The sequence below is a fragment of the Nicotiana tabacum genome, chromosome 9 (genome assembly GCF_000715075.1).
Source record: "Nicotiana tabacum cultivar K326 chromosome 9, ASM71507v2, whole genome shotgun sequence".
Lineage (NCBI taxonomy): Eukaryota > Viridiplantae > Streptophyta > Magnoliopsida > Solanales > Solanaceae > Nicotiana > Nicotiana tabacum.
The window spans coordinates 108,964,014-109,036,102 of NC_134088.1; the positions used below are offsets into that span (position 1 = coordinate 108,964,014).

At 37.5% G+C, this 72,089-nt stretch overlaps 4 protein-coding genes and 2 non-coding genes across 6 annotated transcripts in view; 2 read left to right on the top strand and 4 right to left on the bottom strand.

The window, feature by feature from the left end:
- The window catches only part of LOC107765091 (putative sodium/metabolite cotransporter BASS4, chloroplastic), a 4,075-nt gene extending 3,399 nt beyond the window's left edge, over positions 1-676 (top strand). The window contains exon 3 of the transcript XR_001643377.2: positions 155-676. The gene's annotated coding sequence lies outside the window, so the exon portion shown is untranslated. The remainder of the gene's footprint in view (positions 1-154) is intronic.
- A 365-nt stretch (positions 677-1,041) lies between these two features.
- Positions 1,042-3,017, bottom strand: LOC107765203 (fasciclin-like arabinogalactan protein 11). Its single transcript, XM_016583856.2, has 2 exons — positions 2,407-3,017; positions 1,042-1,489 (listed from the first exon to the last, which is right to left on the bottom strand). Exons 1-2 carry the CDS (start codon positions 2,926-2,928, stop codon positions 1,265-1,267), a joined length of 747 nt encoding a protein of 248 aa, XP_016439342.1. The 5' UTR covers positions 2,929-3,017; the 3' UTR covers positions 1,042-1,264.
- An 11,359-nt stretch (positions 3,018-14,376) lies between these two features.
- On the bottom strand, positions 14,377-17,601 carry LOC107765285 (ABC transporter I family member 10). Its single transcript, XM_016583940.2, has 6 exons — positions 17,433-17,601; positions 17,174-17,348; positions 16,975-17,061; positions 15,373-15,498; positions 15,158-15,280; positions 14,377-14,708 (listed from the first exon to the last, which is right to left on the bottom strand). The coding sequence occupies exons 1-6, from the start codon at positions 17,498-17,500 to the stop codon at positions 14,499-14,501; spliced, it is 789 nt and encodes a 262-aa protein (XP_016439426.1). The 5' UTR covers positions 17,501-17,601; the 3' UTR covers positions 14,377-14,498.
- A 21,230-nt stretch (positions 17,602-38,831) lies between these two features.
- On the bottom strand, positions 38,832-39,028 carry LOC142164525 (U2 spliceosomal RNA). Its single transcript, XR_012695286.1, has one exon. It is a non-coding gene; the product is annotated as a U2 spliceosomal RNA (small nuclear RNA).
- A 1,817-nt stretch (positions 39,029-40,845) lies between these two features.
- LOC107791821 (uncharacterized) lies at positions 40,846-43,692 on the top strand. Its single transcript, XM_016613962.2, has 6 exons — positions 40,846-41,194; positions 41,378-41,778; positions 41,876-42,865; positions 43,009-43,107; positions 43,216-43,277; positions 43,641-43,692. The coding sequence occupies exons 1-6, from the start codon at positions 40,846-40,848 to the stop codon at positions 43,690-43,692; spliced, it is 1,953 nt and encodes a 650-aa protein (XP_016469448.2).
- A 6,796-nt stretch (positions 43,693-50,488) lies between these two features.
- On the bottom strand, positions 50,489-50,685 carry LOC142164529 (U2 spliceosomal RNA). Its single transcript, XR_012695290.1, has one exon. It is a non-coding gene; the product is annotated as a U2 spliceosomal RNA (small nuclear RNA).
- Between the last annotated feature and the right edge of the window lie 21,404 nt (positions 50,686-72,089).

Below are 72,089 nucleotides of genomic sequence, written 5' to 3' on the forward strand. Positions count from 1 at the left end.
GGTAGTATGTTGCATGAATCCTTCATTTGTCTCGATGTATTCGTGTCGAATGGAGGATTTGGGTATTTAGTGTAAATATTAATTGGATTTATTGTCAAAAGCTGGTCTTTCTGCTTGCAAACTGGAAAAAGATCTAAAATTACCCCAAATGCAGGAGAGCTATTAGACCTATCTACGTACGAGTAGGGTTGTTCAAAACCGAACCGAAATCGTTAACCGAGCCGATAACTTAATGGCTTATTGGTATCGGATTATCGGGTAATGGATGGTGAACGGACTGAGATTTTATAATTAACGGCTTAACGGTTCGGGGGCGGATTACTCACTTTTCTTATCAGGTAAACCGTTTAACCCATTAAGAATTTTTATATTTATACTTTTACCCCTATGTATATAAAGTACTATTGAAAGTAATTTGTTGATCTGTAATAGCTGGATTGTCTGGTTTTATGTCCTTTTTTGTATGTATCTAACAAATTAAAATCTGATTTTTTGGATTTTTGGTTTTACATTCTGGATTTCTTGTGAAGAACGAATGTTATTGAAAGTTTGATTGATTCATACGTGTATGGGTAGTCTTGAATATGAACTAGATTGGAACTTGGAAGAAGACTCTTCAATTCAAAAATACTGTTAGATCTTAGATGGTATTAAAAATTTGGTATTGATTTGAAACCGTTTGGTATTGATTGAATGATTCTTCAAAAATATTCTATTTGGTTTAGCCAATAACCGCCCGATAATCGTTAATCTGATATCAATCCGCCCGTTGTCTTATTGGATGGTTAGCGGATTACTACATTTATAATCCGATAACTGATAAGCCGAACCGTTAAACGTAATTATTTGTCTGATTCGCCCGATAAGCAACCCTACTTACAAGGCGACTTAGTACGCTTTTTTACTTGACTAATTATTGTCCTGATATTGCTTACACTTACATATCCTTTAAAATACAATAAAGTAAGCAAGAAATTTGACGTACCCGTCCCATTTTAAACATAACGGTAATACGATTTCGAGAAGAAACATTAAGGCAAATTATTTAAAAAATAAATGAAGTACGTATTATCATAGACACTTCAAAAATTCATTCTTATCTTACATGGCTGAATATAATGAAAATGAAAAGAAAAAGAATGCATGATAGGAAAGGAAGGGTAATTATTCAAAACAATCACTTGACGTATCACAACCGTTGAAAATTCATCATCTCTTCAAAATAATACGATCACGAGCAATCTTCACCGTCCAATATCTATAGTTACAACCAAAATACAAACAAGGAAACTCCAATAACCAGCACTGTCATGCCATGCATAGCAATACTTAATTCAGCACCTGAAGCATCCGCCGGCGAGTCATCACTACCGGAACTAGGACTCAAGGCCGCCGGAGACTTCCTCTTTGACTTCAACGTGGCCGGAGCCGGTGCCGTCGCCGGAGCAGGAGCAGCAAATATACTCAAAGGTTGAAGCACTTTATCAACCTGACAAGAAGATAATTAGAAGATATGAGAATTGTAATAGTTATTCTTGAAAATGTGATACAAACATTGAAATCTACAAAAATTGATTTTAAGAAATGCGAGGAATTTGGATATATGCAGCTTAATAAGTTTTTTGAAATTTCAATGTGAACTTTACATTCTACAACCAATTTTTTGTACATTAGTGAAGAGTTAATTTACTTCTCAAAATGTATCAAAGTCAGTTAACATTTTCGAGTTATTTTCGTCTATCAATATTTTACTCTTGGCTGTGTTTGACATGACATAAATTATTTTTCAGAAAATGTTCTTGGAAATATGACTTACTGCGTAAAAGATATTTTCATGGAAGATGTTTTCCGATTTGGGGAGTGAAAAAAAATTTTCGAATTTTTTTTTTTTATTGAAGATTCATAATAATATTAGCAAAGGAATAGTGTTTTAATAATATTTTTCTAATAACAAAGATTGATACTCCCTCCGATCCACAATAAGTGATCAATTTACCTTTTTATTTTAGTCCAAAATAAGTGTCCATTTATTTAATCAAGAAAAAATTCAATTTATTTTTTCAAAATTACCCTTATGTATGTATCCCTAAAAAGTCTTTTACTCCTCACATTAACTATGTTGTAATATTTAATTAAGGGTAGTTTAGTCACACTAACTATTTTTGTCTAGAATTTTGTATTTTCTTAATGGGCGTGCCTAAGGCAAATTAATCACTTATTGTAGAACGGAGGGAGTAATGTCTAAGTGAGAGTGAATTGAAATTAAGAATTGAGATACTTGTAAAAAAAGAATGACTTTCGCCCAAAAGTGAGGAAAGTCATTTTAAAACGTTTTCCGTGAAAAGATTTTCTTACTACCAAACACACCCTTAGTCTACGTGCTTTTATCATAATTACAATTCTAACCTGATAAAGTGCAAGCTGACCATCAGTGTAAATTGTGTTAGCCACAGTAGCATCATCAACACCGGTGGATACATTCACTTGGTTGCCGGAAGTCGTCACATTTAACGGAAAATCGCCCGGACTAGCATCTCCGGCCTGTGTTCTTAGCGGATTACTAACAGTTTGAAACTGAGTCATAGAAATAAAGTTTGGAAGAACATGGAATTGTACCAACTGAACTTGCTGTTGAGCACTTAAAGAATTTATAGTGCCAGATTTAAGGTTAGAAAATGCATTATCAGTAGGTGCAAAAACAGTCATTCCTTGATTAGAATTGTTGAGTTGTGTATTGATTTGATCACCAACTTGTGTTACTTTCATTAGTCGGATTAAAGTGGTGAATTGGCCAGCTTTTTCTAGGATTTTTGTTATATTGGTTGGTCCAGAGGGAGCTGGGGCTATAGCAGTTTGAGCTTGGGCTAAGGTGGAAATTTGGAGGATAAGTAAAAGGAGTGAAAGAGATGAAAAAATATGGTGTTTCATATTTTCAAGAATGGAATGGTTGGAATATGGAGTAGGGAAGTTTGAACTTTGAAAGGAGAATGATGTGGTTTGCTAATAGAGGAGAAGACTAGCTAGGGCTTTTATGGATAGGAAAGAATGTGTTAGGTGAGGGGGAGAATGTAGTTTTAATGCAAATTACTACTAGATCTTGTTTAACTTCTATACACTAATATTGTAAAAAAAATAATTGTATTATCAAGTTACATAAAAGATTATTATACATAATCGTCTATAATAAATTGATCCATGACAAGGAAAATATACGTAATCGGTTCTAGAACTAAATTTAGTAGCTTCGTCCTTAAGGGTTTCAACATCAAACGTATTTTACTTTTAAAATTATTTGTTCAATTTTAATATTTACTAAAATTTTAGTTATGTATATGAAATTGTTTTATGCTGGCGGTGCATGTAAGTTAACTCCTACTCACTTCATTTCAACTTGTTTGGCATAGTATGACTCAACAAGCAATTTAAGAAAAAAGAAAAGAATTTTGAAATTTGTTGTCTTAATAGACCATAACATTTGTATGATTGCTTTAGAAATTTGTGATTTTAAACCTACGGTAACAAAGAAATAGTGTCAAATAAAGTGGGACGGAGAAAGTAATAAAATAGCATCCCTTAACATTAAAGTTTGGTGGGAAGTTACAATTGCAGTGGTTACAAAAAGGAAAAAATCTCCACATTCTTTCCAAGACTGACCATTAAATCTTGAAAGAGAGTGTTGGAATTATTACAGCTGATAGTTTGCTTGGAAAGGCAGGAAGATAGAGATCTAAAGTGAGCTAAAGTTTTGTATGATTGCTTAGCTTACACTTGTGTGTGTAAATAATATCTGTAGGGTATGATATCTTTGCTGCATACTTAAAAATGAAGCTTTCAATTAGATCATTTCAGTTCTAATCTTGTTTTTTTCTTTTTCTTTTCTTTGTGATGATATGATGAAGAATTTTCTTCTTTTTTCTTTTTATTATTTTTTTCCTTTGTGCTGATATGAATGAAGATACTCGATGATCAAGGAAAATTCTAATTGTTCTTGGAGCTTGTTTATGAGTATTATTAGAAAGTTGAAAGTTGAGGGTGTGTTTGGTATGACAAAGACATTTTTTGAAAAGGAAAAAAAAAAAGAGAACAGTCATTTTCTAGTGTTTAATAGCCATAAAAGAATTCAATGGAAAATATTTTCCGGCAAAAGGAGAAAAATGACTTCTTTTACTTTTGGACAGAAGTAATATTTTTCTGTGTCACCGCTTTTGTTATTGAACTTTATTTGTAAAATAATTCTGGAGAAGATAAAATAACATATAAACAGAAATGTAAACGATACAGAATTTAATCTGAGCCCACTGAATTCACAGTGTTTCCTCAAGGAATTTAATCCCCTCCTAGTACCCAAGGTTGTGGATTATTTCCTCCCAGGATAGAACGAATTGCACACTGGTGTAGCGATACTTCAAACACCAGTGTTTCAGCGAACACAAAGATCGGTAGCAAATCACACTTACTGTTATTTTGTTTGTAGTTAAAACAATGCAGAAGAAAGAAGGAGAAGTCAGAAATTCGTATGGAAAATCTGAGAAAATGGACTGGTATTTATAGCCAATATTGAGCTCAAACTTAAGGGGTGCAACTCTTCAAATCCGAAGAGGTGCCAACTGTTTCTTCAAATCTGAAGAGGTGTAAACTGTTCTTCAAATCTGAAGAGGTGCAAACTGTTCTTCAAATCCAAAGAGGTGCAAACTGTTTTGTAAATGTCTTTTACAAAAAGCAAATGGCATATACTATTAAGTTTGGATTTAATATTAATATTCCGTTTATAAAAAATTAGATATTTAATAACAACTCTGTTAATATTTACTATTAACAAATAAATTTGGTCCAAAAAATTAATCAATCAATTATTTGACCAAATTCAAATCCGAATCCGAATCTGAATCCGAAGCCAAAGCTGAGTCGAGCGAGCGACAACGACGGCGGCGCGAGGCTTGCCTTCTTCTTAAATCTTTAAGAGCTAGAAGAAGTGCAATTGTATATATACCCATCAATTGAACCGTCGAACTTTGGTGTATACCTAGACAACCAAAAGTCACACAACCAAATCTGAAGCAGTGTAAATTATTCTTCAAATCCAAAGAGGTGCAAACTGTTTTGTAAATATCTTTTACAAAAAGCGAAGGGCATATACTATTAAGTTTAGATTTAATATTAATATTTCGTTTACAAAAAATCGGATATTTAATAACAACTCTGTTAACATTTACTATTAACAAATAAATTTGGTCCAAAAAATTAATCAATCAATCATTTGACCAAATCCAAATCCAAATCCGAAGCCGAAGCCAAAGTCGAGTCGAGCGAGTGACAACGACGACGGCGCGAGGCTTGCCTTCTTCTTAACTCTTTAAGAGCTAGAAGAAGTGCAATTGTATATATACCCATCAATTGAACCGTCGAACTTTGGTGTATACCTAGACAATCATAAGTCACACAACCAAATCTGAAGAGGTGCAAACTGTTCTTCAAATCCAAAGAGGTGCAAACTGTTTTGTAAATATCTTTTACAAAAAGCGAAGGGCATATACTATTAAGTTTGAATTTAATATTAATATTCCGTTTAAAAAAAATTGGATATTTAATAACAACTCTGTTAATATTTACTATTAACAAATAAATTTGGTCCAAAAAATTAATCAATCAATCATTTGACCAAATCCAAATCCAAATCCGAAGCCGAACCGAGCGAACGACAACGACGACGGCGCGAGGCTTGCCTTCTTCTTAACTCTTTAAGAGCTAGAAGAAGTGCAATTGTATATATACCCATCAATTGAACCGTCGAACTTTGGTGTATACCTAGACAACCATAAGTCACACAACCAAATCTGAAGAGGTATAAACTGTTTTTCAAATCCAAAGAGGTGCAAACTATTTTGTAAATGTCTTTTACAAAAAGCGAAGGGCATATACTATTAAGTTTGGATTTAATATTAATATTCCGTTTACAAAAAATCGGATATTTAATAACAATTCTGTTAATATTTACTATTAACAAATAAATTTGGTCCAAAAAATTAATCAATCAATCATTTGACCAAATTCAAATCCAAATCCAAAGCCGAAGCCGAGTCGAGCGAGCGAGCGACAACGACGACGGCGCGAGGCTTGCCTTCTTCTTAATTCTTTAAGAGTTAGAAGAAGTGCAATTGTATATATACCCATCAATTGAACCGTCGAACTTTGGTGTATACCTAGACAACCATAAGTCACACAACCAAATCTGAAGAGGTGCAAACTGTTCTTCAAATCCAAAGAGGTGCAAACTGTTTTGTAAATGTCTTTTACAAAAAGTGAAGGGCATATACTATTAAGTTTGGATTTAATATTAATATTCCGTTTACAAAAAATCGGATATTTAATAACAACTCTGTTAATATTTACTATTAACAAATAAATTTGGTCCAAAAAATTAATCAATCAATCATTTGACCAAATCCAAATCCAAATCTGAATTTGAATCCGAAGACGAAGCCGAGTCGAGCGAGCGACAACGACGATGGCGCGAGGCTTGCCTTCTTCTTAACTCTTTAAGAGCTAGAAGAAGTGCAATTGTATATATACCCATCAATTGAACCGTCGAATTTTGGTGTATACCTAGACAACCATAAGTCACACAACCAAATCTGAAGAGGTGCAAACTGTTTTATAAATGTCTTTTACAAAAAGCGAAGGGCATATACTATTACATTTGGATTTAATATTAATATTTCGCTTACAAAAAATCGGATATTTAATAACAACTCTGTTAATATTTACTATTAACAAATAAATTTGGTCCAAAAAATTAATCAATCAATCATTTGACCGAATCCGAATCCGAAGCCGAAGCCGAGCCGAGCGAGCGACGACGACGGCGCGAGGCTTGCCTTCTTATTAACTCTTTAAGAGCTAGAAGAAGTGCAATTGTATATATATACCCATCAAACTCTTTTCCTCTTTCAATATGGGACAATATCCCTTTGTCAATGAGGGAAACTCAAATATTTTCAATTTTCCTCCATTTCTCATTCACCCTCTTTTAAGCTACATTTAAGCTTAAAAATCCAATAATTTTAAGCTACATTTAAGCTTAAAAACCCAACAATCCCTCACATGAATGGGGAATGGTTATATCACGAAAATATACATAAAAAACTGTGTGATTCACAAGCAAGGATTAATTGTATCAGGATAAGTAGGTTTCCCTTTGAACTTTCCGTAGTGAACTTATGTCGGATATACTCGGTCAATCGGTAGATTTGATATTTTTGAACCGTCGAACTTTGGTGTATACCTAGACAACCATAAGTCACACAACCAACCCTTAACCATCTTTGGCTCTCATTGTTATGTTCGTTTCAGCCATGAACACCGCCTTGTTTAATAAGTGCGTAGAGAATTGGCCTTACAAAATTCCCCTTGAAGCGGCTAACACTTCATACTTACATAGGTGATTCCTAAACGTGTTATCCCGTAGATACACTATTTGATATACCCCGTATCAAATTTAGAAATTATTAAAAAGCCTTAATGCTTTATCCTTGGTACTGAACATTGTCTCATCACGAGAATGGACCAAACTTTTAGTTGACAATGTTGAACCGTCATTAATGACTTTGTTTGATCTCCTTGAACCTAGATCTTGGGATCTCCAGTCTTCTAGGTAGAGTTACCGCCACAATGGCTTGTTCTCGGCCATAGTCCCATTCCCCTCGATGATTTCTCAACTACCTCTCTAGTTAGGCTTTTTGTAAGTGGATCCGATACATTATCGCTTGACTTTACATAGTCAATCGTGATAATTCCTCTAGAGAGTAATTGCCTAACGGTTTTATGTCTTCGTCGTATATGACGAGATTTACCGTTATACATCACGCTCCCAGCCCTTCCAATTGCCGATTGACTATCGTAATGTATGCATATTGGTGCCAACGGTTTGGGCCAAAATGGAATGTCTTCCAAGAAATTCCGGAGCCATTCAGCTTCTTTACCGGCTTTATCTAAGGCTATGAACTCAGCTTCCATTGTAGAACGGGCAATACAAGTTTGCTTGGACGACTTCCAAGATACCGCTCCTCCATCAATAGTGAATACATATCCACTTGTGGACTTAGAATCAGTTGAACCGGTGATCCAATTTGCATCACAATATCCCTCAATCACCGCAGGATATTTACTGTAGTGCAAAGCAAAGTCCTGGGTATGTTCTAAATATCCCAAAACTCGTTTCATTGCCATCCAATGAGATTGACCTGGATTGCTCGTGTATCGACTCAATTTACTTATAGCACAAGCTATATCTGGTCGTGTACAATTCATGATATACATTAAACATCCCAACATACGAGCATAATCCAACTGTGATATGCTTTGGCCTTTGTTCTTTACTAATGCAAGATTCACGCCAATTGGAGTCTTTGCAACTTTAAACCCTAAGTGCTTGAATTTTCCAAGTACTGTCTTAATATAATGAGATTGTGACAATGCCAGACCTTGAGGAGTATTATTGATCTTAATCCCTAGAATTAAATCAGCAACTCCCAAGTCCTTCATATCAAACTTGCTAGTTAGCATACGCTTAGTCGCATTTATGTTGGCAATGTCATTACTCATTATCAGCATATCATCCACATATAAGCAAACAATGACTATGTGATTTGGAACATTTTTAATGTACACACATTTATCACATTCATTTATCTTAAAACCATTTGACAACATTGTTTGGTCAAATTTCGCATGTCATTGTTTGGGTGCTTGTTTTAGTCCGTAAAGAGACTTAACAAGTCTACATACCTTCTTTTCTTTACCTGGAACCACAAACCCTTCAGGTTGTTCCATGTAGATTTCTTCCTCCAAATCTCCATTTAAGAAGGCCGTCTTAACGTCCATTTGATGAATTTCAAGACCATAAACTGCAGCTAATGGTACTAACATTCGTATGGACGTAATTCTTGTAACTGGAGAGTATGTATCAAAATAATCAAGACCTTTTCGTTTTCTATACCCTTTGACTACAAGTCTTGCCTTATATTTATCAATAGTACCATCATCTTTCATTTTCCTCTTAAAATTCCATTTAGAACCCAAAGGTTTATTTCCAGGAGGAAGATCAACCAATTCCCATGTATGGTTGTTCAATACGGATTCTATTTTACTATTGACTGCCTCTTTCCAAAATAATAATTTTGAAGAAGACATAGCTTCTTTAAATGTTCGAGGCTCATTTTCCAATAAGAAAGTCACAAAATCTGGTCCAAATGAAGTAGACGTTACGTCTTGGATCCTCCTGATTAAATGTACTTTCTTTTGTTTCTTCCCGAGGTCGTTTAGATCCTTCACCAATCGACTCATATTCCTTTTTATACGGGTATATATTTTTAAAGAATTCAGCATTATCTGATTCTATAACCGTATTATTATGAATATCAGGATTTTCTGATTTATGAACCAGAAATCGATATGCTTTACTATTGGTCGCATATCCTATGAAAACACAATCAATGATTTTCGGTCCTATTTTTACTCTTTTGGGTTTAGGAACTTGCACTTTTGCCAAACACCCCCACACTTTAAATAATTCAAGTTGGGATTCATTCCTTTCCATTTTTCATATGGAATGGATTGTGTTTTGCTATGGGGTACTCAATTTAGTATCCGGTTAGCCGTAAGAACGGCTTCCCCCCACAAGTTCTGTGGCAAACCAGAACTTATCAACAATGCGTTCATCATCTCCTTTAATGAACGATTCTTTCTTTCCGCAATCCCATTGGATTGGGGCGTGCAAGGGGTCGTTGTTTGATGAATTATTCCATATTCTAAACATATTTCTTCAAAAGGAGATTCATATTCGCCACCCCTATCACTTCTTATCATTTTAATTTTCTTGTTAAGTTGCGTTTTAACTTCATTTTTGTATTGTCCGAATGTATCTATTGCTTCATCTTTACTATTAAGTAAGTAAACATAGCAATATCGAGTACTGTCGTCAATAAAAGTTATGAAATACTTCTTTCCACCGCGAGATGGTATTGACTTCATGTTGCAAATATCTGTGTGAATTAAGTCTAAAGGATTTGAATTCCTTTCAACTGACTTATAAGGATGTTTAACATACTTAGATTCCACACATATTTGACATTTTGATTTGTCGCATTCAAACATAGGCAATACTTCCAAATTAATCATTTTTCGCAAGGTTTTGTAATTGACATGACCCAAACGTATATGCCATAATTCATTTGACTCAAATAAGTAAGAAGAAGCTGAAATTTTATTATTATTCTCAATAACCATTACATTCAGCTTGAAAAGGCCCTCGGTGAGGTAACCTTTTTCCTACAAATATTTCATTCTTACTTATTACAACCTTATCGGATACAAAAACACACTTAAACTCATTCTTAACAAGAAGTCCAGCAGAGACTAAGTTCTTTCTAATCTCGGGAACATGAAGGACGTTGTTCAAGGTCACCACCTTACCAGAAGTCATTTTCATAAATATCTTTCTAGATCATTCAATTTTGGCCGTTGCAGAATTTCCCATAGAAAGCGTCTCTTCGGGTCCAACAAGAGCATATATAGCAAACACTTCTCTAACAGCACAAACATGGTGAGTGGCTCCAGAATCAATCCACCGCTCCTTAGGATTTCCCACCAGGTTGCATTCAGAAAGCATAGCACACAAGTCATCGATATCTTCGTGCTTTTCAACCATGTTTTCTTGACCCTTCTTCTTGTCTTTCTTTGGAGCACGACAATCTGCAGATCTGTGTCCAGCTTTTCCACAGTTGTAGCAATTTCCGTTGAACCGCTTCTTGCTTGTGTTGCTTTTCGGTCCATAAGACTTCTTCCTCTTTCTATCCTCAACAATGTTTGCTCCCATTATTGTTGAGTTTCCACGGCCTTTCTTTTCAACAGCTTTGTTGTCCTCTTCGATTCTCAACCGAACAATGAGATCTTCAAGGGACATCTCCTTTCGTTTGTGTTTCAAGTAGTTTTTGAAGTCCTTCCACAAAGGAGGCAACTTCTCAATCATTGCTGCAACTTGGAACGCTTCATTGATGACAAGACCTTCAGCAAAAATTGTGTTAGTAGAAATAATATAATTAATACTTTCAACATTAGTATTAATTTGACTTATACCTTCACCAAGGAGATCGTGAATAATCACTTGAAATTCTTGGACTTGGGTAATAACAGACTTGCTATCTACCATTTTATAGTCCAAAACTTTAGCGGCAACAAATATCTTTAACCCGACATCTTCCGTTTTGTATTTCCTTTCAAGCGCTATCCATAGTTGTTTTGACGTCTCCATATTACTATAGACATTATACAGATCGTCCTCTAGTTCGCCAAGAATGTAATTCTTGCATAGAAAATCAAAATGCTTCCACACTCGGTCACGAGAAAATATTCATTTTCTGGAGTTTCGTCGGGCAAAACAAGAACATCTTCCTTAATGAATTTCTGCAGACTTAAAGTCGTCAAGTAGAAGAACATCTTCTGCTGCCAGCGCTTGAAATCCATCCCGAAAAATTTTTCGGATTTTTCTGCGGGTGCCAATGCCGGTGTTGTTCGGCTTGTCGATGCATTGGCAGTCACCATAGGAACAGTCTGGTTCCCGTTGTCATTCATCATTTCTGTAAAAGAATGACACAAACAAACGTTAAAATCACATAGATTTTAATCTCCACTGGAGTAGAAAACCGCACAGGTTTTAGTCTCCAGAAATAGTGAGTATAACACAAATACAGAAAATATTAAATTCCTTAAGCTTGTTATTGAACTGTATTTGTAAAATAATTCTGGAGAAGATAAAATATCATATAAACAGAAATATAAACGAAACAGAATTTAATCTGAGCCCACTGAATTCACAGTGTTTACTTAACGAATTTAATCCCCTCCTAGTACCCAAGGTTGTGGATTATTTCCTCCCAGGATAGAACGAATTATACACTGGTGTAGCGATACTTCAAACACTAGTGTTTCAGCGAACACAAAGATCGGTAGCAAATCACACTTACTGTTGCTTTGTTTGTATCCAAAACAATGCAGAAGAAAGGAGGAGAAGTCAGAAATTCGTATGAAAAATCTGAGAGAATGAACTGGTATTTATAGCCAATGTTGAGCTCAAACTTAAGAGGTGCAACTCTTCAAATCCGAAGAGGTGCCAACTGTTTCTTCAAATCTGAAGAGGTGCAAACTGTTCTTCAAATCCGAAAAGGACTCTGTTAATATTTACTATTAACAAATAAATTTGGTCCAAAAAATTAATCAATCAATTGACCGAAGCCGAAGCCGAGCGAGCGAGCGACGACGACGACGCAAGGCTTGCCTTCTTCTTAACTTTTTAAGAGCTAGAAGAAGTGCAATTGTATATATACCCATCAAAATCTTTTCCTCTTCCAATATGGGACAATATCCCTTTGTCAAGGAGGGAAACTCAAATATTTTAAATTTCCATCTATTTCTCATTCACCCTCTATTAAGCTACATTTAAGCTTTAAAACCCAATAATTTTAAGCTACATTTAAGCTTAAAAACCCAACAGCTTTAACCAAAATTTAGATATTATAGTAGAGATTGACAAAGTAGTTTAGGTTATACTAAATGAAACTTTTTCTCTTTAATTATATTTTTACTACATGTGAGCTTAACCATTTTCTATATGGTCCAGACTAGTTAATATTTGTTTTTAGAAAATTACACACATTTCCTTATGGGTAAGCCCTCAATTTCTCTGCTCTTTTGGTCCATAATTCAGTACACCTCTCAGCACCGAACTTAGAAAAGGTTGCGAGAAAACTTGCTGATTCAGTCAAAGCTGAAGACTATAGCTTACCTAACTGTAGATTAATTCGGTTAAGCAAAATCTCTAAACTGATTTTAAAACAGATTAAATTCAATACTTAAGGAATTATATTTACCAACAGCCACATCGCACCAAAATCTTCAGACGAGGCCCAACATAGAACTTAAATTTTAACAGAAAAAGATACCATCTTTTATCTAAAAGTATACACCGTAATATATAACATAATTAAATCTAATGTAACCAACAATATTTTGCATGAGTTTGAAATTGAAACATGACAATTATTTATAGACAAGACTTGGATTTATTAGAAATTATAAACACAACCAAATTCTTCAATTACTTCTTGCAACATCAGATAAAATTAGTGAAGTTTAGGTTTCCAATTAGCCTCCTCCTGAGTATTCCCAACATTATTTTCAGTGATAGTAGCAGTCTCGTGCACAAGATATCCACTCGCGATAGGAGTCTTCTTTACAACATTACCAAAACGATTATTAATCATCTTAGAAGCCTCTTGAATGCCACTGACACGAGTTTGAGCTGTGGTAGTAGCAAAACAAAGGAAGACGACAAAGATGGCTACTCTGATTTCTTTATCCATGGAGACTATAATTTGTATGTCAAATTATACAATATAGAGGATTGTTCTTATATGCACATTATATAGGAATTTTGAGAGAAAGGAGTCAATTATAGAATTGTTCTATATGCCTTTTGCAATACAAAATCCATTCACTTTTCGACAATATTTGCATCCTTGAGCAACAATAGTTCACCTAAGCAATTTCGAGAGAAAGTGTCCATTGTAGATTTGGTTGTATGTGCCTTCTCTAAAGCAAAATCCAATCACTATTGGACAATCTTGAATCCTTGATCAGCATTAGTAAAAATAATGTCAAATTATCCCGTGTGATCAGAACAAAAAATTAATCACACAAATTCAGCTAAGGTTTCTTTTTTGGAAAATTTCCGACATCGCTAAACTTTTAAAGTAAAATAAACTGTGTTAGGCAAAGTATTGTTCACTGCCCAAACCAACTATATCGGTTTGGATTAGTTCGGTTTTGTCGGGGTTTTCGAATTTTTTTGTTATATGAATATTATTTCAATCTTACTTTGTTAAAACTATAGATAAAGTTTTGATAAGTGAATATATGTTTACAAAAAATTTGAAAAAATTGACAAACATATGATCTATTAAAATATTCTTATGGGAGAATAATTTTAGTAACAAATGATAGTTATGTTCTTAGTCGTCTAACAATAATTTTTCGTTGACGTAAGTTTTCAAGGTTACCCGAATTTAATAATTAAATATAAAACTCAATATGATACCGAAATAATGATATGTTCTATTTAATTTTTAAATTGTCGAAATACCATTTCAAGTTCGAAAAAGATATGATGGAAATTAGGGTGGAGAATGTTGGAAAAAAAAATTGAAAAATGTTTTCCCTTCTTTTGATAGGGAAAATGAGTTCATGAGGAAAACGTTTTCCAAAACATGGAAAAATTGAAAAACATTTTCCGTCGTACCAAACACACCCTTAGTCCTTCAAATATTTGACCTGAAAAGGAACTACATCTTGCATACTTGAGATGGGGAGAAAAGAAATGTAACATAGTATTTGCTCCCTGGAAAGCATCATAATACACTCCTTTATGATGCTTGAGGCAAAAGTGGTTACAAATTTATTTGGTTTACATAAGATGTCAGTTTATTTTGAATGAAATTCCTTATACTAGTTGCATCACCCTGCCGGACAATTCTTCCATCTTCCATGTAAACTGCACCATCTGCAAACTCTAATTCTTCCAAACGATGGGTCACCCACAAAGCTGTAATTTCTTTAGATGTATCCATGGAGTTTCTCACTGCTTTTATTACTCCAATCTAGCAAAAGTTGAAAGAGATAAAGAAATTCATCTATTATTCCAATCCAGATTAGTATAGTCGTACTAGCTTTCCACATATTTGACACTAAGAGGATGCTACCTCTCTCTGTTCAACATGAGACAAAGTTTCGAATTTGGGAACATCTGCTGTACTTGGGACTTCACTGAACAATAATTTTGAGCAGTTTCAGTTCAAGAAAATGCCATTTAAGATCGTTTTGTTGGACAGTTTCAACAGTTGAATAGCAGGCTAACAGGATTGAGGCGACCAACTAGCATTGAATAGCAGTGTTTTTGTCATCTGATACCAGTCTTTATCTATTTCATTCACTTACTCATTCCGGCAAGGGCATGCAGTTTTTCCATTGGTAGGTCATGCATGTGATTTGCATAACAAGTGAAAGATTAGATGCTACAAAGTGACATAAAAGTTGTATCAGATTATACCTGATCAGTTTCATCCAAAAAAGTAGTCAGTTCATCAAGTAACAAAACTTTGCAAGCTTCCGCCAAAGCACCAGCAGTAGCAACCCTTTGTTTTTGACCACCACTAAGAGTGTGAACTGGTTTCTGCATTGCGTAAACAAAAGCACAGGCGTGAGAGCAGCTCCGTATTATATTGACCTGTTAGGAACCCCGGAAATCATATCTGAAGAACATACTTTCAAATACTCAGACATCCCAACTGCATCCAAAGCTCTTGCCACCCTAGTCCTAATCGCACTTGGTTTTAAGTTCAATTTACCAAGACCAAAAGCAACATCAGCTTCCACTGTAGGCATCACGACCTGTAAGCACAAGAAATAAAGAACCCATACATTTAAGAGTGAAGAGCAGAATAACTTTCTTAATACGTGGCCGTGGAAAGTCCACTTCATATCAAAGCCAGCTTGTAGGTTTAGGTATAAAACAAACTAATAAAACCATCCAGTCATCCAGCCAAACTAAGAAAACACGTAAAAGGCAAACTTAGCTCCCTGCTTTTGCCATACCAAGCACATCATCTGTTTCACAGAGACCTCGTGAATTCATCATAGCAAAAGCAAATGAGGCTATGTTATAGAGGCCTTGTACATTACCGCACAAAAGGAAAATGGATCAATAAGAGAAATTCTATAGGTACGCACTCTGTGGAATCATAAATCCAAGTCAAGAATAAAATGCAGAGCTTGGAATAATGACAGACACGTGCGCTATTGAATGACTCATGAGTGCAATGCCAACATGATGTGGCCTTTGCTACCACATATCCTAGAGGTTTTCCAAAGCTGTATAAACTGCACCATCTACCCAAAGTAATGGTCATACACAGTTACAGATTTAACCAGAATTCGTGTAGAAACTAAAGAATTTTTTCAGATTCTGCCAACTATAGATCTACAATAGAAGTTCTATGAAGACATATTAGTCCTTAAGACGCAAAGAGCTGGAAAAAAAAACTCGGAAATAATAGTTTTTGCCAAATCTAAACTCGATTGAGAAATAGTTCAAGCGAAGAAAGAAACTCAAAAGCTTAATTACATTAATTGGATTGTTATGAAGTGGAGTTGATCTCTCTAATTTGGAATTAAGCTTATACAAGATTAAGCGTTTAATCTTCTGTTGTCCCATTATGATTTACATTCTTATTTTTTTCTATAACAGCAGCACCAGAGCCACCTTATGCACACCTCGACAGTTTCACCAGGTACATGTTACCTTGCACCAGCATAGTAACTCTAGCCTATAAGGCTTACGCAGATGGAAAAAAATCACCAAACTCTTTTTGTCTCGGGGAGGATTTGAACCCTTCTCTCTCATGGTTTTCACCCAATTATCGACGTTAGGAAACACCCTCGGTGCCCCTTATGATATACATTCTTTTGCAGTTGTTCCATGAAATTCCAAGCCTCAATTATTAAAAGAAACCTATTTTATTGTTTAAAATGTCGGATTGAGACGAGTATAAATGGACCGCCATGGATAGTGAGGATTCATATAGGTGAACCCAACTAGATTGGAATTGAGGTGTAGTAGTAGTTATTATTGCTGCGATAAGTATCTCAAGTCTCAAGTTTTAGACCATAAATCTCACAATACATCCGCTATCAACAATTTAAAAGTCATCAACACAATAGGGGATTGCAAACATTCTTGCTTAACCGTCCATTTTAATCCACAAAAGACGGCCACAAATCTGAACATGACAGAGGATTAGGCAGCATTGCCATCTAATGATAAATAAAAATGATAAAAATGGAAACTTTTGAGCTCAGTAGACACACCTGATGATCAGGGTTCTGATACACAAAGCTCCTTGGCCTCTCCACATACAAGAATCCATCATTTGGACTCAATAAACCTGCTAATATCTGGGATAATTTCACCCCAAAAAGAACAAAACCCAAATCCCTTAATGCTAACCAGCTTTGCTAGAAAATACAAAATTTTGCACAGTTTACATAAACAATTTAGAGAGTTTGCCTTTAAAAGGGTTGATTTTCCACAGCCATTGGGTCCAAGAAGCATCCAGAATTGTCCAGAGGGAATTTTCAGTGAGCAATCCTTGAGAATTGGAAGTACTTTCCCTTGTCTGGAGACAACTGAATAGCTAAGGTTTTGAGCGTCAATTGCAAAGCTGTCAGCTGTTGCGACATTTCTACAAACACAAAGTAAGCAAATTATGGTATGATAGAAATCGAGTATGCCGAAAAATAGGAAAATGTGGAGAAACAGAGTTTGCCTGGGGGAGTGGGAGTAAATGGGTGGCAATTGCAGAGCTGAAGCTCGGACACAAACGGACTGTATCATTTTTACCCCAAAAAAAAAAAAGCTCGGATGCAACCTTTACTTGGGTTTGTCTTTGGATTATGAATAACTCTTTTTATTTATGTCTTTGTTTCACTTGGCACAAAATTTAAAATGAAAATAAAACTTTTGAATTTTATCCTCTTAAATTAAACATGTGATTAACTCGTGGTAGAGTTAAAATTTTAAATTAAATAATTTAAAATATAAAGAAATAGATATATAAAAGTTTGTGTTGTGAATTTATTATCTACTATATATAGAAATAAATTTGATCATTATATGCAAAGGAAGTTCATCCTTTTGCTCCCCTAGCACCGCCCATATGTATAACATACTAAATATAACCTTTGAATTTTTGTAGTTTCAAACACGTCATTATTTATATAAATAAGTATCATTACTTATAAAATAAAAATATTTTTTTTAAAAAAAGTAAGAAACATAAATTGAAAATGATTGGAAAATAAATAAGATTGACTGATTGAGTAAGTTTTCAAGAGACGTTCAAAACAAATACTCCATTTATCTTAATTTATAGGCAAAATACATAAATATCTCATTAAACTTGTCCAAAAATATGTTTGAACACTCTAATTAAATGGGTATTCTTTTACCCCCTAAACACATTGCAAGTGAATTTTGTTCCACCCTCCGTGACCTCATACCAATTAAAGACTAACGAGTGCGAGCCACGCTCTTTCTTGTGATGCCACGTCATTAATGAACTCAAACCCTTTTAATGATCTGGTCCATTACTTAAAAGCCCACCCGATTAAAATACCCGACCCGCTATCTTTTATTTTATATCCTAGACTAAATTATCCTACCTCATTTCTCTTTAAACAAAACGAGAAAAGGGCTGATGAAGTCAAAACTTAGTGTCGATTTTCCCCCAAATCTCGTCGATTAGAGTGTAGATATCGAAGTTCGTTGGCTTCTCTTGTAGGTTATTCTTGTTTTCTTTAATCCTTTGTCGATTTTGAAGTGTAAAAAAATATTTACGGGCATTTTTCTTGTTTACTGATTTCAGTTCGAAGAAATGGCTTTTGAGCTCGTTACAGTGAGGATGTTCCATGGAGGTCAGTTACAACAATATCCTATCAACTACGAAGGAGGTATTATGACAGAGTACTTTGATATTGATATTGACAGATTTTTGTATTTTGAGTTTGTAGACTATGTGAAAGAAAATGGGTATAATTGTGAAACATGTGACATTTATGTGAGACCGCCTAATTCTAGCACTTTGGTAAAAAAAATTAGCAGATAGGGATATTATGGGTATTGTGCTTCTATTAAAAAATGGGAATAAATTTGAAATGTGTGTGTCCCACTTTGTTTATGAAGCATTAGTAGTCCCTCCAGCTATTGAATATGTAAGCCATGTGTGTGGGGAATCTAGTGTGTCTTTTGATAAAGAGATAAAATCAAAGTGTTGAGGGCAGTGAAGGTGTAGGGTTTGAAGAACCACAAAATAATATCTCTGTTGCTGATAATGTGCCTGGTGGGGATGAGAGTGGTCCTTCTAATCTTGATTATACTCCATTAGTTGAAACTGATGTAGAAAGCAGTGACCATAGTACAAATTTAGAAATTGAAGAGCTGTTTGAGGAAGGGGAGAAGAATATGGTAGTGATGTTGATGAGGAGTATAGGAATTTAAGAGAAGAGAGGGAAAAGGTGCATAGAAGGAAGAGAAAAGAGAAAGAGGTTCAAACTAGACATGCCAAGTTAGGTAAAAAAGGTCCAGATGTAGGATATGATGAGTATGCAGCTAGGAAGAAGACATCTTTAGAAGGTAAGATTGCTGGAGATGAGCCATATTATCCCTCAGTTGAAGCTGCTAGTTTTGAAACAGATCCTGATGAAACTGCTTATGATGAAGGTGAAGATGAAGTCCAACAACCAGTAAGAGCAAGAAGAAATCAACAAAATGGGGTTATCTTTGGTCCTAGTTGTAAGTTAATTGTTTGGGAAACTAGACTTTCTTTTGAGAGTTAAAGAAAAACCTTGATCACATAGAGAAAATAGGAGATAAAATAGTTAAGGACCTGTTATACTATAACAAAGAGAGGTGGTGCAAGGTATATTTCAAGTATTTCAGCAATTGTGACAGTGTTGACAACAATATGGCTTAAACTTTCAATTCTTGGATATTGGGGCCAAGCCACAAGACAATCATCATAATGCTTGAAGAGATCAGGGTGAAGATGATGATAAGAATAGCACAAATGAGGGATTTCTGTAATACTTGGATCAGTGACATTTCTCCAATGGCACTGAAGGTGTTGCAGGAGAACACATCAAAATCAATAAAATGTGTGGTGCACTGGAATAGTCAATATAATTATGAAGTGAAGGAAGGACACACCAGTAAGCATATAGTAAATCTGAACAAGCTAACCTGCACTTGTAGAGCTTGGATGCTGAAGGGTATACCATGTGCTCATGTTGTAGCTGCTATCCATTTCAAGAAATTGGAGCCAGTTAACTACATTGCATATTGGTACCATAGGGAGACTTATATGAAGACCTACATTCACTTTCTTCAGCATGTACAAAATATGGAGATGTGGCCACAATCACAACACCCTTCAGTTATACCACCAGAAGTAAGAGTAATGCTTGGCAGGCCCAAGAAAGTGAGAAGGAAGGAACCAACTGAAAACAAAATCGGAAAGCTTTCCAAAAGAGGTACTCAAATAACCTACAACAACTGTCATGCTAAAGGCCATAACAAGAAAGGTTGTCAGAAGGCTACACAAGGTACTGCAAGATCAGCTGGTGGTGCAAAGTCATCAAGTGTTGGTTCTTCATCAATACCTTCAGTTTAAAGTGTACCAAAAACAAGAACAGGAACAGGAAGAGGAAGACCAAGAGGTTCAACAAAACAGGCAATTACTCTGAAGTTACTTCTATAGACTGCACTTTTGTAGGTTTGTTTTATGTTTAACCTCTTAATAATTTGAACTTTTTATAGGATATTGCTACTGGTATAGGAAGAGGGACACCCTATAAAAGGCCAAGAATGGTTGGTATGAGAATTCTACAAACAGAAAGTGGACCTTCCATCTATAATGTAAGCATATGATGTCAACTATAACTATAAACTCATTTTGATAAAACTTGGATGTAAACTAACTAAGTTTTTTTCTGTGAATATAGCCTGGATGTCAACTGTGCCTATAAACTCTGCAGTAGTGACTGGAGATATTGGACACAAATCAAGAACAGGGGTGAAATGGAAAGGGAAAGAAGCTATCACCTTAAGGAATCTTCAACATATTCAAGCTAAGAAAAGAATGTAGACAAGTTCAAAGGCATCTGAAAGAGTTCGTTTGAGCCAAACAAGTTCATCAGCACCACAATCAACTGCCCAGTAGATATTAGAACTTCATTATTTTTGTTTGCCTTTTGGCAGTTGGTATATGTAAAGACAATATGAATTTCTATTTTGCAATGACTGAAAGTTTCTAAGTCTATGGTATTATGTGCAGTAATGACTGCTGAATTGTAGGTCTATTTATTGAAAATGATATGCAACAATGAATGCAATTTTGTTAAGTCAGTTTCTGTATTTTTCTGTTTAAGTCTGTTTTCTGCAATATGCAGCAGTTACTGTAGATTTGTAGGTCTGTTTACTAAAAATGATATGCAATAATGACTGCAATTTTGTTAAGTCAGTTTTTCTGTTTTTCTGTTTAAGTCTGCTGGAAAGTTGTTAATCTGTCTTTCTGCATAAATATGTTGTTAATATGCAACAGTGACTGCAAAGTTATTAATCTATTTTTCTACATAATTATATTGTTAATATGCAGCAGTGACTGTAGATTTCTAAGTCAATATAAAGCGTGGATTTGTAACAGACATATTGCCAATTTTCACAGCACAAACTATATCAACAAGGTGCATTATATTACAACAAAAGTTACACCAAATTTTTACAAAATATGCTACAATTTTGTTAAGCAACTCTAAAGATACTACTGCCACAACAGATCCCAAGGTAAATTTATTGAATGATTCTTCACATATACTAGATGAAACCAATAGCTTATAGCTATTACACATCCACACAACAAAAAAAATCAAAGTACTTTCTCCTTAATCTTGGACTTAACCAAAGTGATCCTCCACTTCTTCTCCCTTCCTTTCATCTTCTCAATCTCTCCCTTCAACTTCTCCAATTGCATCTCTATCTTTCTTTCTACTTATTTTTTTTCTAGGCTTATCAACACTTTCATACACTTCTAATGTACTTTCAAGTTCACCAATTTTCTCCACCAGTTTATGAATAATAAATTTTGATCTTGGATCAATTTCTACATCTCTTCAATGCCAAAAATTACAAGATCTTGGACCCTACAATGATGAAACATAAAGAATTAATTAAAGGTTAATCAGTGAAAGCTTCAACTAATTTACAAAAATAAAACTTATCTTATAGTATGGTCACACTCAATATCTTCTACCGGGTACTGAGGGGTCCTAGCAGTCATTATCGGCAGCACATAACCATGGTTGTAGCACACTTCTTCATTCAACCCAGGATCATCATCTTCCATATAAAGCCTAGCCAAGTTAGTTGACTGCATTGTCAACTAAGCCCTAAATTAAGATGAACCCCTCAAATAAAAAGAAATTCAAAACACTCAATAAGCCTTAAAATTATATTAACCAAAAGATTATAGAGAATAATAAGGTTTTGATTCAGATAAAAGGATTCGAAATTATAGGTCTTGGCCAGAATTTATGAGTAATTGAAGGAGAGAAGATTTAGGATTTTTGAAGAAGAGAAGAAGAATTGGATCGGATAATTAGAGATTTTACCACTGGGTGTCCTTATAAAGTAAGTCTCTTTTACCGCTGGGTCTTTTTATTTTAAAATAATTTTTTTAATTTATTTTATCCGTTAATTTTACTATAAAATACGCTCACAAATTAAATGTTTCCACGCGCTGGGTCTGGGGTCATGGAGGATGGAACAAAATTCACTTACAATGTGCTTAGGAGGGTAAAAGAACACTCATTTAGTTAAAGTGTTCAAATATATTTTTTGGACAAGTTTAATGGGGTCTTTATGTATTTTGCCTAATTTATATGTCTTGCTTTTCGCCAGGAAGTATGATATTTCCTTAATCACAAGATTCAAATAGGTTGAATACATAGACAGACCCCTAAACTTGTCCTTTTTTTTTACCTAGACACTTAAACTCACCACATGACCTATTGAGCACTCAATCTTTGTTTAGATTGTGCCAATTAGACACAAGAAGCTGACATGGCACAAAAGGTGAATTTCACCTATTTTGAGTGTGTTTACATTAAAAAAAGAGAGCTAAAATGGTCTTCTTCTTCACATTGAAGCCAACCGCACATTAAATTTGCTCAAGCTCCTTTCATTCACCAAAACAAATACATAATAGAAACCCAACACAAAGTTTTATAGAGAACTTTACGAACACCCAACAATAAAGAAAAACAAATCCATACTCAGCTTTAGGAAGAAGAAAAGAAAAATGCATACCCAGCTTCTAGAAGAAGAATTTTCAGCTCATCGCACTATTTTAATTTTCGTTTTACTTTTATGATTATTGAAGAATTTTTTTGTTATTCTCTTTGGGGCTAGTGAGGTGAGGTCGTTGGTGTATTCCAAAATATAACTCTTACTTTCATTATAATAGATCCAGAAGCTTTTTTCTTAATTAGCTGTTAGATATTCCATAACAGATTCGGTGTTGTTCATCGTGTAAAAAATGAGATTTTGTCCAGAAATCTATAGAACTTGGCCATAACAGAGGAATGAGATCAGCAAGGATGATCTCCGATCTGGTCTAACAGAGGAAGGTCTTAAAAAAGAAAAGAAGTTAGTGTGGGGAAGAAGACCAACAAAGAGAGAGAAAAAAGCTAGTGTAAACTAACAGAAGAAAGCCATAAATTAATGGAGATGGAAGAAGAAAGTGTATGTGTGGAGTATATTGTTTTTCTATTTTAATGCTCAAAAGTTAAAAAGAGCCACATGTTCAATTTTCATTGGCTTGTTACAACATCAGCCGAGAGTGAGCTACACGCATATTATTTTCTCAACTGTTCCAACTTGTCGTGAGTGAGCTACACACATCTTGTTTTCTCAATTGTTCCAAGTTGTCGTGTCTAATTGGCACACTCTAAATAGAGATTGAGTGCTCAATAGGTCACGGGGTAAGTTTAAGTGTGTAGGTGGAAAAAAGGGACAAGTTTAGGGGTTTGTCTATACTTGTTAATCGGGCCCGGTACTGTAGCGTGGGTGTCACGACCCCAAATTCCTCTCCGTAGGATGTCGTGATGGAACCTAGTCTCTAAGACTAGGTAAGCCTATCAATGCGGAATAATAATAAATATCTGAAATAAATAAACTACAATTCAAACAATTTCAACTCCCAAAACCCCTGTAAAAATAAGTCACAAGCTTCTAAGAATTTATTCTCAATGTCTCTATATGTCAAGGTCTAAATAAAATATAAGGAAGCAATATAAAATGATAGAAGGGGACTCCGGAGTCTGCAGACGCTGACAGATATACCTCGAAGTCTCCGTGCACAGGTAACTCACTAACGTCTAGGCTGGTAAAATATACCTGGATCTGCATAAAAAGAAGTGCAGAACAGAGTATGAGTACACCACAGCGGTACCCAGTAAGTGCCAAGCCTAACCTCGGTAGAGTAGTGACGAGGTTAGGTAAGGCCCTACTGGAATATAATAATGGCATGGTAAAATATTTATCAATGTAGTAAAATAAAATGATATTGGAAATGAATCAAATAGTATGTCACATTTAATGACACCAAATAATTGCAAATAATATCTCGTGGAATCAAAACAGAATTTCCTTCAACTTTATGAAAATCACAACAATTAATCGAAAGCAACTATGGCCATAAATCAATATCAACAAGGGCACTACCGAGGTACCGCCTCGTAGTCCCAAGTTATAAATAATTTCACAATATCTCATTTCCTTATATCACCGCGGGAGCCTTTACAATTTATTTAAAGAAAATACGTTTTTCCGAAATAGCATCCCGCGTTTTAGCCACCCTTATCACACCGCATGACTTCTAGTAGTTCCCCTACTAGCCACGCGTATCAAGCCACCCTTATCTCACCGCATGCGTTTCAACACCCACACCTTATATCACCGCATGCATATCAATATCACAATTTGCACCTCAAGTGCTCAAATAATTTAACTTGCCAAAATAATTCAACAACAATATTTTTTCACAATAAAGAGCTCACGGCTCATGCCAAAATAAATCATCAATAATAATTTTCCACAATAAAGAGCTCACGGCTCATGTCAAAATAATTCATCAATAATATTTTTCCACAATAAAGAGCTCACGGCTCATGTCAACGGCTCATGTCAAAACAATTCAATAATAATATTCTTCCACAATAAAGAGCTCACGGCTCATGTCAAAATAATTCAACAATAATATTCTTTCACAATAAAGAGCTCACGACTCCCTCACAATGAGTATAAAAATATTCAGGAGTAAATAATTTAGGAAAATAATATTTTAAAATCTTTACTACGTTGCTTCAATATCAAGTTTAAAAATATCAAATACTTCATATTAATAATATTTAATTTAAAAAAAATCAACCTTCAAATAATGCACAGAATAAAAGAAACCAAGTTTCAACTAAACATGTAAAACAATTAGTAAGAAAAGATCAAACAAATTTGAAGTATATATCGCAGATCAATGATGAAGAATATAACAAGATAAAATAATTTAATAAATGCGCAACAGTGATCTACACAATTTAAAAATATAATCTTTCGCAATTAGCCCGTGTACACACTCGTCACCTCGTGTACACAACTTTCAACATATTTCAATAATCATATTAATATCAATTCTAGGGGAAATTTCTCCCACACATGGTTAGACAAGTCACTTACCTCGGCTTGCTCCAATTTAATCAAGTATTATGCTTTTTCCTTGAATTTTTTACTCCGATCGACTCGTATCTAGTCATAATTAATTCGATACAGTCAACAAAAATTATAGTAATTAATTTTATAAGAAAATATTATATTTTCATTAAAATCTGAAATTAGCTCAAAATTTGCCTCGAAATCCGGCGAAACTTACAAAATCCGACAACGTATTCAATTACGAGTCCACCCATATCAATTTTACCAAAATCCGATAACAACTCGACCTCCAAATCTTAAATTTTCGTTTTTATAAGATTTTACAAAAAACTTGATTTCTTCCATTTAAATCCGAAATTAATGATGAATATGACCATGGATTTATGAAATATAATCACATTTGGATATAGGACACTTACCCAAGTTGAAGTCTTGAAGAAATCCTCAAAATCGCCCAAGAACCGTGCTCCAAAACTCCAAAACGAAATGAAGGAAATGACCATTTTTGGTCCTTAAGTTTCTGCCCCAAAAACACTATTCCGGTCGCTAAAAGTCCAATCCCGTCGCTAAAAGTGTCATATCTGGTCGCTAAAGGTGCACACCAGGACTATTTACACCAGCAATTTTATTTCACTAAAAAGGCTCTAACTCCATCATACGAAATCAGAATTCGACGATTCTTATTCCTATGAGTCACAAATAAAACTACGAACCCATTCGTTCAATCGAAACTCAATTCGGAGCTCATTTTCTCAATGTGATACCAAATTCGCTCGTTAAACAATTAACTCATATTTCGCGCTTAAAACTCAATCGTGACTTGATGAAATTAGACCAAACTTTCCAGATCACTCCTATAATTCATTATCAAAATGTCAAAAGTCTCAAAATCGAATTTCGATCTCTAGAACTAAAAATAAACTTTTGGATCATTACATGCTTATGTTGAAAACATCAAACTCTTCCTCGACAGCCTGTAGTGTATCAATCATAACTTCTAATACTCAACTCCAACTGCCAAACGGTTTAAAGTTCTGCAAACTAGATACAAAGTACTACAACTTTCATGTTTTTCTCATTGCCCAACTTCTTATAGATTGCGAGATATAAGCTCCCAAAGTCAGCCCTGTGCAGCAGAAATTTCTGGCGATGCACACTGCTGTAGCTAAAATCTGCAGTATCAGCTTCAGTCAATCGATCATAACATTTTGTATAAATGTCTGAATGATAAATGGTTTATTATTCTAGAAACTAGAATCAAAGGGCTACAACTTTCATGTTTTGATAATGTTCAGATTCCTTATAGATTTTGAGATATAAGCTTCCAAAGTCAGCTCTGCGATTGCACCGGTTGCTGTCCAAAAATAGCTTCTGCAGCAGAAATATTCCAGTAGTTCCTTTTTGTCCGAAATCCATTTCGTCAACCTTTCGAAATCCACCCGAGGCCCTCGGGACCTTAACCAAATATACCAACATGTCCCAAAATACAATATGAACTTAGTTGAGGCTTCAAACCTTGCCGAAATTACGAATCGTGCATCGAATCGAATTATGAGTTTTCAAATCTTCCAACTTCTATATTTTGCGCCGAAACATAACAAATCAATTCCGATTGACCTCAAATTTTGCACACAAGTCATAAATGACATAATGGATTTATGAAAATTTTCAGAATCGGATTTTGACCCCGATATCAAAAAGTGAACCCCTCGGACAAACTTTCCAAAAATTCAACTTTCGGCATTTTAAGCCTAATTCCACTACGGACTTCCAAATAAAATTTTGATCACGCTCCTAAGTTCAAAATCACCATACGGAGCTGTTGGAAACATCAAAATTCTATTCCGGGGTCATTTGCATATAATTTGACATCCGGTCACTATTTGAACTTAAACTTTTAATTTTTCATCTAAATTCCATATCTCGGGCTAAGGACCTCGGAATTTAATTTCGGGCATATGCCTAAGTCCCAAATCACGATACGGACCTACCAAAACTATCAAAATACTGATCCGAGTCTGTTTGCTCAAAATGTTGACCAAAGTCAACTCAATTGAGTTTTAAAGCTCTAATTCACATTTTTATTCATTTTTCACGTGAAAACTTTCCGAAAAATTTTACGGACTGCGCACGCAAGTCGAGGAATGATAAATAGTGCTTTTCAAGGTCTTAGAATAAAAAATTAATTATTAAATTTAAAGATGACATTTTGGGTCATTACATTCTCCACCTCTAAAACAAACGTTCGTCCTCGAACGAAGTTAGAAAAAGTACCTAAGCTGGTGAATAAGTGTGGATAACAGTTGTGCATATCATGCTCGGTCTCCCAAGTCACCTCCTCGACCGGATGACCCCTCCACTGAACCTTCACGGAAGCAATATTCTTTGACCTGAGCTTTCGAACATGCCTATCCAAAATAGCCATTGGTTCCTCAACATAAGATAGATTCTTGTCCAACTGAACCGAACTGAAGTCTAACACATGAGACAGATCGCCGTGATATTTTCGAAGCATGGAAACATGGAATACCGGATGACCGGCAAAGAGATTAGGTGGTAGTGCAAGTTTGTAAGCCACCTCACCAACTCTCTCAAGAATCTCAAAAGGCCCAATATACCTAGCGCTCAAATTGCTCACCAACCATGAATACAACATCACGAACCTTCCGATTCGCATAACTCTTTTGTCTAGATTGGGCTGTACGAAGTCAATCCTGAATCAACTTAACCTTTTCCAAGGCATCCTGAACCAAGTTTGTACCTAATAGCCTAGCCTCGCCCGATTCGAACCAACCCACTGGGGACTGGCACCACCTACCATACAAGGCCTCGTACGGAGCCATCTGAATGCTTGACTGGCAACTGTTGTTGTAAGCAAACTCCGCAAGTAGTAAGAAATGATCCCAAGCACCCCCAAAATCTATCACACACGCACGAAACATATCCTCCAGTATCTGAATAGTGCGTTCGGACTGCCCGTCCGTCTGAGGGTAAAATATTGTATTCAACTCTACCCGAGTACCCAACTCACGTTGTACTGCCCTCCAGAACCGTAATGTAAACTGCGTACCCCGGTCAGAGATGATAGATACCGGTATGCCATGAAATGTGACAATCTCGCGAATATAGATTCGAGCCAAATGCTCGGAAGAGTAGGTAGTCATCATAGGATTGCAATGAGCTTACTTGATCAATCTATCCACAATCACCCAAGCTGCATGGAACTTCCTCTGAGTCCGTGAGAGCCCAACAACGAAATCCATAGTGATCCTCTCCCATTTCCATTCTGGAATCACTAACTTCTGAAGCAATCCACTCGGTCGTTGATGCTCATATTTCACTTGTTGACAATTTAGACACCGAGCTACATACTCCACTATGTCTTTCTTCATCTTCCTCCACCAATAATGTTGCCTCAAGTCCTGCTACATCTTCGCAGCACCCGGATATATGAAGTACCGCGAACTGTGAGCCTCATGGAGAATCAATTCATGAAAACCATCTACATTAGGCACACATAGCCTGCCCTGCATCCGTAATATATCGTCATCTCCAATTGCGACTTCTTTGGCATCATCGTGCTGAACTGTATCCTTAAGGACAAGCAAATGGGGGTCATCATACTGACACTCCCTGATACGATCATAAAGAGAAGACTGAGAAACCACACAAGCCAAAACTCGACTCGGTTCGGAAATATCCAATCTGACAAACTGGTTGGCCAAGGCCTGAATATCCAAGGCCAAAGGCCTCTCTGCTACCGGTAAATATGCTAAGCTGCCCAAACTCTCCGCCTTACGACTCAAGGCATCGGCCACTACATTGGCCTTCCTAAGATGATAGAGAATGGTGATATAATAATCCTTAAGCAACTCCAACCATCTTCGCTGCCGCAAATTAAGATCCTTCTGTTTAAACAGATGTTGTAGACTTCGGTGATCGATGTAGACCTCACAATGGACATCGTACAAATAATGCCGCCAAATTCTTCAAGGCACGAACAATAGCTGCTAACTCAAGGTCGTGGACTAAAAAAAAAATCCCATGTACCTTTAACTGTCTGGATGCATAGGCAATCACCCTACCGCCTTGTATCAACATCGCGCCGAGACCAATACGCGACGCGTCATAATACACAGTATAAAACCTTGAATATGTAAGTAATACCAACGCGTGTGTCGGAGTCAAAGTGATCTTGAGCTTCTGAAAGCTTAACTCACACTCGTCTGACCCTGTAAATGGGGCACCCTCTTGGATCAATTTGGTCTTAATAGTTGTTCATCATCAATTACAGAATCGTCATTTAACCTCATGTTAACAAAAATCTCGTTGCAAACCTTCACAATACTGATAACTAGATGCGAGGCATGAAGACTTCATAATTATTTACCCAAATTAACGAGTCACATTTAATGCCACCTAGGCGGGCACCTACCTCGCAGGTTAAAAATTAATAATTACAACACGAATTTGACAACTATGCACAGAGAATTTCATATAAGAATTTTCAAATAAGCCTAACAGGCATGACTCCCTATTAGTACTATAGTACAAATTTAATTTCACAAGGGAGAACTTAAACACAAGAATTTTCCTCACAAGGATCTCGTCCTTATATAACTTCCACCACAGCTCGTAGCCCGGTTTAAACATATCAATTTACATAAAAATGTGAGGATCTCGTCCTCAGTTCTAAATCACAAGTAATATGCACATCGTGCCAATTGAAAATTTCCATTTTCTCCTTTTAAATAATTTCGGTTACACCAAATCACAATATATAATGAACCCCACACCGGTAGGGCATATAATTCATAATTTGCAATTAATTATTCGGAATTTACATCAAGATTTACCGAAATGAGTAACAGAAAGCCACATTTAGCCTCGCAGCTCTTATTAGTGACCAACGCAAAATGATAGGCATAGTTATCTCCATAAAATCTCCCAACAGGGGTAAACACATAAGTAGATTATAGAATTATGAAGCTCACTCATAAGTGGAGCACAATAGGAAGACTTGTTTCGATATTGAGAACCGAATCAACTTAAGAAAATTATTCCTTTATATTAAATCGAGGTCGTACCTGTAACGACACCATCTGATGTAGGGACCTCCGCCATACCGTAAAACAAATATATCAATGGCTGGGTCTCCACCTCTAGGACACCTTTTACCCGTCTGTCCTCCACCCCTAACTGGTCGTGTGGGTGGTGTAGTAACTTCAATGGGGCACGTAGCCTGAGTGCTTTGATGAAATAGTCTCTCCCGAGTTTTTGACAATTTTTCTCATGATGTACCTAGTATCACCGTATTCATAACAACCCTTTTGCGGGTTAAGCTGCTCATATTGAGTCTATGCCAGATAACTGGAATAACCATTGTATAAACTCATGTCGGTGGTGCATTAAAAGAACTTAATGGAGCACCCCGAGTAATCTGATGTGCGGACTGGGCTGGCCGGCTGCCCGAGCCCCCGCCATAATGATTTATACTTATAGAGTAGAATCCACTGAATCCCCCAGAACCTCGAGACGTCTTGGTTTCCATAGTTTCCTTTTTCCTCACACCGAACACATTCTAATATCTTGGTAATTTGTATAACTAGCAGATATGAAGTATCAGCTTGTAGCTCCCGAGTCGTACAAAATTTTACGATCATAATTGAGTCCTTTAATGAGTTAGTGGACTCGCCCGCTGGCCGTAGGAAGCAAAGTAGGAGTATGACAGGCTAACTTGTTGAATTTGATGGCATATTCTGACACCGTCAATGATGACCTGACGCAACCGTTCATACCCTATGCGCCACGTATTACGGAGAGTCCAGGAAAAAAACTCTTTCAAAAGTGTTTCTGAGAACTGAGCCAAGTAGGCGGTGTTGCATTGGCTGGTATGCCCTCTTCATAGGCTTTCCACGAACACCGGTGGAGAATTATCTCTCCCAAGGCAAATTTCTTCTTTTGTTATGCTGACTCAACACTGTTGAGCTGACCAATTTTCTAACATACTCTTAGATTCTTCTTTGGGGTAACCCTTACCCCTATTTATACACAACTATCACAAAAGTAGAGCTCCATACAGATAAATCTTGTCACGAACCACATAGTCCAGACTCTCGTCAACAGGTTTACTTCCTCCGAAGCACCCCAAAATCCGCAACCGTGACGTCCACGTTGAGTAGACCTTCTATAAATTTTGAGTTATTTCTATAACTCCTTTGGTATTGAAGTATAGGATTGTTAAGGAGGCGGACATACCGCAAGCCCCAACCTTATCCTCTATGAAATCTCAGGTCTTAAACATGTGTAAATTTTAGGGAACCTTTCAGTACCACATATATACATTTCAGGCCCAAAACTGATATAATATATGACCCCGCAATCCACCCATTGATAGTGGACGGCGTGAAGTCATAGGTCACAACGTCCGATGATCCACAATAATAATCTTCACAGCTTGTATAAATCAACCAGACGCCAACGTCCGTTGCACCCCCACATGATTCACTAGGTGATCTCTTAATACGTCCGCATCTTCAGTCGGAACCACACGTTGAGCCAATGTTTGAGCATCTCTGACTCCCTTATAGTCCATTTAAGGCATCACGAACCGTCGACGCACAACTGATACCGAGTGCGCAATGTCATACATGAGTGGATACAAAGGAATATAAGATATATGTTTCAAGCTAAATCAATGTCGCACGATAAGGAGTCAAAGAAGTGAATATTTCCTAACAGTTCCATAGCCTCCCGAAGATAAGTACAAACGTCTCCGTACCGATTCACAAGACTCTACTAAACCTGCTTGTGACTCATAACACCTATGAACTTAGTGCTCTGATACTAACTTGTCACGACCCCAAATTCCCTCCGTAGTATGTCGTGATGGCACCTAGTCTCTAAGACTAGGTAAGCCTATCAATGCGGAATAATAATAAATATCTGAAATAAATAAACTACAATTCAAACAATTTTAACTCCCAAAACCCGGTAGAAATAAGTCACAAGATTCTAAGAATTTATTCTCAATGTCGTATATGTCAAGGTCTAAATAAAATATAAGGAAGCAATATAAAATGATAGAAGGGGACTCCGGAGTCTGCGGACGCTGGCAGATATACCTCGAAGTCTCTGTGCGCAGGTAACTCACTAACATCTAGGCTGGTAAAATATACCTGGATCTGCACAAAAAGATGTGAAGAAGCGTAGTATGAGTACACCACAGCGATACCCATTAAGTGTCAAACCTAACCTCGGTAGAGTAGTGACGAGGTCAGGTAAGGCCCTACTGGAATATAATAATAGCATGGTAAAATGTTTATCAATGTAGTAAAATAAAATGATATTGGAAATGAATTAAATAGTATGTCACATTTAATGACACCAAATAATTGCAAATAATATCTCATGGAATCAAAACAGAATTTTCTTCAACTTTATAAAAATCACAACAATTAATCGAAAGCAACTATGACCATAAATCAATATCAACAAGGGCACTACCGAGGTACCGCCTCGTAGTCCCAAGTTATAAATAATTTTACAATATCTCATTTCCTTATATCACCGCGGGAGCCTTCACAATTTATTTAAAGAAAACATTTTTTCCCGAAATAGCATCCCGCGTTTTAGCCACCCTTATCACACCGCATGACTTCTAGTAGTTCCCCTACTAGCCACGCGTATCAAGCCACCCTTATCTCACCGCATGCGTTTCAACACCCAGACCTTATATCACCGCATGCGTATCAATATCACAATTTGCACCTCAAGTGCTCAAATAATTTAACTTGCCAAAATAATTCAACAATAATATTTTTTCACAATAAAGAGCTCACGGCTCATGCCAAAATAAATCATCAATAATAGTTTTCCACAATAAAGAGATCACGGTTCATGTCAAAATAATTCATCAATAATATTTTTCTACAATAAAGAGCTCACGGCTCATGTCAAAATAATTCAACAATAATATTTTTCCACAATAAAGAGTTCACGGCTCATGTCAAAATAATTCAACAATAATATTCTTCCACAATAAAGAGCTAACGGCTCCCTCACAATGAGTATAAAAATATTCAGGAGTAAATAATTTAGGAAAATAATATTTCAAAATCTTTACTGCGTTGCTTCAATATCAAGTTTAAAAATGTCAAATACTTCATATTAATAATATTTAATTTAAAGAAAATCAACCTTCAAATAATGCACAGAATAAAAAAAACCAAGTTTCAACTAAACATGTAAAATAATTAGTAAGAAAAGATCAAACAAATTTGAAGTATATATCGCAGATCAATGATGAAGAATATAACAAGATAAAATAATTTAATAAATGCGCAACAGTGATCTACACAATTTAAAAATATAATCTTTCGCAATTAGCCCGTGTACACACTCGTCACCTCGTGCACACGACTTTCAACACATTTTAATAATCATATTAATATCAATTCTAGGGAAAATTTTTCCCACACAAGGTTAGACAAGTCACTTACCTCGACTTGCTCCAATTTAACAAAGTATTATGCTTTTTCCTCGAATTTTCGACTCCGATCGACTCGTATCTAGTCATAATTAATTCGATACAGTCAACAAAAATTATACTAATCAATTTCATAAGAAAATATTACATTTTCATTAAAATTCGAAATTAGCTTAAAATTTGCCTGTGGGGCCCACATCTCGAAATCCGGCGAAACTTACAAAATCCGACAACCCATTCATTTACGAGTCCACCCATACCAATTTTACCAAAATCCGATAACAACTCGACCTCCAAATCTTAAATTTTCGTTTTTGGAAGATTTTGCAAAAATCTTGATTTTTTCCATTTAAATCCGAAATTAATGATGAATATGACCATGGATTTATGAAATATAATCACATTTGGATATAGGACACTTACCCAAGTTGAAGTCTTGAAGAAATCCTCAAAATCGCCCATGAACCGTGCTCCAAAACTCCAAAACGAAATGAAGGAAATGACCATTTTTGGTCCTTAAGTTTCTCCCCCAAAAACACTATTCCGGTCGCTAAAAGTCCAAACCGGTCGCTAAAAGTGTCACATCTGGTCGCTAAAGGTGCACACCAGGACTATTTACACCAGTAATTTTATTTCACTAAAAAGGCTCTAACTCCATCATACGAACTCGGAATTCGACGATTCTTGTTCCTATGAGTCAAAAATAAAACTACAAACCCATTCGTTCAATCGAAACTCAATTCGGAGCTCATTTTCTCAATGTGATACCAAATTCGCTCGTTAAACAATTAACTCATATTTCGCGCTTAAAACTCAATCGCGACTTGATGAAATTAGACCAAACTTTCCAGATCACTCCTATAATTCATTATCAAAATGTCAAAAGTCTCAAAATTAAATTTCGATCTCTAGAACTAAAAATGGACTTTTAGATCATTACATGCTTATGTTGAAAACATCAAACTCTTCCTTGACAGCCTGTAGTGTATCAATCATAACTTCTTGTACTCAACTCCAACCGCCAAACGGTTTAAAGTTCTGCAAACTAGATACAAAGTACTACATCTTTCATGTTTTTCTCATCGCCCAATTCCTTATAGATTGCGAGATATAAGCTCCCAAAGTCAGCCCTGTGCAGCAGAAATTTTTGGCGATGCACACTGCTGTAGCCAAAATTTGCAGTACCAGTTTCAGTCAATCGATCATAACATTTTGTATAAATGTCTGAATGATAAATGGTTTATCATTTTGTAAATTAGAATCAAAGGACTACAACTTTCATGTTTTGATAATGTTCAGATTCCTTATAGATTTCGAGATATAAGCTTTCAAAGTCAGCTCTGCGATTGCACCGGTTGCTGTCCAAAAATAGCTTCTACAGCAGAAATATTCCAGCAGTTCCTTTTTGTCCGAAATCCATTTCGTTAACCTTCCGAAATCCACCCGAGGCCCTCGGGACCTTAACCAAATATACCAACATGTCCCAAAATACAATATGAACTTAGTTGAGGCTTCAAACCATGCAAAACAACGCCGAAATTACGAATTACGCATCGAATCGAATTATGAGTTTTCAAATCTTCCAACTTCTATATTTTGCGCCGAAACATAACAAATCAATTCCGATTAACCTCAAATTTTGCACACAAGTCATAAATGACATAATGGATTTATGAAAATTTTCAGAATCGGATTTCGACCCCGATATCAAAAAGTCAACCCCTCAGACAAACTTCCCAAAAATTCAACTTTCGGCATTTTAAGCCTAATTCCATTTCGGACTTCCAAATAAAATTTCGATCACGCTCCTAAGTCCAAAATCACCATACGGATCTGTTAGAATCATCAAAATTCTATTCCGGGGTCATTTGCACATAATTAGACATCCGTTCACTATTTGAACTTAAACTTTTAATTTTTCATCAAAATTCCATATCTCGGGCTAGGGACCTCGGAATTTGATTTCGGGCATACACCTAAGTCCCAAATCACGATACAGATCTATCAAAACTATCAGAACACTGATCCAAGTCTTTTTGCTCAAAATGTTGACCAAAGTCAACTCAGTTGAGTTTTAAAGCTCTAATTCACATTTTAATTCATTTTTCACGTGAAAACTTTCCGGAAAATTTTACGGACTGCGCACGCAAGTCGAGGAATGATAAATAGTGCTTTTTGAGGTCTTAGAATACAAAATTAATTATTAAATTTAAAGATGACATTTTGGGTCATCACAGTGGGGGAGGGTTGGGACGGGTTGGGCGGGGAGCGGGTTTCAAACGAACAGTTTTTTGATACCGATGCACCGGAACCTGCTAAGCCCGTTAACCCGTTAACGGGTTTTTAACGGGTTACAGCCCGGTTCAGCCCGGTTTTTAACGGTTTTTTTTTTAATTTTTTTTTTTTTTTGACCGTTGCCAACGGTCAAATTCAAATATGATCGTTGGCCAACGGCCCTTTTTTGCAGAAATGGCCATTTCGGCCTACCCCTTAAGAAAATAGTCCCCACACCCCTAATATTTGATAAATTACAATTTTAACCTTTTAAAAACTATAAATAGCCCCCCTCTTCTTTATTTTTCCTTACAATTCACTCTCTTACTACTCTAATTCTCTCTTGATATTATTGATTTTGTTCTTAAATTCTCAATTACTTATTATTTTAAATTTCATCAAATATTTAGTTTAGCCATTACAAAATTATTATTATCAAATATCAAGTATTCAAGTGAAGTGTGGTATCAACTATCAAGTATCGATCTATCAATTGAAGTTTGAATTTTGATATCAAATTTAGTGCGGCATCCGGAATCCTGGTACACTCGTTCCATATCTTTCTCTTCTTTGGTGTACACTTATTTTATTATTTAGAATTATTAATTTAATTTACATAATGGATATATTTAGAGCAGCCAAAAAAGCGTGAACTAGTAGAGGTGGTAGTAAGAAAACTTCCAAAAGATCAAGAGGTGGTGCTTGTTCTTCTAGTAGCTTTACACATATTTCTGAAAGTTCACCTGAAAATTTAAATGTAGATTATGAGTGACTTCAAGAAAATGATGATTTAGATGATATTCCATTTCCATCACCTGATAATCTTGAAACACCACCAGCTACACCTGGTAATGCTAGTCAAACTCAAAATATTAGGGGTGAAAGTCGTGGTAATACAAGTAGGCCTCCCCTCCCTATTAAGAAGAATCGAAGATTAAGAAGTAAGTGTTGGAATTTTTTTGACAGACTAAAAGAAGATAAAAATAATGTAAGATATAGAATTTGTAAGGATATTTATAAACATGAGACCGGTAAGAAACATTAGAAACCCCTCACTGCTTTATATTCTTATATGGATATTGGACCAACTAAAACTCCTGATATTGACACTTGTATTTCTGATCTACACAAACATTTAGAAACATTATATAATTATTATGCTAACATTGTTGATGCTTCTTCTACTGTAGATGCAAATATTCCTTCAAGTTCAGTTTCAACATCTAGGACCAGTGCTTTGGATGATAATGATGGTGTTGAAGATTATTTGATTTGGTCTACACTAGGGGAGCATCAACAAACCAGTAGCAGAAATATTGATGAACTTCAATTCTACTTGCAAAAGTCAGCAGAGTCCCGCACAAAGAAATTTCTACCATTGAGTTGGTGGAGGAGCAACTCAAATCAATTTCCTGTTCTTTCGGCTATGGCTCGAGACGTGCTAAATGTGCCGATTTTAACAGTCGCATCAGAGAGCACATTTAGCCAAGCAAGGCAGCAATCAAGGGCGTGACGAGGTAGATGAAGCGGATGACCAAGAAATTGGAGATATAATGGTTTATGATTCTGATTCAACCAATACCGGAAACCAAGAACCTTATGTTGACATGGATGAACTTACAAAAATGATGCAAAGCATGTGATGTACTATTTATTTTTTTTATAATTGTTGTAAACTTTTAATTTACAAGTTCAAAAAAAATAAAATCAAAAAAGAACTTGCAACTTAATTTGAAGTATTATATATTATTCAATAAAAATATCAAATGAAAGTTTTCGGAGCTTGATCCTTACATATTGCCTATTGGTCTTATTAAATAATTTTTTGTAGCCACTTACTTTCAAATTTCAATTTTAAAATTATAAAATTCAAATTTCAAATTTAAAACTTTAAACTTCAAAGTTTAATTCTAAACCTTAAAAGTTTGTAAACACTTAAGTATCAATAACATTGAATAAGAAAAACAAAATTTACTTAAAAAATAAAAAAATAAAAAAATTGCACTGCCCGGTCCAGCCCGCTAAGCCCGAACCCGGACGGACAAAAAAAATCCCGAAAAAGTACTGCCCACTAACTCAGCCCGCTAACAACCCGCAACGTAAAACGGACGGGCTGATTTTTTTTGTGTCCGGCCCGTCTCAGCCCGCCCGTTAAACACCCATAGGTGGGAGTCGTGCCCATTCTCTATCCGGGCACGAGCAGGAACATAAAAAAATGAAAAACCGAATACATGTACATGATGTAACGACATATTCAAAAATACTTGATCCGATTTGATAGGCTACCCGCAGAAAGAAAAGAGTTTACCAACCGCATAACAATTCATTCTTGTGTGTAGCGCGTGAGCCTATGTCTCTCGAACGATTCAGCCATTCAAATGATTATTATTCTATTAGATTATAGTAATAGCAAACATGGGAAAGAAAATTTTAACTTAAAAGAACAAATTTGGCCTTTCGTCATATAAGCTCCAGAATATGTCAATATTATGCCTAGTTAAGGAACGACAACTGCTTCAATACTGCAACAAGAAATTCGATTAAATATAGGCATAATTCAGCCAAGACAAACGAAACATTTTATTCTGAACTGGAGTTGGACAAGGGAAATTCAGGCCCAAGTAAAATATTAGACTGGCATTGGTGGGGTGCGCCAGGCCCGTGCAATAGTGCAAAGCAATGGGTGACACGCGAGAGCCCAGATAGCAAGCTACCTTAATAGACTCTCCCCCTTAAAAAATTAAGTTAATATCGTGTGGGCCGATGACCCACATATCAGATATTAAACTGATAAGAACAGATACTACACTTGATCTTAGCCAAAAGGCCGAGAAAGGTATGCTTTGTACCGTTTCATTTGGCCCTTTTTATACATAGCTTGTTGCTCCAGCTTTTATCAAAGCCCTAATCTTCACTAGAGCCCGACTCAACACCGGAACATTCATTCTCATATAGCGCTTTTGCCTCGGCCTCAAGCCTCTTGGCCTCTTCAATCTTGGCCGACAGAACAAACCCCCATCATGAATCTCCTCGAGGGTCTCCCTCCGGGACAACCACTTTACATACTCGACCCTTGTTATTAAGCGGGCTTCGGCTATTTCCACACCAGTTTTGTATTCGCCAGTATTTTCTCGACCTTAGAGGAATCAATCGAGGATGCCTCTAACTTGGACTTCAGCACAGTATATTCCCAGTCGAGGTCGTCCTGTTTCGAGACGGCTGAATCCAGTTGTGCCCCGAAGCTCATCATTTAGCCAAGACCACTTGTTGGCCTTATCCTTCGCCACCCGAAGCTGGTTCTTGACCGAAGCCAAGTCCTCTTTTGTAGCCTCCTTTTCCGAGGCCAAAAGGTCCATCCTGCTCCTCAGCATCTCGACCGAAGTTTTGAGCTCGTTCATCTCGGCACGAAGTTGGTCAATCAGGTCTATCTTCTATTGGACCCGTGAGGTTGTGTCGTTAGTCACTACGCGTAACCTCTAATTTCTTATCTCAAATATCCTTACCTTCTTGACCAGATTGATAAAATCATGAGGATACGTTGAAGTTAAATAAGATGCACGAAGGGCACAAAGAAAGGGAAACTTACCTTGTTCAATGCTTGTTGTGCCTCGTTGAAGAGGCTCGGTGTGCTTAACTCGTTCATCTTCTCCTGGTCCTCTTCAGTCACCAGGTAGCGAAGATAGTTGGTCATGCCCACCGAAGCAGACAGCACCCGGGTGTCCGCCGGGATAGTAAACACGACTGTTCTTTGACGATCGGGATCCTCGCTCGAAGCAGGGAACTACTTCACCAGCTTCGGGCTAGAGCTCAGCTCGTCTGCTCCAGACGAAACATCTTTTTTCCGGATCTCTAGGTAACCAAACCCGGAGTAATCCTCCAATGCGCCCATGTCCACACCGTCAAAGAACATGCTGAAGATCTCGTCTGCGGCCTGTGTCGTATTATTTGGCTTCTCCTTGACGTCCTGAGCCTCGTCGAATAATGACTATGTATGAGACAGTAATTCCACGATGTCAATGACACCAGAAATTTCCCTTAGAGCAGGGATAGTTTTTCGGGAGAGCGTAGCCTCTGTTTTTCCTTTTTTCTCCCGAGCTAAAGAGGGATCGGCCTCTCGGACACTTCCCCGGTTGTTGCATGTTCTTCTTCATCAATGGCCGGCCCATGGACGGCTAACTCTAGTTCGTCATCTTTAGGGTAATCCCTGAGCCGATAGAGGGAGTTAGAGTCCGGTGCCCTGGCCCGGGTACTCTTCTTCTTGCTTTTTGGGTCCGGACCGCTACCCTCTTCTTCTTGGCTTTGGCGTTCGGGGAGCCCGAAGATTTTCTCTTTATTATCTTTTTCTCCTCCTGTGCAGCAGCTCCAAGTTGTCCCAAAGCGGATGGTTTATCGAGTGAGGCAGAGCCTCGTCCTCGTCCCATGCCCAGAGCTTAGTGGTCTTGGGCAAACCTATGAAAGAAAGAGAACTTAGTGGAAATGACGGTTGAGTATGAGAATAGACTTGGTTAGAGGAGCACTCACTGTGGGAATGGGTCTCCCACTTGCCCTTTGAGAGTTTGCGCCATTCGCACTCGGAGTACGACAATTATTTGCAGACCCCCTCGACACACTCTTTGAAGCGAGGAACTGCGTTGGGAACTCGAGCAACCGCTGCACGATGGTAGAAGCAGGCAATAAGAAAAAAGAACAAAAACATTCCAGAGTACTCAAAAGGGAAATGAACTTACAGGCTAAGTTCCACTTTTCAGGGAACAACAAAAATTCGGAGGGAATGAGATCTTTGGTTTTTACCCGAACAAATCTCCCATGGCAGCATCGATCCCTATCTTCATCGATGCTTGAAAACAGAGTTGATGAACATGTAGAGTTAGATAAGTATGTTAATGAACCAACAAGGGTGAGTGTAAAGTGTTGTGCTAGCTATCCATGGCTCTTTTTTTCTAGTTATGATTCTAGGACAAAAGATTTTGTGGTGAAGAACTATAATCCACTTCACAAGTACAATGGTACTTCCAAGAACAAACTATGCAACTCAAAGTACTTATCAGAAAGATACAAGGACAGAATAATTTCTTAACCAAATATTAGAATCTTTAAGTTTCAAGAGTTAGTTCAAAAGGAGTTAGAAGTGTATATTAGAAGTATTGTTTCAAGAAAAACCAAGAATATTATGTTAACATGGATTATAGGAGATCATGTTAAGGAGTTTGGCAGAATTCTGAACTATAGAGATGAGCTGCTAAGGACTAAGCCAGGCACCACATGTGTTGTGAGACTTAGTAAAGAAACACATGAAGATGGAAGGAAAATGTTTGTAGCATTTTATATCTGCTTTGATGCATTAAAGAAGGCCTTCCTTGATGGTTGTAGGAGGTGTATTGGGTTTGATGGCTATTTTTTGAAAGGTGTATGTAAAGGGCAATTACTTGTGGTTGTTTGTAAGGATGGGAATAATCAGATATTGCCATTGGCTTGGGCAATAGTTGAAGTTGAAAACACATTTTATTGGAGATGGTTTGTGAAACTTTTAAAGAATGATCTTGAGCTTGGAGATGGGACAAAGTTGACTGTTATTACAGACATGCAGAAGGTAACTTATATTCTGTTAAATGTGTTGTTCAAATTTGTTAATCTCTTTATTCTTCTAACTTTTTATATTTTAATTATTTATCTTTTATATATTGTAGAGACTTGACAAAGCAATGAGTGAGATCCTCCCACAGGTAGAACATAGGATGTGTGCCAGGCACATCCTAGCAAACTGGTCGAAAATACGGAGAGACATTGAGAGAAGGAACTGTTTTTGGAGATGTGCTAGGTCAATTTATGAACAAGAGTTAAAGAAAAATCTTGATCACATAGAGAAAATAGGAGATAAAATAGTTGAGGACCTATTATACTATAACAAAGAGAGGTGGTGCAAGGTATATTTCAAGTATTTCAGCAATTGTGACAGTGTTGACAACAATATGGCTGAAACTTTCAATTCTTGGATATTGGGTCCAAGTCACAAGACAATTATCATAATGCTTGAAGAGATTAGGGTGAAGATGATGATAAGAATAGCACAAATGAGGGATTTCTATGATACTTGGATCAGTGACATTTCTCCAATGGCACTGAAGGTGTTGCAGGAGAACACATCAAAATCAATAAAATGTGTGGTGCACTGGAATGGTCAATATAGTTATGAAGTGAAGGAAGGACACAACAGTAAGCATATAGTAAATCTGAACAGGCTAACCTGCACTTGTAGAGCTTGGATACTGAAGGGTATACCATGTGCTCATGTTATAGCTGCTATCCATTTCAAGAAATTGGAGCCAGTTAACTACATTGCACATTGGTACCATAGGGAGACTTATATGAAGACCTACAGTCACTTTCTTCAGCATATACAAAATATGGAGATGTGGCCACAATCACAAAACCCTTCAGTTATACCACCAGAAGTAAGAGTAATGCTTAGCAGGGCCAAGAAAGTGAGAAGGAAGGAACCAACTGAAAATAAAACCGGAAAGCTTTCCAAAAGAGGTACTCAAATAACCTACAACAACTGTCATACTAAAGGCCATAACAAGAAAGGTTGTCAGAAGACTACACAAGGTACTGCAAGATCAGCTGGTGGTGCAAAGTCATCAAGTATTGGTTCTTCATCAACACATTCAGTTCAAAGTGTACTAAAAACAAGAACAGGAACATGAAGAGGAAGACCAATTGGTTCAACAAAACAGGCAATTACTCTGAAGTTACGTCTATAGACTGCACTTTTGTAGGTCTGTTTTATGTTTAACCTCTTAATAGTTTGAACTCTTTATAGGATATTACTACTGGTATAGGAAGAGGAACACCCTATAAAAGGCCAAGAATGGTTGGTATGAGAATTCTACAAACAAAAAGTGGACCTTCCATCTATAATGTAAGCATATAATGTCAATTATGACTATAAACTCATTTTGATCGAACTTGGATGTAAACTAACTAACTTTTTTTCTGTGAATATAGCATGGATGTCATTTGTGCCTAGAAACTCTGCAGTAGTGACTCGAGATATTGGACACAAATCAAGAACATGGGTGAAATGAAAAGGTAAAGAAACTATCACCTCAAGGAATCTTTAACATATTCAAGCTAAGAAAAGAATGTAGACAAGTTCAAAGGCATCTGAAAGAGTTCATTTGATCCAAACAAGTTCATCAGCACCACAATCAACTGCCCAGTATAAATTAGAACTTCAGTATTTTTGTTTGCCTTTTGGCAGTTGGTATATGTAAAGACAATATGAATTTCTATTTTGCAATGACTGAAAGTTTCTAAGTCTATGGTATTATGTGCAGCAATGACTGCTGAATTGTAGGTCTATTTACTGAAAATGATATGCAACAATGAATGCAATTTTGTTAAGTCAGTTTCTATGTTTTTCTGCTTAAGTCTGTTTTTTGTAATATGCAGTAGTTACTGTAGATTTGTAGGTTTGTTTACTGGAAATGATATGCAACAATGACTGCAATTTTGTTAAGTCAGTTTTTCTGTTTTTCTGTTTAAGTCTGCTGGAAAGTTGTTAATCTGTCTTTCTGCATAAATATGTTGTTAATATGCAACAGTGACTGCAAAGTTGTAAATCTATTTTTTTACATAATTATATTGTTAATATACAGCAGTGACTGCAGATTTCTAAGTCAATAAAAAGCGTGGATTTGTAACAGACATATTGCCAATTTTCACAGTACAAACTATATCAACAAGGTGCATTATATTACAACAAAAGTTACACCAAATTTTTACAAAATATGCTACAATTTTGTTAAGCAACTCTAAAGATACTACTGCCACAACAGATCCCAAGGTAAATTTATTGAATGATTCTTCACATATACTAGATGAAACCAATAGCTTATAGCTATTACACATCCACACAACAAAAAAAATCAAAGTACTTTCTCCTTAATCTTGGACTTAACCAAAGTGATCCTCCACTTCTTCTCCCTTCCTTTCATCTTCTCAATCTCTCCCTCCAACTTCTCCAATTGCATCTCTATCTTTCTTTCCACTTATTTTTTTTTCTAGGCTTATCAACACTTTCATACACTTCCAATGCACTTTCAAGTTCACCAATTTTTTCCACCAGTTTATGAATAACAAATTTTGATCTTGGAATAATTTTTGCATCTCTCCAACGCCAAAAATTACAAGATCTTGGACCCTACAATGATGAAACACAAGGAATTAATTAAAGGTCAATCAGTGAAAGCTTCAACTAATTTACAAAAATTAAACTTATCTTATAGTATGGTCACACCCAATATCTTCTACCTGGGTTCTGAGGGGTCCTAGAAGTCATTATCGGCAGCACATAACCATGGTTGCAGCACACTTCTTCATTCAACCCAAGATCATCATTTTTCATATAAAGCCTAGCCAAGTTAGTTGACTGCATTGTCGACTAAGCCCTAAATTAAGATGAACCCCTCAAATAAGAAGAAATTCAAAACACTCAATAAGCCTTAAACTTATATTAACCAAACGATTATAGAGAATAATAAGGCTTTGATTCAGATAAAAGGATTCAAAATTGTAGGTCTTGGACAAAATTTATGAGTAATTGAAGGAGAGGAGATTTAGGGTTTTTGAAGAAGAGAAGAAGAATTGGATCGGATAATTAGAGATTTTACCGCTGGGTGTCCTTATAAAGTAAGTCTCTTTTACCGCTGGGTCTCTTTATTTTAAAATATTTTTTTTTAAATTTATTTTATCCGTTAATTTTAGTGTAAAATACGCTCACAAATCAAATGTTTCCACGTGCTGGGTCAGGGTCATGGAGGGTGGAAAAAAATTCACTTACAATGTGCTTAGGAGGGTAAAAGAACACTCGTTTAGTTAAAGTATTCAAACATATTTTTTGGACAAGTTTAATGGGGTCTTTATGTATTTTGCCTAATTTATATGTCTTGCTTTTCGCAAGGAAGTATGATATTTCCTTAATCACAAGATTCAAATGGGTTGAATACATAGACAGACCCCTAAAGTTGTCCTTTTTTTTCACCTAGACACTTAACTCACCACATGACCCATTGAGTACTCAATCTCTATTTAGATTGTGCCAATTAGACACAAGAAGCTGACATGGCACAAAAGTTGAATTTCACCTATTTTGAGTGTGTCTACATTAAAAAAGAGAGCTAAAATGGTCTTCTTCTTCACATTGAAGCCAACCGCACATTAAACTTGCTTATATTACAGCACAAACTATATCAACAAGGTGCATTATATTACAACAAAAGTTACACCAATCTTTTACAAAATATGCTACAATTTTGTTAAGCAACTCTAAAGATACTACTGCCACAACAGATCCCAAGATAAATTTATTGAATGATTCTTCACATATACTAGATGAAACCAATAGCTTATAGCTATTACACATCTACACAACACAAAAAATCAAAGTACTTTCTCCTTAATCTTGGACTTAACCAAAGTAATCCTCCACTTCTTCTCCCTTCCTTTCATCTTCTCAATCTCTCCCTCCAACTTCTCCAATTGCATCTCTATCTTTCTTTCCGCTTGTTTTTTTTTCTAGGCTTATCAATACTTTCATATACTTCCAATGCACTTTCAAGTTCATCAATTTTCTCCACCAGTTTATGAATAACAAATTTCGATCTTGGATCAATTTCTGCATCTCTCCAACGCTAAAAATTACAAGATCTTGGACCCTACAATGATGAAACACAAGAAATTAATAATTAAAGGTCAATCAGTGAAAGCTTCAACTAATTTACAAAAATTAAACTTATCTTATAGTATGGTCACACCCAATATCTTCTACCTGGGTTCTGAGGGGTCCTAGAAGTCATTATCGATAGCACATAACCATGGTTGCAGCACACTTCTTCATTCAACACAGGATCATCATCTTCTATACAAAGCCTGGCCAAGTTAGTTGACTGCATTGTCGACTAAGCCCTAAATTAAGATGAACCCCTCAAATAAGAAAAAATTCAAAACACTCAATAAGCCTTAAAATTATATTAACCAAAAGATTATAGAGAATAATAAGGCTTTGATTCAGATAAAAGGATTCGAAATTATAGGTCTTGGCCAGAATTTATGAGTAATTGAAAGAGAGGAGATTTAGGATTTTTAAAGAAGAGAAGAAGAATTGGATCGGATAATTAGAGATTTTACCGATGGGTGTCCTTATAAAGTAAGTCTCTTTTACCGCTGGGTCTCTTTCTTTTAAAATAATTTTTAAAAAATTTATTTTATCCGTTAACTTTAGTGTAAAATGCGCTCACAAATCAAATGTTTTCACGCGCTGGGTCTGGGGTCATGGAGGGTGGAACAAAATTCACTTACAATATGCTTAGGAGGGTAAAAGAACACTCGTTTAGTTAAATGGTTCAAACATATTTTTTGGACAAGTTTAATAGGGTCTTTATGTATTTTGCCTAATTTATATGTCTTGCTTTTCCCAAGGAAGTATGATATTTCCTTAATCACAAGATTCAAATGGGCTGAATGCATAGACAGACCCCTAAACTTGTCCTTTTTTTTCACCCAGACACTTAAACTCACCACATGACCTATTGAGCACTCAATCTCTATTTAAATTGTGCCAATTAGACACAAGAAGCTAACATGGCACAAAAGGTAAATTTCACCTATTTTGAGTGTGTGTACATTAAAAAGAGAGCTAAAATGGTCTTCTTCTTCACATTGAAGCCAACCGCACATTAAACTTGCTTAAGCTCCTTTTATTTACCAAAACAAATACATAATAGAAACCCAACACAAAGTTTTATGGCGAACTTTACGAACACCCAACAATAAAGAAAGACAAATGCATACCCAGCTTTAGGAAGAAGAAAAGAAAAATGCATACCCAACTTCTGGAAGAAGAATTTTCAGCTCATCGCACTATTTTAATTTTCGTTTCACTTTTATGATTATTGAAGAATTTTTTTGTTATTCTCTTTGGGGCTAGTGAGGTGAGGTCGTTGGTTTATTCCAAAATATAAATCTTACTTTCATTATAATAGATCCAAAGCTTTTTTCTTAATTAGCTGTTAGATATTTCATAACAGATTCGGTGTTGTTCATCGTGTAAAAAATGAGATTTTGTCCAGAAATCTATAGAACTTGGCCATAACAGAGGAATGAGATCAGCGAGGATGACCTCCGATCTGGTCTAACAGAGGAAGGTCTTAAAAAATAAAAGAAGCTAGTGTGGGGAAGAAGACCAACAAAGAGAGAGAAAAAAGCTAGTGTAAACTAACAGAAGAAAGCCACAAATTAATGGAGATAATTTTCTGTGGAAGAAGAAAGTGTATGTGTGGAGTATATTGTTTTTCTATTTTAATGGTCAAAAGTTAAAAAGAGCCATATGTTCAATTTTCATTGGCTTGTTACCACATCAGCCGAGAGTGAGCTACATGCATATTGTTTTCTCAACTGTTCCAACTTGTCGTGAGTAAGCTACACGCATCTTGTTTTCTCAATTGTTCCAAGTTGTCGTGTCTAATTTGCACACTCTAAATAGAGATTGAGTGCTCAATAGGTCACGAGGTAAGTTTAAGTGTGTAGGTGAAAAAAGGGACAAGTTTAGGGGTCTGTCTATACTTGTTAATCGGGTCGGGCTGCCCGGTTCAGCCCGGGTCAGCCCAGTACTGTAGCGTGGGGAAATATGACCGTTGGCCAACGACCTTTTTTTGCAAAAATGGTCATTTCGGCCTACCCTTAAGAAAATAACCCTCACACCCCTAATATTTGATAAATTATAATTTTAACCTTTTAAAAACTATAAATAGCCCCCTTCTTCTTCATTTTTCCTCACAATTCACTCTCTTACTACTCTAATTCTCTCTCAATTCTCTCTTGATATTATTGATTATTGTTTTTAAATTCTCAATTACTAATTATTTCAAATTTCATCAAATATTTAGTTTAGCCATTACAAAATTATTATTATCAAATATCAAGTATTCAAGTGAAGTATGGTATCAACTATCAAGTATCGATCTATCAATTTGAAATTTGATTTTTGATATCAAATTTAGTGCGGCATCCGGAATCTCGGTACACTCGTTCCATATCTTTCTCTTCTTTAGTTTACACTTATTTTATTATTTAGAATTATTAATTTAATTTACATAATGGATATATTTAGAGCAGTCAAAAAAGCGTGCACTAGTAGAGGTGGTAGTATGAAAAATTCCAAAAGATCAAGAGGTGGTGCTCGTTCTTCTAGTAGCTTTACACATATTTCTGAAAGTTCACCTGAAAATTTAAATATAGATTATGAGCGACTTCAAGAAAATTATGGTATAGATGATGATTTATATGTTAATTTAGATGATATTCCATCACCTGATAATCTTGAAACACAATCAGCTATACCTGGTAATGCTAGTCAAACTCAAAATATTAGGGGTGGAAGTCGTGGTAATATAAGTAGGCCTCCTCTCCCTTAGGCCTCCCCTCCCTATTAAGAAGAATCGAAGATTAAGAAGTAAGTGTTGGAATTTTTTTGACAGACTAAAAGAAGATAAAAATAATGTAAGATGTAGAATTTGTAAAGATATTTATAAACATGAGACCGGTAAGAAACATTAGAAACCCATCACTGCTTTATATTCTTATATGGATATTTGACCAACTAAAACTCCTGATATTGACACTTGTATTTTTGATCTACACAAACATTTAGAAACATTATATAATTATTATGCTAACATTATTGATGTTTCTTCTGCTGTAGATGCAAATATTCCTTCAAATTCAGTTTCAACATCTCGGACCAGTGCTTTGGATGAACTTCAATTCTACTTTGGATGACCAGTGCTTCAAATTCAGTTTCAACAAACCAGTAGCAGGAATATTGATGAACTTCAATTCTACTTGTAAAAGTCAGCAGAGCCCCGCACAAAGGAATTTCTACCACTAGTTGGTGGAGGAGCAACTCAAATCAATTTCCTGTTCTTTCGGCCATGGCTCGAGACGTGTTAAATGTGCCGATTTCAACAGTCGCATCAGATAGCGCATTTAGCCAAGCAAGGCAGCAACTAAGAGATACCCGTCATTCATTGGGCAGCAACGCTTTGGAAATTCTAGTGTGCTTCAGAGATTGGATAAGAACAGAACGTTGAAATCAAGGGCGTGACGAGGTAGATAAAGCGGATGACCAAGAAATTGGAGATATAATGGTTTATTGTTCTGATTCAACCAATGTCGGAAACCAAGAACCTCATGTTGACATGGATGAACTTATAAAAATGATGCAAAGCATGTGATATATTATTTCTTTTTTTTATAATTGTTGTAAACTTTTAATTTGCAAGTTCAAAAATAACAAAATCAAAAAAGAACTTGCAACTTAATTTGAAGTATTATATATTATTCAATAAAAATATCAAATGAAAGTCTTCGGAGCTTGATCCTTACATATTTGTCTATTGGTCTTATTAAATAATTTTTTGTAGCCACTTACTTTCAAATTTTAATTATAAAATTATAAAATTCAAATTTAAAACTTTAAACTTCAAAGTTTAATTCTAAGCCTTAAAAGTTTGCAAACACTTAAGTATCAATAACATTGAATAAGAAAAATAAAATTTACTTAAAAAATAAAAAATAAAAAAATTGCACGGCCCGGTCGTCCCCGCTAAGCCCGAACCCGGACGGACAAAAAAAACCCGAAAAAGTACAGCCTGCAACGTTAAACGGACGGGCTGGTTTTTTTTGTGTCCAGCCCGTCCCAGCCCGCCCGTTAAATACCCATAGGTCTGTGGGGGAGTCGTGCCCATTCTCTATCCGGGCACGAGCAGGAACATAAAAAAAATAAAAAACCGAATACATGTACATGATGTAATGACATATTCAAAAATACGTGATCCGATATGATAGGCTGCCCACAGAAAGAAAAGAGTTTATCGACCGCATAACAATTCATTCTTGTGTGTAGCGCGTGGGCCCATGTCTCCCGAACGATTCAGCCATTCAAATGATTATCAGTCTATTAGATTTAGATTATAGTAATAGCAAACATGGGAAAGAAAATTTTAACTTAAAGAATAAATAAAGAAAATTTTAACTTAAAGAACAAATTTGGCCTTTCGTAATATAAGCTCCAGAATATGTCAATATTATGCCAAGTTAAGGAACGACAACTGGGTTAATACTGCAACAAGAAATTCGATCAAATATAAGCATAATTCATCCAAGACAAACGAAACATTTTATTCTGAACTGGACCTCGACAAGGGAAATTCAGACCCAAGAAAAAAGTTAGACTGGCATTGGTGGGGTGCGCCAGGCCCGTGCAATAGTGCAAAGCAATGGGCGACACACGAGAGCCCAGATAGCAAGCTACCTTAATGGATTCTCCCCCTTAAAAAATTAAGTTAATATCGTGTAAGCCGATGACCCACATATCAGATATTAAACTGATAAGAACAGATACTACACTTGATCTTAGCCAAAAGGCCGAGAAAGGTATGCTTTGTACCGTTTCCTTCGGCCCTTTTTATACATAGCTCGTTGCTCCAGCTTTTATCAAAAATACCGATGTGGGATTAAAGAGCAGTGCACCGAATAGATAGGAGAATCATATGTTTAACAAAAGAAAGCAAGAAGTGTACCCAGGAAAAATGTATTTACTGGTAAAAACTGGAATAGCATAAAGAAATTTGAGAGAGAAAATTATTACCTTTTTTTGTTTCTAGGAAATTTTTTTGTTTCATATACTAGTGGCTACCCTTCTAAGAGAATTTGTAGCTTGTGTCGAGAGAACATACTGTGTTATAAATTATGATTACCCAACCATCTCGTTCTTATCTTTTTAACACCTTCTTCTTCACTCAAAAAATAAATGCATCTATTTTTTTCCCTTTTAAAATACATGTTCTCGACACTTCTCGTGCCTTATATGGAACAATGCTGAATATAGAAGTTTCAAATTTTCAGTATAGTTTCGGATACCGTTTGGTAAAATCGGGTGAGGTATAGTTACAAGTTACTTCATGTTACTGCTTCTTTTCTATTACCGGATCAATTAATGTATTTTTTTCAACAATGTTGTGACTATACTTTTATTGAGCCGAGTGTCTATAGAAAACAATCTCTCTACCTTCACAAGGTAGAAATAAGATTTGCGTATACATTACTCTTCCAATAACTCACTTGTGGATAACACTTGGTCTGTTGTTATTGTTGTATAATTACAAATTTAATTTTTCATAGTTTCTCAAATTTATGTATGGATGTAGTTGATGTTTTTACCTTTTTTATAGGTTATGAACTTTTGAAAGAGTGGCGAAAAATATCAAGGAATTTATTTTTCTCTGTTTCATTTTGATGGAAACGGTGATGGAAAGAAAAACTAAGACATAGTTTTCATATTCCCGAAAACTATAGTATTAAGGTTTGGAAAATCGAATAAAAACAAATCTGTTCAGCTAAGAATCTTGGCCCACTAGTTTTGTCGTAAAGGCCTAAGTGGCTTTTTAACAGCCCAATATGCAAGTAAATGACTTGTTCTGTAACTTCTAATTGGGTTTAGCAAAAACTTCCTAGCCCAATATATGTTAGCTTTTGCTCTGCATCGATTTGTTACGATAAACAACAATAACAACAACTCATTATAATCTCACAAGTGGAGTCTGGTAAGTTAGTGTGTACACAGACCTTACCCCTACCCCGAGGTAGAGAGGCTATTTCCGATAGACCCTCGACGATTTGTTATGATAAAATGATAAGATTATCTCAAGTGACTTTTAATTGGCCTAATTCTGTTAATGTCTTTATACTATGAATAGATAAAATTTAAATAATGATAAATAAAATCATAACAAGAGTGTTAATCATCACCAAATGCTTGTTTTCCAGAGTTTCTATCCCTTATTTTATTCAATTTTATCACCGAATTTAAGCTTTATCAATTCGTCCTTTACCACGTATCTCGTTCTTTTTCTTTTCACTTGACAAATAAATTAAAAGCATTACCCTTCGGGGTGGCCGAGTTAGTCGAGGAAGGGATTTCTCAAATGGGAGATTAGAGGTGGAGCTAGGATTTGAAGTGTATGGATTCTAAATTTTAAAATAGGACAATGACCCAAAACTAATATGCAATAACAAGCAAACTAGAGAACGAATACCGATATTTAAAATACATTTAGAAAATAACGAACCAAACAAACATAATATATGAATATATATATATAAACATTATTAATTCACTTGCACTCGACGACTTATCATGTTCCGAAAACAACGATCAATTACAAGCATCATTAGTTGTTTAGGCTCAACAGAGATTAATGTATCATTTCATGTTGTTTTTTCCTTTTTGAATTTCTTGGCCACCTTTACTGTAAGTTTGTGGCCTCTTAGAAATATAAATATGCTGCCTATGAAGATGTATTGATACACAAATATGCAAATTAGAAAGAAAACTGTATCTAGCTTGGCCATGGATATGTTAATTGGTTAGCTGCTCAAGCTAGTTTAGTTTTCCTTTTATATTGTGCCATGTACTAATTTACCCGATAGCTAATTTTAGATGCTAACAAAGCCAAAGCCAATTACTTTTTTTTTTTTTTTAAAGATGACAACAATCAATTAAAAACAAAGGTTGTTAATCTGAAAATCTCTAAATTCACTATTTTATTGAAGATATTATCCTCACTAAGAAACTAAAAACAAGAAAGTAGGGCCTTGCTTGTCGGGGATTGGCCTTTGAAATTATGAAAAATATAAATTGCAAACATAATAGAGGTCAAAATGTGGAACAACCCTAGAAAGATTAAAAACTATATTTTGTATGAATTGTTACACAAATATAAAATATAATAGGATAAAAAAGAATAGAAAAAAAGAAGGAAGAAGGAGAAAGAGCATACACCAAAAAACAAAATGCTACATTGCTTTCAAGGAGAGTCGAACCCATGTGTTTTAACTATGAACCCAAAACCTTAGCGACCAAACCCAGATCTCTTTTGGTATTAAATTCGGCGTATTATATTTATATAGTAACCATAAATCTTTCAACACAAATAAGGTTAGAGGAAAAGTTACTAGGTTTGCCCGAACCCCCATACTCTACTATAGCTCCGCCTCCGGGGAGATCTAAGGTTTGAAATTCACTTGCATACCTCTTCGTGGTTTACCCTATGCGCAACCGAAGAATAGCGGTTGCGGGTTACCTTGTTTGGAAAAAATAAATGAAAAGAAAATATAGAAAGTCAAACTTGGTACCAAGATTCAATGCGACAAACATTCAAAGCAAAAGTGGTTGCAACTGTATTTCAATTGAGCAGAAAAATAACCTCAATTATCCACCACCTTCTCTGTTGATTGATATTAGCTGAATTATCTTCTTCTCTATTGATTGATCTTAGTTGAATTTTCTGCTCTGCCAGTTCAGAGTTGAGAGCAATAAATAGTGGGTTTTGATTTATTTATTTATTTTATTTTTTGGAAAATCACAAGGACCACTTTTCCTACTAGGGACCAAACCAAACTAAGACATAAATATTCCTTCCCTTTTAACGTTTCACATGCATTTTCTTTTGTTCATACTTGTGAATAATGCTCGTATATTTTTCCAATGTCCTCTTTTTTGTTTGTTCTTTTTCAATGACATGACCAAGTTTTGTCTGCTTTATGTCACGTCCTTAGTCGTTAACTAAGTACACGTGTGGCACTTGACAATTTGCTCACGTTTTTGCTATGCCAAGTCAGCCTTACTACACTCAAGATCGCTAAAAGAATGGTAGAAAGAACACAAGAGAATTGTTAATGGAAACTTTGTATTAAAGAGAATTTGAATTGTTTGTCTGATAAATTACAAATGAATGGCCTCATTTATATACTAGTCTCTTAGGGGCTAGTGTGTAAATATTAATTGTTACACAAGTCCTTAATATTGACAAGATAAGAGCTTTCTCTAGAATTCTCTACAAGCCTAGAAGATTCCAAGGACTTTCCTAGCAAATCCATAAACATCTAGGATCTTCCAAAGAAAATGTCCATACTTCTCTAGAATCTTCTCACAAATGCAAGCATTCCTCCTATGTAAGCTCCCACATGGCATTAATATATGCTAAATGGTGCTTATGTGGCACGATGACATGGCGAGTCATCGCACTCTCCCCCACCTAATGTTGCGACGACCGCGGCGCAATGTTGCTGCATAAACTCTCGGATCTTATCTTTGAATTGCCATAAATCTCCATAACGTTCCCATGTGGCCTCCTCCGGTGATTGCCCCTTCCAATGGACGAGGAACATTGCGGTGGCTTTTTGCCCTTGTTTTCGTCTGGCCTGGTGATATTGGGCATATTTCGATATGTGTAGATGTTACTTTACCCATGTTTTAATCGCTTTTTGATGCTATTTGATCTTTAAAATGCCCAACATGGTTTAATTATTGGTTTTATGACTAATTGAGTTGTGTGTGATGATTTAAGGTGTTTGGAGTGCAAAAATATGAAGAAAAGGTGCTCTAGCCAGAGGAAGAGGGGTTGGATGCGTCGCATCCAATCTAGAAAAATATCAGATTTCGTGCACCCTTAACAGTGAAGTCGGCCCATAGCATCCGCCTAAGCATCCGCACCTGGGCAAAGCTGAGATGGAGGAACAAAGGGTGGATGCGTCGCATCCACCCTCGCATGCAAAGCTGAGAAATAGAGGACGAGGTGGATGCGTCGTATCCACCCTCGCATGCAAAGCTGAGAAATGGAGGACGAGGAGGATGCGTCACATCCACCCTAGCATCAATCCCTGAAGCCGATTTGGACTAGGAATAGGAGAACTTTGGCCCACGACTTTTGTACTCAATATATAAGCCAAAAATGCCTCATTTAGGTCATCTAACATATTGGGGAGAGGGAAAAAGTCACAACAAAGCTTGGAAACCACGTAATTCATCTTGAGTTCTTATTTTCTCCTTTTTTTATTGATTCTTATGCACTCTTGTGAATTTTTTATGATTGCCTGAACATGAGTGGCTAAGAACCCTATTATTCTAGGGTTATGGGTGATACATGAATGTTGATGTTTGAAGTTTAATTTGACAAAGTTGATTTTATCATATTGGGTTGTTTATTTAATTCTGTTCTTAATTAATTTGCTGAGTAGCAAACAGTGAATTACAATCTACGAATCTAGAGTTGAACTCGAAAGTGAGAATTCTAGATTGCATATAGAATTAAATAGAGCAAGTTCTTGAACCCGGGTGTCGGGGAACGGATTTGCAATTAAGATAGAAATATACCTAATTGTCTTGCTCGGTCGATATACAGGAAGTGTAAATGCATTCTTGTTAATCTTAACTCCATAGACATATAGACATTAAGTTAGCTTGAACAGGCGAGTAAGAACTCGACAGATTATTATGAGTAATATCAACCCTGTCAATCAACAACCTAGATAAATCAGTTAGTCATTTTAAGTCAAAAACGCAACACGATTGTGAGTTAACCCGTAACCTGGAATATCCTTCTCTACTGATTGTTATCCGAAATTGCTTAACTGTTTTGGTTGATAACTAGTTATTTCATTACTTTATAATTTTTAGGTATTAAATTAGTAAATTATCTATTTTGTGAGAAATCTTTTGAATCAATAAGGCATTTGAGTTAGAATCAGTCGAAAGTTAATCATAGGTTTTCGTGGGAGCGATACTCTACTAATTACTCTATTATTTGACGACCACGTATACTTGCGTGAGTGTGCGTTTGGACCCAACAAGTTTTTGGTGCCGTTGCCGGGGACCTAGAAATTAGCTACTTGACTGAGTTAAGCTTTTATTACTTATTTGTTCAAGTTTTAATTTTCAGTTTGCCTTGTTTGTGTTAACGCAGGCTCTTCTCTTGAATGCGGAGGAGTAGAAGTGCAAACAACCTACTTCCTTTTGATCCAGAAATTGAACGAACACTTCCTAGAGTGAGAAAGGAAGTCGAAGCTAGAACGAGAATAGAAAGAGAGTTGGACATCGTAGTTCAACCACAGCCAATAGAGATGGCAGGTAATGAAGAGCGTCCGGTGATAGAAGCTGCAAGGTCCAATCTTGCTAATATGACTCAGGCTATCGTGAAGCCTGACATCACGGGGCATTTTGAACTCAAACAGTACATGGTACAGCTGATTCAATCCACAGGACAATATGTGGGTCTGGCTCATGAAGACCCGCAGAGGCACATTCAGAACTTCTTGGAAATTACTGACACTTACAATTATGGGACCGTTTCCAAGGACTATGTCAGGCTGACATTATTTCCCTTTTCACTGTTGGGGGAAGCTAAGGAATGGTTGCAAAAGGAGCCCGCGAACTCAATCCACACTTGGGATGATTTAGCAAGGAAATTCCTAATCAAGTTTTTTCCTACTAAGAAGACAAAATCGCTGAGGAGCCAAATTCTTGGGTTCCAACAACGGGATGGCGAGACACTTCGTCAAGCTTGGGAAAGATACAAGAAGCTACTCAGAGACTGCCCGCATCATTGTCAGACTGATGAGGTATTGGATCACACTTTTGTTGATGGGCTAGACGAGGCATCAAAGATGAATCTGGATTCGGCTTGTGGGGGTAGTTGCATGGCGAGGCCATACAGTGAAATTTAACTCTTGCTAAACAATTTCACAGCTAATGATCATAATTGGCAAGGAGATGGGGATGCAAGAAGAGCAATTAAACAGAAGTCAGCCGGGTTGATTGAGCTTGATAACTTCTCAGCCATGAGAGCAGATATTGCAAAGCTGGCAAATCAGATGAACTGACTGACAACACAACAAACGCAACATGTACAACAGATGTCTATTTGTTGCGAAATATGTGGTGACAGTCATATGAGTGACATGTGCCCCACGAATCCTGAATCTATATACTATGTGGGGCAACAAAACAGAGGTCCTATGAATCAACATGCACAATATGGGAACACTTATAATCCAAATTGGAGGAATCATCCTAACTTCTCATGGGGCGAAAATCAACAGAATCAGAATCAGTATAGGCCTCAAGGAAATTTCAATCAGCCTCAGAAGCCATCCCAACAAATAGAAGAGAGTACGAATGACTTGCTGAAAAAGTTGTTGCTAGACAATCAACAGCTCAGGACCGATTTCAGAAATCTTGAGAGGCAAATGGGGCAGTTAGCAGCAAATCAAAATACTAGACCTACAGGCTCTCTTCCCAGTGATACAGAGAAGAACCCTCAAGTTAATGCAGTTACACTTAGAAACGGGAGGGAACTAGAGGAAGTGCCAAAGAAGAGAAAGGACACACCTATACCTGAGGGGGAGCTGACCCCTAAGGCAATACACGAGTCAAAGAAAAATGATGCAAGTTCAGAGCCAGTGGAGGCTGCAAGGCCACCACCACCTTTCCCCCAGAGATTGCAGAAAAAGAATGACGATCAAAGGTTCAACAAATTTCTCTCTATGCTGAGTCAAGTTCAATTAAATATTGCATTGGTGGATGTACTTCGTGAAATTCCAAAGTATGCTAAGTACATAAAAGATATAGTGGCTCACAAGAGGAAATTGACTAAGTTCGAGACAGTTGCACTTACTGAGGAGTGCACTTCAAGGGTCCAAAACAAGCTTCCTCAAAAGCTTAAGGATCCTGGCAGCGTCACCATCCCAGTCTGAATCAGTAATAGTGATGTGGGTCGTGCTCTTTGTGATTTGAGGGCAAGCATAAATCTAATGCCCTTGTCCTTGTTTAAGCAATTGGGTTTGGGAGCTCCAAGACCAACCACTGTGATGTTGCAATTAGCTGATAGGTCCATAGCCTACCCTGAAGGAGTGATTGAAGATGTGCTGCTGCAAATTGGGAAATTTATCTTCCCAGCTGACTTCATTATTCTAGATTTTGAGGCTGATGAACAAGTTCCAATCATATTGGGACGACCTCTCTTGGCTACTGGTGATGCAATAATTAAAGTGAGAGAGGTAAAAATGATTATGAGGGTGGACAACGAGGAAGCAGTCTTTAATGTCTACAAAGCAATCCAACTTCCCCGCCACTATGAGGAGCTCTCTATGATATCTGTTGTGGAGGCGGACGAGCAAATTCTTGACACAAGTGTATATCTAGACAACTCTCTAGAAAAAGCACTCATATTGTTCGATAGCTTGATGATTGATGATGAAGTTGAGGAGATGATGCATATCCTAGATACACCATGTGCTTACATGCAAAGAATACACCCGTTTGATCCCCTGAATAGGCCAAGTGGGCCTCCTCCAAAGCCGTCAATTGAAGAAGCTCCAAAATTAGAGCTTAAACCCCTACCCCCTCACCTTCAATATGCTTATTTGGGTAGTTCTGACACTTTACCTGTTATTGTTTCTTCTCACTTGTCTAAACTGCAGGAAGAAAAGCTATTGAGAGTGCTACGTGAGCACAAACGAGCAATTGGGTGGACAACGTCTGACATTAAAGGCATTAGTCCAGCTTTCTGCATGCATAAAATCCTCATGGAGGACGGACACAAGCTAAGTGTAGAGCATCAACGCCGACTAAATTCAATCATGAAAGAAGTGGTAAGAAAAGAAGTGATTAAGTGGCTTGATGCAGGTATTGTATTTCCAATCTCTGATAGCAAATGGGTAAGCCCCGTTCAATGTGTGCCAAAGAAAGGGGGGATGACTGTAGTAGTTAATGAAAATAATGACTTAATTCCTACAAGAACTGTCACTGGATGGAGAATTTGCATAGATTATAGAAAATTGAATAATGCCACCCGGAAAGACCACTTTCCCCTTCCCTTTATTGACCAAATGCTTGATAGGTTAGCTGGCCAGCAATACTACTGTTTCCTGGACGGTTATTCGGGGTATAATCAGATTGCTATAGCCCCAGAGAACCAAGAGAAAACTACATTTACGTGTCCTTATGGCACATATGCGTTCAAGAGAATGCCCTTTGGTCTTTGTAATGCACCTGCAACTTTTCAAAGGTGTATGATGGCTATTTTTACTGACATGGTAGAAAGATTTGTAGAAGTGTTCATGGATGATTTTTCTCTGTTTGGATGTTCTTTTGATAGTTGTTTGATGAACCTTGATAAAGTGCTTGCTAGGTGTGAAGAGACGAACTTGGTGCTAAACTGGGAAAAATGCCATTTCATGGTACGTGAAGGTATAGTTTTGGGGCACAAGGTGTCAAAAGATGGTCTACAGGTGGATAAAGCAAAGGTGGAGGCGATTGAAAAATTGCCCCCACCAACATCTGTCAAAGGCATTCGCAGTTTCTTGGGCCATGCAGGTTTTTATCGTCGATTCATTAAAGATTTTTCGAAAATTTCTTCTCTAATATGCAGGCTTCTAGAGAAAGATGTCACCTTCAAATTTGATGATGCATGTCTGAAAGCATTTGAGGAGCTGAAGGGAAGATTGGTGACTGCACCAATTATCATTGGCCCAGATTGGGCACAACCATTTGAGTTGATGTGCGATGCAAGTGACATAGCAATCGGAGCGATTTTGGGGCAAATAGGGGATAAAATCTTTCACTCCATTTATTATGTGAGCAAAACTATGAATCCAGCTCAGATGAATTTTGCAGTTACTGAAAAGGAGTTGCTTGCAGTGGTGTGGGCGTTTGACAAGTTCAGATCCTATCTAGTGGGAACCAAAGTCATCGTCTACACAGATCATTCAACTATCAAATACTTGTTTGAAAAGAAAGATGCCAAGCCGAGGCTGATTCATTGGATCCTCCTCTTGCAAGAATTTGACTTAGAGATCCGAGATCGAAAAGGGGCAGAAAATCAAGTGGCTGATCACTTATCCAGATTAGAAAGTCGGAACCATGTAGCTGAAGGAGGGTCAATCAAAGAAACATTTCCTGATGAGCAATTATTAGCAGTCACCTCAGGTGAAGCCCCATGGTATGCAGATTATGTGAATTTTATTGCAAGTGGGGTGACGCCACTAGAATTGACACCTGACAATAGAAGAAGATTCTTACATGATGTAAGGCTCTACATGTGGGATGAGCCATTCTTATATAGGCAATGCGCAGATCAGTTGGTACGAAGGTGTGTTCCTGAGGAAGAGATGAATGCTATACTGCATGACTGCCATGCTTCGCCATATGGAGGTCATCACGGCGGGGATAGAACCGCCCAAAAAGTGCTACAATCAGGTTTCTATTGGCCAAAATTGTTTAAGGATGCACATGCCTTTGTTAAAAATTGTGATAGATGCCAAAGAACCGGAATTATCACAAGGAAGCACGAGATGCCCTTGCAAAATATTCTGGCAGTAGAGCTTTTTGATGTTTGGGGGATTGATTTCATGGGACCGTTCCCATATTCTAATGGGCCCGGGTACATCTTGGTGGCGGTCGACTATGTTTCTAAGTGGGTGGAGGCCATTGCTCTTCCTACTAATGACGCAAAGGTAGTGGTAAGCTTTGTAAATAAGCACATCTTCACACGTTTTGGGACTCCAAGAGTGTTGATAAGCGACGGGGGAACTCACTTTTGTAACAAATTGCTGAATAATATTCTTGCAAAATATGGAGTTAAGCACAAGGTTTCCACTGCCTATCATCCCCAAACGAGTGGTCAAGTAGAACTTTCCAACAGAGAGGTAAAGCAGATTTTGGAGAAAACAATAAGTGGGAATAGAAAGGACTAGGCCGGGAAGCTGGATGACGCATTATGGGCATATCACACTGCATACAAGACCCCCATAGGTACTTCTCCGTACATGTTGGTTTATAGGAAGGTGTGCCATTTACTCGTCGAGCTTGAACACAAATCCTATTGGGCGATTAAAAAGCTAAATATGGAGATGGACTTGGCCGGTGAGAAGAGATTGCTACAACTCAACGAGCTTGATGAGTTTCGATTTCATGCGTATGAAAATGCCAAATTGTATAAAGAAAAGACCAAAAGGTGGCATGATAAGCACATCCAACATCGTGAGTTTGAGCCAGGTCAAGAAGTTCTCTTGTTTAAGTCAAGGCTAAAGCTTTTTCCAGGAAAGCTTAAATCTCGATGGTCGGGTCCGTTTGAAGTGGTTAGTGTGAAACCTCATGGAGCGGTGGAATTGTGTGATACGGGTTCCAATGCGACATTCTTGGTAAATGGCCAGAGAGTAAAACACTATTGGGGTAGTGACATTGCACGTCACAAAACCTCGATGGATTTAGTGGAGGCATAAAGAACGTGTTGCGTCATGCCGCGACATTAAATCAGGCGCTTCTTGGGAGGCCACCCAAGTTAGTTAGTTCATTTTTTTTTTAGGAATTAGATCCTGTATGTATATAATTAAAAAAAAAGGTCCAGATATGGAAAACATGGCGGATGCGTCGCATCCCCCTCAGCATAAAATATTTGACGGACCAATTGCTCAAGGCAGTGAAATATGCCTATCACGTCCAACCAATTTCAGAGAAATAGTGGGGATGCGTCGCGTCCAAGCTCGCACGCACAGGTAAGTGTTATATTTTAACACATTCTATGCCAAAACACAATTACACACAAAAATTGCCTTCTGCCCAGACCCTCCCCTCTCATCTCACTTGCGACAAAACACATCTCCTCTCTTCTCTCACGACAGGTATGTATCTTCGCCCTCATTCTTTCTTTTTCTTCACTCTCCTCTCTTCTCTCTCTCGCTGGTAGCAACAGACCCCATGCCCCAAATTCCCCTAGGTTAAGTTTCCCCAATTTAAATGTCACACATGTGATTCAAAAAGGTTGAGGTTTGAGGATATCATTCCTGTTAGTTGTAATGGTTGCGAGATGATAAACTATAATTCCATTCATCTCGTTAATTTTGGGAGGGTAGTCGAAGTACCCCACTGATAGAAAAAACTAGGCACAACTGTTGCATATCACATGTTCGACGAATTGCCCGGGAGGTAAATTTAGGCGCCGGTGAAGTCTGAGTAACCGAGCGACATTAGTATATGCTAGTGAATAAGTGTGAGGTCGTTTGTGTTGATTGTGTACAGCATTGTTGGAATGTTTTGAGCCTATGATACATTGTCTAAATAAATTGAACATCTGGCACATGCTAGACATCTTGAATTATAAAGTGTTACTCGATTTAAATTGTGTGAGCTCTATGCGTAATGATATGTCGTGAGAATAAGTGTGGGGTCGAGTGAGGTGCTATGTGCAATTGAACATGGTTAGTGAGCGTCGCTCGGATAAACCTCATATTGGGCATAATGATATCTATATAGCGCAATGCTTATTTGTAAAATTTGAAGAGAGTTATCAGATCCATGCTGAAAGCCATGAGCTATAGTTTCATGAAGTATTGAATGGCATGACTCTGCGAATAATTGGAAGTGCAAGCTGTTGCAACTACTTTATAGCTGAACTTCACGGTTTTATACACTAATTGTTGATTTCTTTGTATTGCAGGTACTTAGGTTCATAAATGGCAGCAACGAGCAAACCGTCCAAGCAACAAGACAAAGATAATAACAAGCAACCGCCCAAACAGCCTACCGGAAAGGCAGCAGGTGCTCCAAATCCATAGAAAAAAAGGAAGCGGACTGAGAAGGAGAAAGAACTGCAGACTAGGCAGTTAATTGATGAATCAGAGCAAGAAGAGTAAGAACCATTAGTAAGGAGGACATTGAAAAAGGGTATTACAACAACCTCATTAAATCCGCCAAGCAAAGGGATAGAGATAAGAGAACCTGTGACATACCAAAGAAAAGCCTCCAAGCAGAGTGACCCGAATGATAAAGGAAAGCAAAAGATTACTGCAGAATCTGAGTCCGAGTTAGATTCGGATAATGAGCTTCTACCTGGCGACATGAGTGACGAAGATGAGGGTGAACCAATAGACCGAGCTGCTTGGGAGAAGAGCTTTATTAATGAAAAGGCATTTCGAGCTTATAATAAGATACTAGGTTCAAAGAAGTACATTCCAGAAAAGCCAATCAACATCGGAGCACTTAAGAAAAAGTACCCAGAGTTTCTAAAATCAATTCGAGAGGTGCAACAATGGGGACCTATTTTGAAGGGCCACGGCAAGGCCAACCTCACTATCGTCAGAGAGCTTTACGCCAATTGGCGTCACTCCAGGGGCAGCATTGTGAGAGTACGAAGGGTGGATATTAATGTCTCAGCTGAAGCTCTGAATAATTTCTTAGGGGTGCCACACACACTAACAGATAGGTTTGACTCCATATGCAAAGCACCAGATTATGCACACATTAAGTCTGTCATATGCCCTACCAGGAAGGATGCAAATTGGAAGCATGGGAGTATGGAGTACCATTCTATGGCCAAGGAATTCATGAGTGCGTTAGCACGTGTGGCTCTAAATTTCATATGCAACCGCCTGATGCCATGCCAACACAAAACGGATGTCCCTCGACATCGAGCACTAGTATTGTATGCTTTATTGGAGGGGATACCACTCAACTAGGGAGCCATCATGCATGGCCAAATGCAGCGCACCAGGATGAACTACAAGTGGAGGTTGTTCTTTGCAAATACCCTATCAGCTTTCTTGACAGAGATGGGAGTACTATGGGACAAGGAGAATGATGACATTGAGCCTAAAGCTCCAGGGCCATATGATGTTACTCAGGTACTAGAGCCGAACAAGGGAAGGTCTTCTAAGCTCACCATTCAATATTTGTTTGAGCAAATGCAAGCGGATATGCAAGAGAACAAGGCTGAGTTGATAGCGACTCGTGTGGTGTTGAGTGCCACCAGAGACAAGTTGAGTCAGACTCGTGCGGATCTAAGCCGAGTCCAGACTGAGCAGGCCACGATGATGAGGGAGATATCATTACTCCTCAGAGCTCTGGTTCAACGTGCAGATATAGACATCTCACAGCTGCTTGCATCGTCCACTGCCGGACCATCCACTCCTGTTCCTCCTATAGTCCCTGAGGCTCCACACACGAGGCCCACTGAGGTCGTTGTACCACCTGCTACAGAATCAGCTCCAGTTGGTGATGATAGGACAATGACAGCTCTCCCTATGCGTGAGGATGATATTGCAAGGCCGGAGGGGGTCTTGATGAATGCCATGGATGCCGATGCTCTTCCACAGACTGCGGATGAGCCTTCAACCTTGACTTGAGGGAGTTTCTTCTCACTCTACTTTACCTTATTTGTGTGCATTGAGGATAACGCACAGTTCTAAGTGTGGGGTGGGGGTTATTCATATTTTTTGTGTGGATGAATGTACTTAACTGTTACAATTTTTATTGATTTTGACTGTTAGGGGATGTAATATTCACTGGATTAATGGCCTGTAATAGTTAGTAAATTCATCTATATGGAGTAACTCTCAGTTGATTGTTGTGTCTAGTCGTAGTAAGTAACCTTATATATAAAAATAAATAAAAAAATAAAAAATAAAAAATCAGAAAATAGAGGACTTTTCCCGACGACGGACAGTTCTCTCGAGGGATTAATGTCCTTAGAAAAAAATACAAAAAGATTTTCATTTGATTCTTGAAATTAGTGATAGTATTAGGAGATTGACAGAAAATTAAAGAAAAGCACAAAAATAGAGTAGTAGCCTTGAGTAATTAGTAAAAAAAAAATTATAGGTAATAATAATCCCCTGTGATTTTTCTTTGTGTCTCGGTTCTTTTCCATGGGATGTATTTTGAACCGGGTAGTAATTTTTTTTTTCTTTTAGAATAGATTAGAGTTAGAAAATAAATGGTGGAAGAAATATGAGATTCCTAGGGGCTCTTGACTTGTTTGATAGTAGCATATTCAGGCTTTGGCATGTGTAGTGCCTTTCCTATGTTTTAAAATTGATCATGAAGCCTTTATAAATTGGATAGCATATTTTGTGACACCTATGTCTTGTTTACATGACTTATGTTCACTTTGTGCTTAATGCTTAATATCTCGTTGCTCCGTGAATACTTACATTGTTTGAGAGTCGGAATGTGATCGTCCTTAGTGAGTCATGTGCCATGTGTGGTGAGGTGTTTGTGTAGTCCATGTATTGTACTTGTGTCTAGAACTTGCCCGGTATGTGAGTTGAAGCGAAATTTGAGGTGATGCTCGGTTTGAAAAATGATTTTAGGCTGTCTTTGATCTTTTTAAGCTTATTGCTTATCATACATAAAATTTATCCCTAGTTAACCAATTTGAGCCTATTGACTTTTATTTGGTACCCACATTACAAGCCTATACCCTTTTTATTCTTAATTGACATTATTTTGATCTTTTTTACCTCTTAAAGTACTTTAATTGTTAGATAAGCGGTAAAAGAAGTAAGAAGGAACTAAGTGTGGGGTGGCTTTTGAGTGGAACCAATGAGAGGAATAAAGGTGAACTTGTTTTGTAAAATAATACACCACTAGCAGAAATCAAAAAAAAAAAATTGAATAAATATAGGTGAATAAATTGTTATCTTGTTCTTGCTAGTGGGAATGAATTAAATTAGTGCTTAAAGAAAAAGGAAATATTATTAGGGGTGATATTATTTGTGAAATTGAAGTGGTGTTGAAGAATTTGCGCTTAAGTTATTTGGTGATGTGTTAAAGTTCTTAGGAGGTTGAGTCACTATTCCTAAAATATATCCTACCCGTCCCTTAGCCCACATTACAACCATGAAAAAGTCCTAATTGATTTTAGATCGAGCGAGCTTACATTAGTAGAGATTTACATTAAGGGCAAGCCTATGGTACCAATTGCATGCATGTGAATTCTTTGTGAGAGTGAGCGATTTTCTTTGATATATGTGAGTCATTAAAATATATTTGATCATGAAATTCGAATGTGTGGATTGAACTAGCTCACTTGTTCTTGTTGTGAGGGCACATGGTTTCACGAGGGATAGATAACGTTATTAGACTTCTCTATGATGTTGGGTGTTCAAGCCATGAATACATTGTGACATTGAGTCAGTTTTTGAGGTTAGGGTTGTTGTGAGCATGTTGTTTTTGCTTAAATATTTTTAAAGAATGACATAAGTAAAGGGAAGGGTATATGATGCATATTCTAGAGCCTAATTGTTGCAAATAACCATGGGGATACGTGTAGAGTGCTTTGAATGACAAGAGCTTAATTTTGTTTCATCTACTATAGTGATGGTTTGTTCGAGGACGAACAAAGGTTTAAGTGTGGGGTAGTGATGTTGGGCATATTTCGATATATGTAGATGTTACTTTACCCATGTTTTAACCGCTTTTTGATGCTATTTGATCTTTAAAATGCCCAACATGGTTTAATTATTGATTTTATGACTAATTGAGTTGTGTGTGATGATTTAAGGTGTTTGGAGTGCAAAAATATGAAGAAAAGGTGCTCTAGCCAGAGGAAGAGGGGTTGGATGCGTCGCATCCAATCTAGAAAAACATCAGATTTCGCGCACCCTTAGCAGTGAAGTCGGCCCATAGCATCCGCACCTGGGCAAGGCTGAGATGGAGGAACAAAGGGTGGATGCGTCGCATCCACCCTCGCATGCAAAGCTGAGAAATGGAGGACGAGGTGGATGCGTCGCATCCACCCTAGCATCAATCCCTGAAGCCGATTTGGACTAGGAATAGGAGAACTTTGGCCCATGACTTTTGTACGCAATATATAAGTCAAAAGCGCCTCCTTTAGGTCATCTAACATATTGAGGAGAGGGAAAAAGTCACGACAAAGCTTGGAAACCACGGAATTCGTCTTGAGTTCTTATTTTCTCCTTCTTTTATTGATTCTTATGCACTCTTGTGAATTTTTGATGATTGCCCGAACATGAGTGGCTAAGAACCCTGTTATTCTAGGGTTATGGGTGATACATGAATGTTGATATTTGAAGTTTAATTTGACAAAGTTGATTTTATCATATTGGGTTGTTTATTTAATTCTGTTCTTAATTAATTTGCTGAGTAGCTAACAGTGAATTACTATCTACGAATCTAGAGTTGAACTCGAAAGTGAGAATTCTAGATTGCATATAGAATTAAATAGAGCAAGTTCTTGAACCCGGGTGTCGGGGAACGGATTTGCAATTAGGATAGAAATATACCTAATTGTCTTGCTTGGTTGAAATACAGGAAGTGTAAATGCATTCTTGTTAATCTTAACTCCATAGACATATAGGCATTAAGTTAGCTTGAACAGGCGAGTAAGAACTCGACAGATTCTTATGAGTAATATCAACCCTGTCAATCAACAACCTAGATAAATCAATTAGTCATTTTAAGTCAAGAACGCAACACGATTGTGAGTTAACCCGTAACCCTGGAATATCCTTCTCTACTGATTGTTATCCGAAATTGCTTAACTGTTTTGGTTGATAACTAGTTATTTCATTACTTTATAATTTTTAGGTATTAAATTAGTAAATTATCTATTTTGTGAGAAATCTTTTGAATCAATAAGGCATTTGAGTTAGAATCAGTCGAAAGTTAATCATAGGTCTTCGTGGGAGCGATACTCTACTCATTACTCTATTACTTGATGACCACGTATACTTGCGTGAGTGTGCGTTTGGACCCAACACCTGGTAATCAATAATAGCCTCAATCTCCCGGTCGTGCGAGGCGGTGATAGTAATAGGCGCTCGACTTGATTGGCCCCTACTTGGATCATCCTTGTCTTCATGATATGGCTTAAGCATGCTGGCATGGAAGACAGGGTAGATCTTAAGATATGATGGCATGTCAAGCTTGTATGAGATCTTGCCTACCTTGGAGACTATCTTAAATGGCCCCCCATACTTGCGAATCCGATTCTGATGTATGCCCCGTAGTGCCTTAAACTGTCTTGGATTAAACTTCACTATGACCATGTCCCCAACTCTATAGTCTGTGGGACGCCGCTTATGATCTGCAAACTTCTTCATCTTCTTAGCTGCCTTATCCAAGTAGGACTTAGCAGTGTCAAGCTGCTCCTCCCATCCTTTGGCCATATGATAAGCCCCCAAACTTTTTCCCTTGAATGCGGCTGTTAATCAATGTGAGGTTTGTGGTTGTTGGCCTGTGGCTAGCTCAAATGGTGTTCGCCCCGTGGACTCACTCCGCTGCAAGTTATAAGAGAATTGGGGAATGTCTAGGAGCCTTGCCCAATCTTTCTGATGCGCGCTTACATAATGCCTCAAGTAGCATTCTAGTAAGGCATTGACCCATTCCGTTTGTCCATCTGTCTGTGGGTAACTAGTGGAAAAGTGCAGTTCCGTGTCAAGTATGTCGAATAATTCTCTCCAAAAGTTTCCAGTAAAATGGGGGTCTCGATCACTGATAATATGCCTTGGTAAGCCCCAATACTTCACCACATTCTTAAAGAATAACTTGGCGGCTTCCTTGGCAGTGCAACCTGGTGAGGCGGGCATGAAGGTGGCGTATTTAGAAAATCTATCCACGACCACCATAATAGTACCATAACCGTCAGACTTCGGCATGCAAGTGATAAAGTCCATAGTTACGCTCTCCCATGGACGCTCTGTAACTGGTAGTGGCTCCAAAAGTCCTCCAGGTTTTTGTTGCTCAACCTTGTCCTGTTGACAGACAAGACAAGTCTGCACATAACACTCTATGTCATCTCGCATGCGTGGCCAATAGTAGACTGACTCAACCAAGGCCCTAGTGCGACATTGGCCTGGATGACCAGCCCACATTGTGTCATGACTCTCCCTTATAATCCTCCGTCTAATGTCTCCAAACTAAGGCACGTAGACCCGCTGACCTGTGGTAAGTAGTAGGCCGTCTTCGACCCAAAAACGTCTCGTATTGCCCTGGTTGGCTAACTCGATAAGTTGTTTGGCTGCTGGATCGTGTTGCATGCCTTCTTTTATAGCCTCACGAATGTCCCATCTTGTTGAAGCGATTGCAGTAAGCTCGGCTTTCTGGCTCAAGGCATCGGCTACAACGTTACCTTTGCTCGGCTTATACTCCAGCACATAATCAAATTCGGCCAAGAAATCCTGCCACCGAGCCTGTTTTGGGGTGAGTTTCTTCTGCGTCTGAAAGTAGCTAGTAGCTACATTGTCGGTCTTGTCCACGAACCTCGACCCAAGCAAATAATGTCGCCATGTACGAAGGCAATGCACAATAGCAGTCATCTCCTTCTCTTGCACTGTGTAACGCCACTCTGTCTCATTTAACTTGCGACTCTCAAATGCTATGGGATGCTTATCCTGCATCAAGACACCCCCAATGGCAAAATCTGAGGCATCTGTATGCACCTCAAATGTCTTGACAATGTCAGGTAATGCCAAGACTGGCTCCTCGGTTACAGCTGCCTTGAGGTCTTCAAACGCCCGAAACCCATGGCTTGTTCTTCTTTAGCAACTCAGTCAATGGTACGGCCTTTGCTGAGTAGCCACAGATGAACCGACGATAGTAGTTAATAAGGCCAAGGAAGGATCTCGACTCAGTTACCTTTATAGGTGCCTCCCACTCCTGGATAGCACGTACCTTAGCCTCGTCCATGCGTAGCTCGCCATTGCTAATAACATGGCCTAAGAAGTGCACCTTTGATTGTGCAAACTCTCATTTCTCCCTCTTGATGTATAGCCCGTTCTCCCGCAAGACTTGGAAAACCTTCCTTAAGTGCTTCATGTGCTCTTCCAAGGTGTTGCTGTAGATAACTATGTCGTCTAGGTAAACTACCATGAACTAATCAAGGTAGGGATGGAAAATCTTATTCATAAAGGTGCAAAATGTGGCAGGTGCATTGGTTAAGCCGAAAGGCATCACCAACCACTCAAAGGCTCCATAACTCATCACACATGTTGTCTTTGGCTCATCCCCCTCTACAATGCGAACCTGGTAGTAGCCCTTGCGAAGATCCACCTTGGTAAAATACTTGGCTTGCCCAAGTCAATCGAATAAGTCAGCAATGAGCGGGATTGGGTACTTATTCTTCGCCGTGACCTTATTAAGTGCTCGGTAGTCTATGCACAAGCGTAATGATCCATCCTTCTTCTTCTGGAACAATACTGGCGCGCCGAAAGGTGCCTTTGATGGGCGAATGTGACCAGTATCTAGCAGCTCTTTCAATTATTTCCTAAGCTCCTCTAGCTTGGGCGGTACCATACTATATGGGGAAAATGCGGGTGGCTTAGCCCCTGGCTCCAACTCAATCTTGTGATCCACCTCTCGCCTATGCGGCAAGTGCTTAGGCAACTCCTCGGGCATGACATCTTTGTTTTCCTCAAGCAACTTCTCTATGCAAGGTGGTAGTGTCTCTTGAAAACTCTTGTCTTCCTCCAGACTTGCGATGGTTGCCACGAACGTCGGCTCCCCCTTCTTGATCCCCTTGACAACCTGTATAGCTAAGAGTTATGCTTGGCTCTGTCCGTGTGGCATAGACACTGTAGGTACCACGCAAGCTCCTTCTTGCTCCATAACCAAGAGATGTTGGAGGTAGGGATCGATCAAAGTATAACAATGTCTAAAGAACTCTTGTCCCAATATGATGTCAAAGATATCTATAGCGGTTATGGTAAAGTTTGTCATACCTTTCCAAGTTCCCAATTTGACACCAACTCCATTAGCTACCCCAAGAGCATTTTGTACCTCGGCATTCACAGTCTTGACACGGGAGTTGGTTGGAGCAAGCTTCAATTCTAGTGTTTTTGCGGCAGCCTCAGTCACGAAATTATGAGTTGCTCCAGTATCCACCATTGCACGTGTAGGATTGTTATTGATGGTGAGATCCACGTACTGGTTTCCATTCTCGGTAGGTTGGATAGATTGCTTTGTGATAACACCGCATAATCCGATCATACCTAACTGTGCGGTTCCCGAACTCTCTCCTTGTGGCTGATCCTTCCGTTCACGGACCATGGCGCTAAGGCTCTTTAGGTCGGGACAATTCCTGAAGCTGTGCGACCCTCCGCATATGTAACATCCCTTCTTCTCGGCCTGCGCTTTCTTCTCGTCGTAGCCCTGACGGCCACTCAGCTTTTTGGAATCTTGAGTCTTGTAGTATTGTTGTTGTATCTCCTTGTCTTTGCCACGGTCTCCCCCACATTTGACATTATTAAACTTTGATTCTTTGACTTTCCCTTTGTCGTGCTTGTCATGCCTGAAATCCATCAATGATTCGGCCTCTACTATGGCTTGGTCTATATTTGCGACTTGCCGGCATTGTAACTCCTGCTTAGCCCAATTTTGCAACTCGTCCATGAAATGGAACAACAAGTCATCATTGGTCAGGTTGGGGATTTGAAGCATATAGGTAGTGAACTCCTTGACATAGACACGTATGCTCCCTGTTTGCTTCAACTCTCTAAGTTTGCGCCTTGCCTCGTACAAGACATTGTTTGGAAAGAACTGTCGCTTGAACTCGGCTTTGAACTGATCCCACATGCTAATAGTACATATACCTTTATTCACGTCGGCCATCTTCCTTCTCCACCATAGCATGGCAGTCTCTGAGAGGTACAACACCGCAGTATTGATCATGGCCTCGTCGTCCTTCACTTTGTCGTGCTTGAAGTAGTTCTCCAAGTGCCAAAGGAAGTTTTCCACTTCTTGCGCATCACGAACACCTTTGAACATCGGGGGTTTGGGAGCCTCGATCTTGGCCTCCCTCGTCACCACAACATTGCTGGCTGCCTCGGTCATGCCAGCAGTAACATGCTCCTCGAGTAACTCTATCTTTGCCTTCATAGCATCGATAGTAATTAAAGCCTCCATGAGTCTGCACTCTAAGGCAGTGATAGTTTGCCTTAGTTCCATCTCGGTCTGTTTACGTCCCTCCAAGTCATTTCGGATGCTCTCAATCTCTTCAAGAGTGTGCCCCTCAAGAACGCTAAGGGTGCCTTCCACCTTCCCCAAGTGTTGGCCAACGATCTCCACGGCGTCCATCCCCGCGTTCATCTTCATCACCCACTCTTTACCGAGCGAGACGTCCTCAGGCAGGACCTCCACTTCATCCTCGCTCGCCTCAGTGGTAGATGGCTCTTGGGATGTAAGCCCTTTGTTTGACACAACCTCGGGTA

Bases quoted from the DNA above. Each gene is read 5' to 3' on its own strand.
- LOC107765203 (XM_016583856.2), bottom strand. From the start codon at position 2,928: ATGAAACACCATATTTTTTCATCTCTTTCACTCCTTTTACTTATCCTC. The intron at 1,490-2,406 runs GTTAGAATTGTA...TCTTCTTGTCAG, and splicing joins GTCAGCTTGCACTTTATCAG to GTTGATAAAGTGCTTCAACC.
- LOC107765285 (XM_016583940.2), bottom strand. From the start codon at position 17,500: ATGATACAGTCCGTTTGTGTCCGAGCTTCAGCTCTGCAATTGCCACCC. The intron at 15,499-16,974 runs GTGTGTCTACTG...TTGTGCTTACAG, and splicing joins ATCAGAACCCTGATCATCAG to GTCGTGATGCCTACAGTGGA. The intron at 14,709-15,157 runs GTATAATCTGAT...AACTTTTGCTAG, and splicing joins TTTTGGATGAAACTGATCAG to ATTGGAGTAATAAAAGCAGT.
- LOC107791821 (XM_016613962.2), top strand. From the start codon at position 40,846: ATGGTAGAAGCAGGCAATAAGAAAAAAGAACAAAAACATTCCAGAGTA. The intron at 41,195-41,377 runs GTACTTCCAAGA...CATGGATTATAG, and splicing joins TCCACTTCACAAGTACAATG to GAGATCATGTTAAGGAGTTT. The intron at 43,108-43,215 runs GTAAGCATATAA...ATTTGTGCCTAG, and splicing joins GTGGACCTTCCATCTATAAT to AAACTCTGCAGTAGTGACTC.